This window comes from Engraulis encrasicolus, chromosome 10 (genome assembly GCF_034702125.1).
Source record: "Engraulis encrasicolus isolate BLACKSEA-1 chromosome 10, IST_EnEncr_1.0, whole genome shotgun sequence".
Lineage (NCBI taxonomy): Eukaryota > Metazoa > Chordata > Actinopteri > Clupeiformes > Engraulidae > Engraulis > Engraulis encrasicolus.
Genome location: NC_085866.1, coordinates 37,055,443 through 37,122,837, shown reverse-complemented (window position 1 = coordinate 37,122,837; position 67,395 = coordinate 37,055,443). Strand labels below are relative to the sequence as shown.

Sequence of the window (67,395 nt, the reverse complement as noted above, 5' to 3'; positions counted from 1 at the left end):
CTGTGCAAACACTCTCTCATGATCATGTGCAGCTTTCCACCATACAGAGGGGCCAGGGCCGTGTTGCGATCTAATAACCTGGATCAAGGCCTGCGGATAGTAATTTAGAAGAGATCAAACTTAACAACGTGATCGGAATGGGAAAAAACACGTCCATAAATGTGCACATTGAACTGAGTCATCGGATGGAGCTATCGTCGCCAACTAACTCACTCACGTGTATTGTGTTATTTTTTGGTCATACATGTAACCAAATATCAAGGTCCGTTTGAAGGTCACTTTTCCTGTCAGGGAAATGATCTATTTCCTTGTATCAGATCCATGAGAAACAGGAAGGAGCGGGAGGGAGACCGCAGAGAGTCCACACCTGTATCTCCTGCCAGCCTCCCTCCCTCCGCTGCAGGCCTGTCACAACCAGGCAAGAAAACTAGGCAAATGCCTAGGGACCCCAGCTGAAACAGGGCACCCTGCTAATGACTGGCTATGTACTACAAACTTGTATTGAAATGACAGCAATGTCAAGTTTGTGAGTGCAGCAGAACCTCCATAAATTCAATGTGAGAATGTGCGCAATCATGAGCACGCGTACCATCAAGGGTACAGATTGCATTGGTAATATTTGGCTGGCTAGTAAGGAAAAGGGGTCCCACATCCCTCCTCTTTCCCTAGGGCCCCCAAATACTTTGAAACGACTCTGCTCCGCTGTTTAGTTCCCACCACACATCCATCTATCTATGACAATCATCATCATCCAGCCGCGCTGCATGGGAGGTTATCTTCGCATCCTCACATGGGAATAGCCAATGAAATCCCTCCCCTCCCCGCCTGCTTGACGCTCAACTCATGTTCTTTCCCTTTGGACTCTGCCGTTGTTTTTTCTAAACCTTTCTGTTTTTTGTCTTTACTCCTTTACTGCCTTCAGTCCTCTTTCTCTTTTGCTTTCATGCTTTCTCTCTGTTTCTCTCCCTCTCTTTCGCTTTCATTCCATAGGTCTCTGTTGATGTGCTTCCATCTGTCTCTCATTCTCTTTTTCCATTTAACTGTCCCTATCTCTCTGTCCCATCACATTCTCGCAACCCTTCAATTGCTCTCTCTCTCTCTCTCTCTCTCTCCCCTCTCTCACTGTCTATTGCGTTCTCTCACTCATATTCTCGTGCTCGCATGCTCCCTCTGTCTTTCTTTCTCTCTCTTTCTCTCTCTCTCTCTCTCTCTCTGTCAAGTTCAACATGATACCATGCAAGACTTTACAATGCTGTTTTAGTAGCAACTGAGAAGAAGCCCCTAAAAGGTGTTTACAGTAATTGTCACAATTGTCTTTAAAGAAGGCCAATCAGATGGCTGAGGCAGTGCTGCCCCTATTAGGTTATGTACTCGCGGGTCAGAGCTGTTTTCATAAATGTCTCACACACTGACAGCCTCTCTACGAGCAGACATGTTAAACACATTACTTCATTTTCTCAGATTTGCAAATGTATGTGCAAGTCTCTCTTGCCCCCCCCTCCTTCTCTATCCATGAGCAGACACAGCAAGAGGGAGGAAAGGAGAGGGAGAGCGATAAGGAGAGGGAGAGAAGTAAAAAAGACATTTCGAGCATCAGCCTGCAATTTGAGTGAAATTCCTTTCAAAGAGGAGTCTGAGCAACATGGCAAAAAAGTAATGATAGTGCACCGACTGAGGAGATTGCACGGTCCATTTCTCCTGAGAAATGATAAATCTGTCACTTCTTAATGTCCGCCGAGGAAACGGCGTAAACACAGCAGCTGTGAACGGCTTCACTCCTCCTAAAAGATGCATGTTCTTCCTTTCTCTGCAGGGCCTCCATGCACGAGCACCATATTGTCTGCTTTGGCTCTTGTGGAGATTAGGGAAAAGTCTTCAGTAGCCTATACAAAAACAAGAAACCGCAGCGCTCTGTGATTTCACATTGCAAGTCAGACCTTAATGATGGCAAGCTGTTTTTAGAAATTTCAAACAGGTGGTCACAAAATTATCCCTTTTGACACCCAGAGTTGACAGCCAACATGCTCAACTGATTTCATTGAGAATGATAGTACAGGGACACACATTTTAAAATCTTCCAGCCAGAAAATTCTGTTTATACTGATTTGATTGACTGTGTTTTGATTCCTACTTGAGGATCAATGCTTTATACAATATTTATGAAATGAATTTGACTGTCACACAACACGTTAGCATCTAACACCATTAAAGCAACACTAAGTAGTTTTTCAGCCTTCAAATAACCTTTCCAAAGCATGTGTTTCAACACCATGGTTAGCTGATGACTTTAACCCTCAGAATATCGAGCGGAAATGTTCATTTAATGGGCATTGTGGCTTACACAGCCTCCTACTGTATTCCGTGCCCAATGAATGTCCTATTACTCGCTAAACATTCTTGCCAAAAACCCACATGGGCCATGCCTAAGTGGCATTAACGAAGCTAATGGACATGCGCATGAATTCCAATGAGCATATTCAGCTAAGTGCCAAGCGTGTTGTTTGCTATCAATCACTGTCATTATCTCTCCGACGCTTTTTCGGGAAGGTATTCTCGTGAAAACGTGGCCGCTTGGTATGCCATTCCATGGTGTGTCACCGGCAGACAATCAACAAGACACGTTTGAGCAACAGCCCACATTCCTGTTGAGGTGGTTCTCATTAAAAAAAGAGAGGGGGGGGGGGGGGGGTGTATTTTGGGCCATCGGCTTGGGGATCTTTTTTTTCCCTTCTTTTTCTCTCCTCCTCTTAAACCAAATCGCTTGGCCTCTCCAGGGCTCATTTGAATGATGGGGCCGAGGAGAGACGAGGGGGTGGCGGGGGTATTAAGGGGGAGGAGACAGGGGTCGGCCAATTCCGCCTTTTCTATACGGCTCATCCATCTCGCCCGCATATTTTTGTCAGATCCTGGGAGATGGGGGCTGGGGGAGGAGGAGAGAGGAGAAGGAGCAGAAGAGGAGGGTTGGAGAGAGGCGGGAGGTGTGTTGCGTGAAGGAGGGCAGGAGGGCTAATTATCCTGCTATCCGTCTTTCTCGCTTTATCCTAATCTCTCTCTCTCTCTCTATACCCTCTAACTCGATCTTCTCGTGGAGTGTGGTTTGTGTATGGCTTTGTGTGTGTGCGGTTGTGTGTGTGTGTTTTTTATGTGTGTGTGTGTGAGAGGTAGTGTGTGTGTGTGTGTGTGTGTGTGTGTATGGCTGTGTGTGTGAGTGCTTGCTTATGCATATGTGTGTGTATGCATATGCATGTATTATCCCCGTGTAGTAAGGTAGTCTGCTGTGTACTCAGGAGTAATGAATGTGTGTTTTCATGCATGGAAGATTGTTTATGGTGAAGGTGCTGGTAGCATGATCCCGGGCTGACCTGGCATGTCTGTGTTAAACCTCAACAAACAGCAACACCATTCCGCCTCATCTCACCCCAGCCCATTGGAAAGCCCTGGACCAGAAGAGCACTCGGGCTCGGCATGTCTGTGCATGTAATGAAAACATCAAACCACAAACATCGCCCATTGTGTGTTTGTGTGCGGCCGAGTGTGCTGAGAGTGTGGCCGGGTGCGTGCGGGTATGTGTGTGTGTTTATGTGTGTGTGTGTGTGTGAGAGAGAGAGAGAGAGAGAGAGAGAGAGAGAGAGAGAGAGAGAGAGAGAGAGAGAGAGAGAGAGAGAGAGAGAGAGTGTGTGTGTATGTGAGTTCATTCATCTGTGTGTGTGTGTGTATATGTAGTATGTATATGTTATGTCTGCTTGTGTGAATAATGGAAGCCTGCAAGTAAGACAAAGCTAATCCTCGATGTGAGACAGACAATGCAATACAACACAACCGAGACGAGTCGGTAGCATGTTACAAGCGTGTTTTAATACATTTATTTTGACATTCAAAAGTGCTCAGTTGCCCTATGCCAGATGGGTCATGCATTTTACACACCTAACACCTTCCTCTCTTACACCCATTAGGCATAACAAGAGGGATGCGGATGGTGTGTGTGTGTGTGTGTGTGTGTGTGTGTGTGTGGGGGGGGGGGTGTACAGGGATGATGGTGGTGGTGGTAGTTTCAGGAGAAAGCCGGTGGGTGCGCTTGCCTTGCCTTTGCATTATCATCAGCCTGTCCGACAGCTATTTCTCTTCAAGTATCCTGACATGAAAGTTGTGGAAAGTCCTGGGCTGTCAGGAGGACGCCTCAACAACTGTCATGCCCCGCGGTGCGAGTTGTCTCCCGGCCTGAAAATGGAATGGAATCGCGCTTCGCTTCCCCCCCCCCCTCTTCTTTCATGTGGCGTGCGTGTGATGGGAGACACACTTTCATAGGAGCCAGAGACGCGGAGCTGACAGCTCCACCCAACCCAACCACCATCACCACCTCCTCCCCCACCTCCCAGCTCCAAAGGCAAGCTGCACCGCGCAACCACACCACAGTGCACCAACCAGTGCCAGCTTCCAAAATCACAGCGGGAAAGGCCAACACACCTCCGACTTCCAATTTTTTGATTCCCTGGTCTGCTTCTTTTTTTTTGAGGTGGGGGAAGGGATTGGAGCAGTGGGGGAAAAGCCGACACACCTCCTCCCATTACAAATCTGATGCATTTCCCATGCTGATTTTTTTGAAGTGGGGATGGGTGGAAAAGTGAGTGGAAAGCGAATTGGGAGTGACATGGAGAGATGTTTGCTGGCTTTTTCCCATTGTCTAAAAGGGGTTAAGGGCAGAGGTAATTGGGGGAGTCGTGAGGCATCAAGGTAGTGTTCACACATGGCTGCCTCTGGCCTATGGGGAGAAAGGGCATATTTTCATGCTGCTTAGGACTCGCTTTTCGTTCTGCCGTTCATTCGTTCTTTAGACTCTTTCTAGAAAGCTGAAGGGGGGTGGGGGATATCAAAGGGGACATGGATTTAAATAACTCACTGGTCATGCCCTTAAGCTGCTTATTCTGAGGGAACAAGAATCTATTCTTTTCATCATTATATCAATAACTAGGCGCAGAGTTGTTTTAAAACAAGGAGATATTATACTAGACTTGTTCCTTATCTTATGACAAAGGGGGAGAATAAAGGTGAGAGAATGTTCTGAGCACAGCACATGTTTGTACCAGAGCTACACCCATGGTAAAGCTACTTCCTGATTTTTGGGAAAAGAGGAAAGAGAAAGGAAAACAAATTAAATAAGTTTTCATTGCTTTTACATACTACGTAAGTGCTTCCCACACGATACAGAAAGTTAAAAACTATATTATTTCAACTACGTTGTTTCCATTACAAAACGGTCTTGAGCCACAAAGACTCATGTCTTCAAGACAAATGAACAGTTACATAAGGCCACACACAGAGAAAACCCCTTCCCATGACCAGGTCATATGGGAATCAAAATGAAAGAGTGGAAGTCACTTTTCTAAGTAATTCTAGTATATGTTTGGACAAATACAGTACGTAGTGCATTCCCTGTTCCAGTAGTTTTCAAAAGCATCCGGTCTACAGATATAAAAGAATTCCTTTAAATTCCTTTACCTTCGCACACACAAGTCTACACACACACACACACACACACACACACACACACACACACACACACACACACACACACACACACACACACGCATACTTGTCCACACACAGCAACACAAACGCACACTTTTCCGCATCTCGTGGCTTTTGTGTTTGTTTAGATGTGTCAGGCAGACACCTGCGATGTAGGATTAACTTCATATCCCCAATAATCCCCTTCAGAACACTGCTCCAATAATGACTCATCTTTTGGCTTCTGTGATGAACAGAACATGAATTAAAAAAAATGTTTCTGTCGGATGGAAAATAGAGAGAGAGGCATGCAGCAGAACAAACAAACAATTGTGTTTTGTACACACAGGACACATGGATTCGCTCTAAACCACTTCTGCAGCGAGTGACTTGACATGCACAACAGCAACACTGCATAGCACAGCAAAAGCACAGCAAGCAAATGAAATGTTTAATTCAAATAACTGAATTATGATCTCAAGCCCTTTAAAAGCTCTCATGTTTTCCAGAAGCACGCATCGACTTGCAGTAATGAGGATCATCTTAGGGGGATAAGTTTGAGGAAAAGGGAAAAAAAAATCAAATCCTCATTAAAGATTTAGTCAGTAGTCTTGCTAAGGAGGAGTGTTATGACGTGTTAGCTGCCTACTTCTCTGTGATGTGTGTGTGTGTGTGTGTGTGTGTGTGTGTGTGAGAGAGCGAGAGAGAGAGAGAGAGAGAGAGAGAGAGAGAGAGAGAGAGAGAGAGAGAGAGAGAGAGAGAGAGAGAGAAAGAACATGAAAGAGAGCGGGTGGGGTGTAAAATTATTCCTCTTTGCCTTTTTGTCTAAGTGGCACGGGTGTGCGTGTATTTATGGACGGGTTCTTATTTCTCGGTGTGATTTATGGTTCTGCTGCCAGTGATGTGGAATCATAATTCTGGAGTGTCACTTTAACTCGGGCCTTATCTCTGCCCAGACCTGTCAAAAATCCTGAGCCTCCAGCTACACGGCTCCCCAAAGCAAAGCAGAGCTGAGCAGAACAGAGCAGAGCTGAGGAGGGAGAGCAGGGAGCGGAGCGGAGCGGGAGCGAACACATCTATCTGGGCAGCAGGCAGCTAGGGAGTGTCAGAATGGAAATAAGAAACGCTCGTTTCTTCCACTTTTTTCTCCTTCTTTCCCTTTTTTTTGGAGGTGGGGGTTGGGGGGGTTAATGGATATCTGGGTTTAGTCAAAGACATCCTCACATCACATGAGAATTTCTCTCTCTCTCTCTCTCTCTCTCTCTCTCATCCCCTCCACCCCACATCCCCATTGCCTCCTAAAGGCTTCTGCAGATACACGTTACATGGCACGGCTGCTGCTGTGTGAGAGATTCTAATCAGCCCTGAATGAATGAGAGGCCTTAACCAATGCGAGATCTTACATCAAATTACTTTCCTGATGAGAAACATACTCTCCCGCCGGCCTGAGCCCCGACTCGACAAAAAGTGTATCACATAATGCGTGTTATACGCGCTCTTGGCTGGCAGGTCAGGGCTGTCCCTCCTAATTCCCCCCATTTGTCATCTGCTGCGCTTATCAAGGTCAACACAGGGTAATGGGGTTCAAAATATCACTTAGCATACATTACTGATCCGAGGGCAAAAAATTCTACAATATTGTGGATGTAATCCTGCGCAAATGAAGATTTTGTTAGAGGTTGGGTGCCAGGGCTGAGGCCGCTAAAGCTTGTGTAATAAGTCAGAAACAGAGGCGGCTTTGATAAGGACGTGTGGTCAAGAAGACTTCAAAGTATGAATAATAAAATGGGTATGTACAAAAGAAACAGGGTGTTCATTATTTATAATATTGTGGTCCTAAATCCTTCAAATTTTGAGTTTACATGCAACACCACTCTGCACCCTGCAAGAGCAGCATCTGAAAAGAGACATCATTCTCATCTATTTCTGAATTAGCAATTTTCTTACAGAATATCAATGTTTAAACCTATTTGGAAGCATGGTTGGGCAGTGTATATTCAAATATCATGTACAGCATAGTATCCAGTATCCAGTCTGTGTAATGAAGTCTCACCTCATATGTAGTCATGGCATGACTTCCCAAGGTCATTGGTTGTAGATAAATACAATAGATAAATGCCAGTATAGACTATGATTACGGTATGTTTTTAATGTTTTACAGTATATAGTAAGAAACCCTTAGCACATTGGCCCTGATGACTATTAGGACTGACACTATAATAACCATAATAACACACTACCATCTGCCTCTGCTTTCTGACAGGTATGCTCAGCAGGGGTGGGTCTAGTTGGGGGGGAGGGGGGGTGTAGTATTGTACTCATGGTTGTGATGGGGGCAGGGGCGCTGACAGCTTTGGATGGGCCTGGGAGATAGTTATCTGAAAGGGTCCCAAACCCAATACATAGGCCTACAATGTGATGAGGGTCCAATTCTCTCTCCATGGGCCCGGGACAAGAGACCCCTTTGTCTCCCCTTGTCAGCTTCCCTGGATAGGTGCCCAATTATGACCATGGCAAGCCGTACCGCAGGCCCTATCAGTGTTTTGCCCTGGGAACCAGTGTGCAATTGTTCCGTCACTGATGCTCAGGAAGGTCTGCAAATGTGCTCTCAGAGGCAGGCTCCACGAGGCAGGGTTGACCATCTGCGTCACTACCAGCCCTTGAACCCGTACACTGCACGCCATCACTGGGTCTAATAATAATGGTGGTGACAGGATGAATCAGAGCAAATGTGACAAAGATCACAGACCTGCCTAGGTGGAGGAACCCTATCTGGAAAAAAGTCACCACACACTACACAAGTTTCAGTTAGCCAGTATTTTTGTATTTATGTCACTTATTAAGTGAGTGTCTTCATTGTAAAAGTGAAAGTCCAACTGGGAAACTCCAACTCCCATTGTAATTGTGACACGGCCCTCCACAGCACATAAGTACACAGTGCACAAAATGAAATTGCATTTATGCCTCAACCGTGCAAAGGGGGCAGCCCCCAATGGCACCCGAAAGGCAGCAGTGCGGTGGGAGGGTACCATCCTCAGTTCCTCAGTCATCGAGGAGGATGGGGGAGAGCACTGGTTAATTACTCCCCACACCAACCTGGCAGGTTAGAAGTCGAACCAGCAACCTTTGGGCTACAAGTCTGACGCCCTAACCGCTTACCCATGACTGCCCAGCGATCACAGCTCAATGGCAATTCAAAAATGTAGACTATGATACTGTATTCAGTCAGCGTAATGAATTTCCAAAATAATTGATACACCCCACTTCCCTGTTAGTGGTGACCTGAATAACCACACAATGTTTCAACATGTTTTACAATGTTAAGTATTTTAAGCCTGTAGCGCATAGAAGTTGAAAAAAAGAATAGCGACTACATCATAGCCCAACATTACCACAACCACCACCACCACCATAACCAGCCCTCGAACCTGTGTACACCATCGCAGCTGTGTCCAATAATTCTGGCATGAATCAGAACAAATGAGACAAAGATTACAGACCAGCGGAGGTGGAACACTATCTAAATGGAAAAAAGGAGTCTCGGAGGTGATGCTCATTTTCTTCGCTGACAAACCTGTTTTTAAGTATACAGATGATGAGGGCCGTCAGGGCTGTGATTACGACTGTCGACTGTCCTCACTTCACACAGAAGAAAGAAAGACCCTCCATTAACCACCGGGCATCCTTTCCCTGCCAGTCACGGAGAAAGACCGGGAGAGAGAGAGAGAGAGAGAGAGAGAGAGAGAGAGAAAGAGAGAGAAATGGGAGGATAGGAGTAAGAGAAAGCAATAGACAGACAGGGAGAGAGAAAGAGATTGACAGAGAGAGAGAGAGAGAGAGAGAGAGAGAGAGAGAGAGAAAGAAAGACAGAGATAGAGAAAGCCCCTGAGGCAATACCTCTGACCAATTTCCCCCCTCCTCCTCCCCCGGTCTCTCCCTCCTCCTCCTCCCCTATATTTCCACCCCGCGTGGCAGTAATGAAAAACAGTAGGCCTGTAAAACGCAGCAGTGGAGGAGACACCTGTTTGGGGGGCTGCAGGCAGCGGGGCAGGAAGAGAGCGTAATAAGCACCTGCCAATGTGAGGCGCAGGCCTAGGGGATTTTTGTTTTGTATCAGCGCCGTAGGGGTGTAGGTGTGCTAGGTTGGAGGGTGGGGTGGTTAATGTCATATATTCATACTGTACATGGCTGGTGTCTGGGTGAACGATGGTTGTTTTGAATCAGAGTGCTTGGTGTTAGTGTGCAGTGATGGAGTGGTTGGTGATGGGTGGAGTAGTTGGTGATGGGTGGAGAGTGATGGAACTTTGGTATGGGGTGGAGCGAGGATGGTGGAGGAGTTGAGTGGTTGGTGTGGGCTGATGAATGGGGGGACGGAGGTGTGTGTGTGTGTAATGGGGGATGAACTTGAGTGGTTGGTGCAGGCTGGTGGATAGAGGATGAAGGATGGTGTAGGCTGGTAAGGGGAGGATGGAGTGGTTGCTGTAATTGTGTTCTATCAAGGTGGTGTGTGGAGGACAGGTGTGTGGCTGATGTGGTGGGTGGGGTTTGTTTTGTGAGGGGTGGTGTTTTGTGACAGGGTCGTGTGGCATTCAGGACAGTGTGCGGCTAGTGCCGAGGGTGTTTCTTGAGGGGTGGTGTTTTGTATCGGAGTCTTGTGGCGAAGCAGGTGGAGAATGAAGGTAGTTACTGGTGTGCTATGGGGTGTTTGCTTTGGTATGGTGGGTGGAGCGGGGAGTCTAGTGTGGGGTGCTGGTATATAGTGGAGTGGATGGAGGGGCGGGTGCAGCTGGAGAAGACAGGAGTGCATAGGAGGTTTGCAAGGCAGGGATTCTAAGGATTAGCCACTCCCCCGACAAGTCAAGGCAAGGTAATTATTTGGGGCAGATAACAAATCATATCCTTTATCTGACGTAAATGTAGTGTCATTTTCCGCGCTGATAATATATTTTTTAAATAACTGATGTGACTAGGGTATTACATTGAGGGAGCATTTAGAGGGCACGATGCCATACATCATTCTATGGGTGACAATTTACTGAGGTTCTCTTTTGACACCTGTGTTTTGCTACCAGGAATAAATGGGTTGAAACAAGTATCTCTTCCTGATGTTGCTTTGCAGAACAGAAAATGACATTCAAAACGTAAGATTGTAGAGATACTTAACTGGTCCAAAAGAAACATGAAAGGATTCATGTGATCCTAATAATTTACTTAATAAATAAATGAAGGATATGATTTGGTCAGGAGTTTTGAGATAATCAAATCAAATTTTATTTTTATTGGAAGCACCAGTTCAAGACAGAAGCATGAACAAGATAATAAATATTCAATGGGAGAGGGGAGCTTTTTGAAGACAAGGAAACCTTTCAGAAAGAGAGAGAGAGAGAGAGAGAGAGAGAGAGAGAGAGAGAGAGAGAGAGAGAGAGAGAGAGAGAGAGAGAGAGAGAGAGAGAACGAATGAGGCAAAGACAGAGAGAAAGAGTGCAGCATTTCTATGTGCACCATATCATGTTGCCTGACCTAGCGACTCAAAACACACCATATGAGAAGTGGGTATCAGGTTGCACGGTTCGGTTTGTGACAAAAGAACCATGTTTACTCTTACATAATTTAAAAGATGTGCTAAACTGTTAATCACAGTTTAATCATTTGCGGTTCCCGTGTGTCCAAAGCTCTACATTACATTGTGAACGCTGCAATAGTAATGTGAAAGGGCCTATATTTCATTGATTGTTTATTAAACTGTGGGTGATTTAGTGGCCGTATGGGAACTTAAAACCCGCCTAATAGATATTTGCCATATTATTTATCCAACAGCATCCATCCCATACCGATCATAGTTTCAATAATATCAATATTATTATAGTGTCAATGTCATTTTTAATAAATAAGGGCAATAAAAGGTTTACATTCGTACTCATAAAATTCCTGTCTATTGTTTCAACTAAAGTAATCCCAACCACACCCATGAATGCCAGGCTATCCTGTGCTCTGTGGCCCTCTGCTGGTCAAACAGTAAAATGACAACCAATAGAATAAAAACCATTACGCAAAAACACCTACAATTCAGTTTTAGAAATTGAAAACAAAAATCTATCGGCCCAGTCATTGTAGCCTAGAGACTGTAAATTTATTTCAGAAATAAAGCCATAATAGCATCAAAACATACATCTTCCATTTTCCTTTTGTGAAATCACTTGACTCACACCAATAAATAAAGAAAGAGGAGAGGGGACTTTTATGAAATTCTAATTTATTTCACATTTTATGTTGCAATTAAAATAAACAAACAAACAAAAGCAAAAAAAAAATATCTACACAGTAAGTACGCTTAGAGGAAAAGGCACAGTTTGAGCATCTGAAATTGAAGGGGTAGACATTTTCATTTTTGTGATGATGGGGTCATGTACTCCATTGCTCAGGTAATCACTGCCATCATCAGGGTCAGTCGTCCTGTACCTCGCGCTTATAGCCTCTGCTTAGTAAGAACTGCCATTAGTACAGCTGCCATACCATGCTGCACTGCACTGAACTGCGTGAATGAGCGTCTGGCATTGAGGGAAGACTAATAGGGTGTCAGCCATCTCACCATGTAGTCCCTGCAACAAAAAAATCCACATTCATCTCCATTACTTCAAACACCTCTCCCCTTTTGCTGTGACCAGATTCATTTATATACGTCCAGAGAGAGAGAGAGAGAGAGAGAGAGAGAGAGAGAGAGAGAGAGAGAGAGAGAGAGAGAGAGAGAGAGAGAGAGAGAGACATACAAACCCCAACTCCGATGAAGTTGGGACGTTTGGTAAACAGTGAATAAAATCAAAATGCTATCATTTTCAAAACATTCAATCTATTCATTAGATGGAGAATAGTGAAAAGACAACATATTAAGTGTTAAAACCGAGAAAAAATATTGTTTTGGGGGACATATGTACTCATTTCTAATTTGATAAATCCAACACGTCTCAAAAGAGTTGGGACGGGGACAATAAATGGCAACAAATGTCGAGGAAGACTAAAAACAAAACAAAAGACAACACTTAACAGTTAAATACATTAACCGATGAGATGATTTTATATAAAAAACAGTGTTAATTCCTATCTTGGACATGATTTCACCAGCTTAAATGGTGGGTGTATTCCTTGTCATGTTTTGCAATGTTTTCCTTTCTGTAGTGCTTACAGTGTGACAGGTCTTGACCAAAAACCCACCATTTTATCACCTGCTGGTCCTTATGATGGAGCCATACTGTTAAAACATAGTAGAGAATGCAATTTGACCTTACTATGTGGCAGTAATCGAAGATCTCCCTTCAAAATATAATGCATGAGTGGCTTTTCATGCTGTTTAAAACCCATTTATACCATTCAGCACTGTATTTAACTCTACAGATGAGTGAGAACATCTTAACCAATGCACTACTGCACCCGCATGCCATCATGGAGGCTGACTTTTGAAGCTAGCACTAACACAAGTTGGATGGTCCATTTTTACTGTAGCACAGGATGTGCAATGCTCTATTATTGTCAAAAAGAATGGACTTCTACAGCTTCTGCTGACTTCTGTAAGCAAAGGACAGTTTCCCATGTCTTCTGGGTCTATTTCAAGTGAGCTCAGGTGCTTAGGAGAATGTTACACCCCTGTATCATTTTCATGCATTAAGCATTCTTAATATGGTCAATTTTCAATAGCTCTAATTCCTGGAGTGCTAGAGTGAGACTACAGCCAATATATATTTCATGATGTCATGAACCTATACAATGACTTTATTAACAAAAATATGTCTTATATACACTCAATCGTGGTAAATCAAAGGGAATTCAAAAATGTATGTAATAACTATGGTAATTATTCCCTTTGCATCTTTAATTCTGAGTGACTCAGCCTATCTGTGATGATCTTATACCTGGACACCTATATTGTCCGTCAGTACAATTCATTTTGAAACGTTCTTCTTTGTTGTTTTATCTTATTTGGATGTTTACTAAATTTCACTGATCCCCGTCCCAACTCTTTTGAGACGTGTTGGATTTATCAAATTAGAAATGAGTACATATGTCCCCCAAAACAATATTTTTTCTCGGTTTTAACACTTAATATGTTGTCTTTTCACTATTCTCCATCTAATGAATAGATTGAATGTTTTGAAAATGATAGCATTTTGATTTTATTCACTGTTTACCAAACGTCCCAACTTCATCGGAGTTGGGGTTTGTACATACAGAGAGATACAGATAGACATACATACAGAGAGATACAGATAGACAGAGACAGAGATGAAGAGATGAAGAGAGAGAGAGAGAGAGAGAGAGAGAGAGAGAGAGAGAGAGAGAGAGAGAGAGAGAGGGGACACAATCTGACAAGCATGAACTTTGCCCTTGGCAAGATCATAACTCACTGGCAGAATTTCTGCTTCTTCCTCTTCTGAAACTCGGTCTCATCCACGGTCCACACCGCTCCCTTCCCCCCTTCCACTCGCACAAAACACTTGTGCAGGCTCAGGTTGTGGCGCACTGCATTCTGTACACCAGGGCCAGTGGGGCAGGAGAGGTAAGGTTAGGAAAGACGTGTACAGGGCATTCGGCATAGCGCAGATACCACTACAAAGGATTTTGTAAATTGCATTTTCACGCATTGACCGTTGTAATAGTTTCACATTCGTTTGCGTGGTGTTTAGGTTGTGAAACATTTTAGAACTCCAACGAGTGGAGCGGAGTGGCGCACATAGTCAGTGACTCACGTGAGTCACATTCCGAGGAGTTTCAATTGTGTGTTTAGTCAGCGGATGCAATGAATACCTTCCAGGCCGAGTTGTTGTGTCGGAAGTAGCAGAACATCTGCATGAACCAGTTATAGATTTCATTAAGAGTCCTCTGCCTTTCGGGAGCCTCAACGATGGACTGAAACGAACACATGAAACACAATCGATAAATCACACCAGCACTTTCAGGATTGAAAGGTTTCAAAAGTGTGTGTGTGTGTGTGTGTGTGTGTGTGTGTGTGTGTGTGTGTGTGTGTGTGTGTGTGTGTGTGTGTGTGTGTGTGCGTGTGTGTGCATTATATGAACACACTGTATGTACATACAGTATAAATGTAATGTTATGTATGTATGTATGTATGTATGTATGTATGTATGTATGTATGTATGTATGTATGTATGTATGTATGTATGTATGTATGTATGTATGTGTGTATGCATGCATGTATGCATGTATGCATGTATGTATGTATGTATGTATGTATGTATGTATGTATGTATGTATGTATGTATGTATGTATGTATGTATGTATGTATGTATGTATGTATGTATGTATGTATGTATGTATGTATGTATGTATGTATGTATGTATGTATAATGATTACACCCCTTCTGAAAAGTAACATTTTGATCAATATTTCAATAATCACATATAATACACTATTTCTAAAAGGTGCATACAGTAGACTAAGTTAAATACAACATCTGTTTAGCTTAGGAAAGGAAAGTAAGTACCATACTGATGCACAGTTTTTCTCCTCAAAACTCGACATTCTTGTTTGAATGAGTTCAGATCAAGTGTCTACTTAACCACTGAATCACTCTCACCTCTTCAGGAAATCAGCAGTGGGCATGGGTGTGTGTTTGAGGTCATTGTCATGTTGGAAAAGAACACAATGATTCACAATGAAGGGCACTGAAGTGACATCTTTGCTATTCGTAGAACAATACATCTATGCATTCATTGCATTCATGATTCGATCCATGAAAACAGCTCTCAAACACCAGCAGCACTCATGCAACCCCACATAAGAGCTACAGTATATCTCTTGTAAAAACAAAGGAGATACGCACTCCACGCTTCTAAATTGACAATCCGGTGCAACCAGAGCAGGACTAAATCATAAGTGCAAAGGGAAAAGAATCTGGTGCCACACGGATGTCTATTTTCTGTTATTTATTTTTTCAGTGCAGTGAGACTAACGTTTCGACATGCGTCTTCATCAGAGTCCTCGCTGTATATCTCTACCTTGTTTCACTGTAGGCACCATGCATTTTTCTTTGTGTTGTTCATCTCCAACACCATAGTTTTGATTCCATCAGTTCTAAAGAGATTGATCTATGGCTCCTGACTCCAGAGTATCCAGGCCCAGTGGCCTTTTTTTTCGTCACAAACAGGCCTGGCAATCACTTGGCAGGCTTTTTATGTGACTGGGCTGTAGGAGAGCGTTCTTTGGTGAACAATACCCACACACGCCATTCTTTGCTATGGTCAGTGTATTGTGTCATGGGAACCAGTCACCCTAGTTCAGATTTCTACTTCCTTAGATAACTGCAGAGAATTTGCATACCAACGTACTTCAACCATTCTCATCCAAAAATGTTCTTGCAGAGGAGTTGACGTCTGTGACATCTCTGTGAGACAGTTGCATATCTAGTATTTGTCCTAAATTTGTTCTGTAATAGCATCTACCTTTCTGGTGTAAAAACGTATTTTTTCTTTCTCAGATCTTTCGTCCTTTCTCTTCCATGTGGTGGTATTGCTTACAGCAGGAACTCGGTTTTACAGTCAATTGTCTGATAAAGAACCATGATGAGTCCTTAAACTAACCTTAGACTAGCCTAGCGCAGCCAGACCCGTACAGCAAAAAGCAAATTCAATTTGCGGTCGCTAGGGGCGTCTAGATTTCTAGGCTAACCTTAGACTGATTTAACTCTTGTTCATTAACTCAAATGTAGCTTTGAGACTTTCATTGGGGCGTACTCACTTTTGCACGACCATTATTTCACATAGATGGAAAAAATATGTAATTTAAGGCCTAAGCTATATTCCTTATCTAACTATTCAGTTGTAAGCTCAACAGATTTTGTATTTAAGTCACTTTTTGCACATTTTGGAAATAACTTGTGCAATTATCAAAATCTTGTTCAAAATATTACTTTTCAAAAGGGGTGTATTCATTATTGCCATACACTGTATGTGCACCATGTATGTACATATGTGAGTGACATGTACCATGTACAACACTGGTTCTTAACCTTTTTTTCTTCACGCACCCCCATACCTGTGACCAAGACAAGCCGTCCACCCCCAACCCAAACTTCTACACTTCTATATGCCCTAAAAAATGATTTAAGTGATTTGTTACAATTATTCTTGCTTAAGACATTAATCAATACCTTAATGACTTGACATGGGGACCAAAACCGGTTTAAATTGTTTTTTTTGCCTAATTATAATGTCTGCTAACAGAATTTTGGTCACAACCTCAACTCAAACACAATTCCCTGCACCCCCTGAAATCTCTGGTGCACCCCCAGGGGGTGCCCGCACCCCAGGTTAAGAACCACTGATGTACAATATACAGTATGTAAAGTATGTGTGTATTCAGCAATGTGACAATCTGTGTTAACAAGATCTTGTGGCCATGGTAAGAGGAATACTGACCCATCGTATAAGGCAAGCATATGTGTACGGAGGTCTAATGTTGGTGTATTTATAGACATCGAAGCTGTGAATCATATCTGCAACACATGCACAGTGGTCAGTCCATTAACAAACGAAGCATGCATGACTTTTCTCCAAGCCAGAGAATGAAAAAGCCAATCACATATTCAGAATTATCAGGGTCGTAATGAAGACCCCAGGTGGACAAGAGACGAGATCTGTCCCCACGCCTGGTCATTTATCCGGGCAGGGTTGGTGGTCGAGATGGGGGTGGGGTGGGTGGTAGTGGGTATAGCGTACCTGGCAGCAGGTGCTGTGGGAGGGGTGCGTGCCATAATTTTGGAAGCCCCCGCTCCACTGGTTCCTCGCTGGCACTGGCATGCGCTCCATATGCCCCCTCTGATCGGCCCACTCCCTCTGCCAGGCTGGCACGCGAGAGCAGGACAGAGCTGGCAGAGCTGGCAGAGCTCTGCCCAGGCTTTCATGGAAACGAGTTATTCAGTCATTCATGAGATGCAAATAACAGGACAACAAGGGGGCTTTAGAAACGGCTTCATGTTCAGTGGCGAAGGTTACCGATCAAGAGGCTTACGTGACTGAAATTCATCACCATATTACTTTATGTGTGAGCGTGTTCTTTTTGAAAGAGACTGCAACATTTTTAAAGGCGCAATTCTGGTGTCAATATAATGAATGCATAAATGCATATGACAAATACCAAATACACCAAAGCTCATTTGTATTCGTTCGCACAACAACATGAGCAGAGAACTACAGAGCGAGACATGGCTTCATGAAAGTCAGCCTATTGTTGCAGTGATGTACATTAAAGAAGCATTTTCAGATACTCACTGATATCTCTGATTTCTGGTCAGGTGTATTGAGGTGGCATGCCATTTCATGGAGCTTCTGTTTTTCCAACATTAACTGAAAACAGAGGTGACCCACAAACGAAACGGAAAAAAGAACATCACATCACCTTTGACGCTCGTACTTCTAGTTTATGACGGCACAAGCGAGCTGCAAGCAGGCACCGTACACACGGGTATACTTATAACTGTTATGTTTATTTCGAAAACCGAGATGACCCACTAAAAAGCCAAGAGAACATTACGAAACCCGCAACACTCACAGTACTATATGACTGCAGAAACAAGCCACAGCGACCGCACACATGCGTGTGTACCCGCAAATGTACACATGTACGTATGTACGTCAACCTTATTTCAGATAACCGTAACCTTGAAGGTGTTGATATGTGACCTCTGGATGTGGGGGTCGGGAGGGAGGCACATTGTGAAACCTAACCTGGTTCTCCATGCGCTGCACCAGATCTCGCTGGAGGTTCCACTGCACAGTGCCTTCAGCATCGAAAGTATGCTCACTGTCAAGGTGCCTGGTAAATTTAAGCGAGATTTTTGTTTTTGCACAGCTCTCTGTTGGTGGAAACTTGCATTTACATAGTACTTTCACCCTTGTTAGTATTCAGCGTGACCTATCGTAAAAAGGGCTTGCCCCGCTGAAGTGGCACACAGTATGTTTATTACCCATGTAGAACAATCCACGTGACTTACCGTAAGAAATCTGTGTACTCTTGACACCTCTCTTCACATCCTGGCCATCGACAATGTCCGTTCGCATAAAGGAGGCTGTAGGGCTCTGGAGACTGACAATGCCTGTAGAATAAAAAACGGTTGTCCTCGGTGTATAGGTTACCCAGACCGTGGGAAAACGTGTTTGTGTTGTAGCATCAACCAGCAGCTATGACTGTGGGTTCAATTAATCTCTCAAATAATTGGCCAGGCCTTTTACCCATTAGATCAGGGGTCCCCAAACTAAGGCCCGGGGGCCGGATGCGGCCCGCCACGCCCCTTTGGCCGGCCCTCCACCTCTCTGCACCTCACCATTTGAACTGGCCCAAAGAAGCAATCCTTACAGAAAAAAATAATGATAAAATATATTTTTGAAATATTTTATTTTGTTTATCAACAGGCCTTCCTACAGTTTAATTTTCACTAATCTAGTGTGAATAACCAGAAGTGTCTTGTCTTGATAGTTTCTCATCTCACTGTAATATAAACAGGCCTACCATTTCTACTGTATCACTCATAAACTGTCAATCACCATATTTTTCTAACTTTTCCTTGCTATTTTTACATGGTTATTAGAAATTAAAAGGAATACCTGTGGTATTTCAAATTGAAAAACATGTGAAGTACTCACTTTGTGCTAGAAAGTATGGCTATAACAGGCAGTGGCCTAGTAAAGCCCACATGATTGATCTCGGCCCCTGATCACAGTCAGGAACGACAATGTGGCCCCCAGAGAAAAAAGTTTGAGGACCCCTGCATTAGATGGAGGTGTTCACTTAGGGTCACTGTTTCCCAGACGTTGCAGAGTTTGACAGCACGTACCACATTTAATGTTATGAATTCTGAGTGGGGGGGTATTCCAAGAAGGATATTCAGAAGCAAACCAGATGAAGTTTACCTGAAGGTAGTCATAAATCATCTAACGAAAGAGACTGGAGTACACATGCAGGTCATCTATTAGCAGGTTTATGGTGAATTAACTTCACTAGGTTTATCTCTTAACCATGTCCTCTGAATAGGCCCCCACCCTGAAGAATAATCAACCTACTCGTGATGTGTGCGGCTCCTGGATTTCCTGTGCTGGCTCGGTGTGCAGGACTGGTCTGTTTGACTGGTGGACTGAGATGACTGTCCCATTAATGCCATGAGGTACTGTCTGCCAGGGTGAGAGGTCTCCTCGGAATAAGGGTCTGACCGCCATCTTGGCTGATCTGAAAACATGTGAGAAAAATATGTGATTGAAAGATGTGATCGAAATCTGTGTGACTCATAATGCATTGGAGTGAGCAAAGACGTTTATATAATATAGGTGTTTGTATGGGCATCAAGTATTACAAATTAAATGGATGGTACATAATTATGAAATAACTTTGAGAACAGAGGTGTATAAAGTAGGAGCAAATTCATGAAAGTCATGGTTTATAAGTAGGCTACAGCATGATATAACATATTTATTATATCCAAGTTATTCCATGGTATCTAGATTGTCCCTAATAAAGGTTTTGTTTTTAACTCTTTTTTTTTTTTTTTTACTTTTATACACCTCTGTTTGGAAACCGATATCTGTTCATGGCATGGAAAACATGACTGGGTTATAAAACTTGTGGAAAAGCGTGTCAATCTACAAAAGAAGTGAAAAACAGACATAGGGGCATAGCAGGGACTAAGAGAATGATTAAAATCTGGGGGGATTGTCCAAATCAAGAGGATGCTTTATGACGTAAATTAATCACCTTCTATGTTTCTAGAAATTACTAACATGCAGTAACATTAGTTAACAAAGTTATTAGTTCATTTGCTTGTCCACACCTTGTTGCGGATGGAGAGGATGAGGAGGCTGTCTGAGGACTGAGGGTCTGCTCTGAGTGACTGCAGGTGCCACTGATGTCAGCTGCATCAGCTGTTTGCCCATCTCTTCACTGGAGAACTATCAATAACAGTTGCAACAAAAGCATAATTAAAATATCATAACATATTCTCATTTTCCTTTTGTGCTTGTCTGACTAATGGATGAATGGATGAATGAATGAATGAATGAATGAATGAATGAATGAATGAATGAATGAATGAATGAATGAATGAATGAATGAATGAATGAATGAATGAATGAATTAATTAATTAATTAATTTAAATTTTAAATGAATAAATGAATATTTCATCCAGCATTCCTGTGATTTCTTCACAGCCCAAAATTACCAATCCTGTCTGAAATACTGTAAAGGTCCTTTGCTGGACATTCTCTTCTTTCAAAATAAATGTCTTTTTTTAGATCTCATCAATATGAAACTGTGAATGACATCTCAACATCAAGGCATCTACGCCTAATGACTCCCATGAGCATGGTTATTAGATGTCAAATGAGTTCATGACTACGTAAGTCTGTAGGAGTGTGATGGGAGAGGAATGACTAATGGCATACTATGTTTCAGATTTCAAAATGTGTAGTTGGTCTCACACCTGATTAGGAGATAATATTGTGTCAAAGGCCAAGCTCATGGTGTGAATAAGTCTTGTGACTCTTAATTTCCATTGAATCTGTCGGATACATGACGTCAAACCTCCTACAGTACCCTATCAATGGAGGTCTTTTACATAACCTTAGCAGCAATGTCAGTAAACAAGGCGGCGCAAGCATTGATGTAAAAAGAGTAAGTAAGTAAGAGCAGCTTTCAACCAGCTGAAGAACATCTGGTAGTCTAGGCTCATTGCCATCAACACCAATGTGAAGTCAGTCTTACTGTATGGAGCTGAAACTTGGAAGAACCACCGTGACACAAATCAACAAGAAAACCCTGGCATTCATTAGCATTTATCGGAAATTAATTCTATGCATCCAGTGGCCTGAAGCCATCAGAAATGGAAATTTCTGGTGGCACACTGGACAACAACTAGTGGACGAAAAATACTCCAGAGCCGTTGGAGATGGATTGGCCAGATTTTGCTGAAGCTAATCTACAATACCACCAGGCAAGCCCTCATGTGGAACCACCAAGGAGCTAGCCCGCCTATCAAGAACGATATTGTCTTTCGAGAATTTGGTCTGGCTTATGCCAGGCATACACTGTGCGATTTTTGGCCCAATTTGCCACGATTTCTCTGCCGCACGACTTCTTGGGACGATTTCTTGCTCAATCGGAGGTCAATTGTGAGTCTTGCATTGTGTAATGTATATGCTGTAACGACAAGCGATTTAACCTCACAACAAGCTTGCAATCTGCAATCGCATGGTCGCAAGAAAATCAAAACTATTTGATCGCCTCTTGTGAGTATATTGCACAGTTGAAGCAGTGCTACGACCTGATTTGACACTACACATGCACAAACTGCCAAGGCAGCGCGATTCGCTCTTGAGCGCATCCTCAGGTGAACCAAATCCTGATTTTTAATGTTCTGACAAATACAGAATCCACTGCTTAAAATTTGGACAAAACTGAAACGGAATACGGAATCCTACTCTGATCACCGAAACCGAACCCCGTCAACAAGGGAGAATCTGTCTGAATCGGAAACCGACCTTGGATTTGGTACATCCCTAGTCAACATACAAGCGGAATGCAAAAAGGCTACATCTGGGAACAACTGGAGAGACTTGCACAGGACAGAGATACATGAAGGCCCCTGATAGTGGTAAGAAATTAAATCTAAAGGAAGGGTCCACACATAAGAGCTCAATTGAAGTTCTTCTTCAATTGTCACATCATCGTGTCAGATGTGCAAGTTGAAAAGTCAGTGTCTGCTTGCTTTTAACAAATTTCATATGCTTTTGTCCATCCATGCAAATGATTGTATACAATTCTCGGGTTTTCCGTACGGTATCAGTTGCTTTTGTCATGTTTCTCAAAAAGCTTTGTCACTGAATACATGAAACTGTCTCACCCCCCCTCCCCCCAAGCATTTTGGCCCTAGGTCATTGTATAAGTCTTGCCATGCAAAATGGTTTACCAAGCTGTCATAATGTGTGAAGCACTGTCTAAATTCCATTAGATTTTTGTGTATACGTACATATGATCTGAATTGGTAAATTGCTCCCAGGTAAATATTGACTCTCTTTAATCTAAGGCAGTAAAAGGAAACAATATTTCAAAGAGAAAGTAGGCCTGCAATATAAAAATAGGCACTGTAGTGCATTACATAACTCTATGCCTTGAGTGCCCTGCATAATTAAGCTCCACGCATATTTCACTAGAATTTTACAAGCGAGTTGGTACACTTTATACAATATCAGTGTATTGTTTCAAATTAATAGTTCTATAGTTTTACCACATGGGCCTGCAAGACAAGTAAAAATGGTTGGTAGGGGGCGCATTTTGACACCTCAACCAGAGTTGGCTATTTTTTCTATTTTCAATGTAACCATGGCTCTAAATTAACACCAGCCCACCGGCCAACCGGCTGGTGAAAATTCAGTTTGGCTTGTAGAAAAGAGAACATACCAGCCAGTTTGACTGATAGTAAGTGTACTGTATGTTCGGCTTCATAGATTTCACATCTATTAGCCAAATTGGCTAGTGATGAAAAAAGTTATTTTATAGCCCTGAATGTAACATAAAGTCAAATTTACACCATTTATCATCAAATCTAAACATTTGGCATCAGAAAAGACCCACAGAAGTGTACTACTTATTTGTCAACATGACAAATCAATTTGACTATCCTGCCCGTACACTATGACACAATGACTAACCATTTTGATGGCACTGACAGGTTCATTGACACTAAAACTTGATTTTGAGAGACTAAGAGCAAGAGACTTGGTTTTGCAGGTCATCCACAGTGTTTTGCCATTTGTTAAATCTGTTTTGAGAATGTCCATAATATTTTCCAAATTGCGAGAGATTTGAGTAATGCACCAAAGCAGTTGAGAAAAAAACTGTAACATACTAGCTTTTAGCTAGCTCAGCATCTCAATTGATTAGGTGTATTTCTCGAATCTCTTTCGCAATTTGCAAAATATAATGTTCTCAAAACAGTTTTAACAAATGGCAAAACACCGTGGATGACCTGCAAAACCAAGTCTCTTGTTCATAATCCTTAGTAAATCCAATAGCACGTTTTTGTATCAATGAACGTGTCAGTGCCATCAGAATGGTGGGTCATTGTGTCAAAGTGTATGAACAAGCTAGTCAAATTGATTTGTCATGTTGTCAATTGACTGGTACACTTCTGAGCTAAATGTTGTATAGATTGAATGAAAAATGTTTTAAATTCGACTTTATGTAACACAGATAAGACTGGACTAGATATAAATTTTGAGTATGACCTATGAATTTGACAGGCATTCTCTTTGCAAAACACTCTGGTTGAGGTGTCAAAATGTGCCCTGTAAATCAAAATATATGTGAAACAATACACTGATATCGTATAAAGTGCACTTACTCTCTTGTGAAATTCTAGGGAAATATTATTGTCATTTTTCTTGGAGCATATTTATACTGGGCACATTAGGCATAGAGTAATGTAATGCAGTACAGTGCCTATTGTTATATTGCATGCCTGTTTTCTCTTTGAAATATTATTCCCTTTTACTGCCATTGATTAGAGAGTCTCAATATTTACCTGGGAGCAATTTAACAATTCAGATCATATTTATAGACAAAAATGCAATGAGAATTATAAAGTGCTAAACAGGTTCTTAACTGTGAGGTAATTTCATGTATTCAGTGACAAAGCTTTTTGAGTGATATGACAAAAGCAATTGATAACGTACGAAAAAACTGAGAATTATACACAACCATTTGCATGGTGGACGAAAGTATTGGCTATAAGCTGAAAACAATGAGAAACTGATTTTATCATTTGCACAGGTATCGAATCTCACGCACATACAGAGACTAGTTTCGGGTGCAGGTTCAAAACAGTTAATCCATAGGCAGTGAAGAAAGCCAAACGTCACAAAATAAAATGGCTTAAATGGGAGCTCATCGTTGTGCGGTTTTCTTCACTGCCTATATAGGCCTATCATTTGCACAGGTAACACCAGGAAGTGACAATTGCAAAAAGAATTTTGAGAATTATTATTCTGTGGTGAGAAATGTAGATGATAAAATTAATTCTGTTGATAAAATGCTAACTGATTTCTGAATTCCATAAACATAGGTGAGTAGGCTTTTTTGTTATGTACTGATTTTACACCTTACTGTTTCATTTAAAAATGTTCATTTAATTTCATTCTCAAAATCATTTTTTGTGAACATAATTTTATCGATCACTCACATGCCTTGTGAAAATCTACGAAGAAGTCATTAGCCTTGTGTTAACCTCTCTCTCTCTCTCTCTCTCTCTCTTTCTCTCTCTCTCTCTCTCTCTCTCTCTCTCTCTCTCTCTCTCACACACACACACACACACACACACACACACACACACACACACACACACACACACACACACACAGCACAATATGTATGCCAACTAAGGAGATGATGGAGTAATGTTTACCTGTTGTAACAGCAGAGACGTCTGAGGTGACCTGATCAAAGGGTTCGACAGTCTTAACATGAGTGGCGAAGGGATCTGTGGAATGATAAATGAATAGGGATGCAAATGATTAATCGACTTTAGATTAGTTGTCGAGCAAGAGGTTGCTCGATTAAAATGTATTAATCGCGATTAACCGCTAGAGGGCGCTAGAGACTGTTGAGTGGTTCTCGTTCTAGTCCTACTCAAATCCATGGTGCGCAGATTTTATCTATTAAATCGTCATTGCAACTTCTAGAGTTCTTGTGGGTCTTTTGGAGATGTGTACTTGAATCTGTGATTATGCCAAGTCCAATGGTGTAAGTTGTTACTGCTTGAATTATGAGAAAAACGATCTTTCAAGACAGGCACATGTCACTGCAAGCAGCATTTTACTGTAGGGTTAAGCTGGCTAGGTTAGCTTAGCGTGCTAGCGAAATCACAAACGTAGTCATTTCAAATTGTGAGCTGTAATTTTAATCACTACACCCTGTCAGATATCAAGACTATTATTGGCTGAACTGGGCATGAATATATATGACCATGCATGAAGAGGAGCACCATCTGTTCAATTTCAGGTGAATCCATGTTAGCTGTAAGTGTTGTTGTCATAGCTCCATTCATTCTCAATGGAGCCTGTTAGCTTATTAGCTCTCCTTACAGACACAGGAAATAACTTTTCTTTGAACTTTGTTGACATTACGAACTTTGTTGACATTACTATTCATTAAGGACAACAACACACTACCCAACATATGGCATTTCTTTATTTTGAAGCGTATTAAGTTAAAATGCTTGTGGTTGGCCGCTGATTATGCAGACAAGTCCTGAGTCTGATCACGTTTCACTCAACGTTGTCTGTCATATAGGCAAGGCGACAGAGGGGGGCGTGGGGCTACTAGTCACTCCTGGGTGAAAGCAATGCCTCCCCAAAGGTGGTTTGGAGATGCCATAGAAAACAGCTTTCTTTTCCTAATGCATAATTATAATTATATTACAATAATATAATAACATACAATAAAATACAATATGGGCTTAATGATCATAATATAATTCTCATAATATAATTTAATATAACAATATACTTTTTGAACTCAGTGTTTTAACTATTTAGCTGATATTTTAAAAGGCCCTATGAAATTCAGGTGAAAAAACGCCGCTTATCAATTAATCGAAAGTCGATCGATAACACTATCAACTAATGATTAATGAATTAATCGATAATTTGCATCCCTATAAATGAAAAATAAAAACAAAATAATTTTCACTATTGATCTCCATCTGATGTGCCTCATATCCTGCTTCTCGAATAACAGTTCATTGTCCTCAAAGGAACCCCTCCTCAATGCTTAACCCTTATGGAACAGTCCAGCATTTTGGAAACATGATCATTTCATTCCTGCAATCAAAATTACCAATTGAATTTTACCTTTACAGTCATTTTTTGATTCTGGTGATATTGCTTCTTCCATGTATCACTGAACCAAGTGGTAACAGTAGGTACAGTACCATTCAGTTTTTGGTACCATCCGGATCAATGATACAATGCTAAGACGTAATATCACCAGACTCAGTGAACGGCAGGAAGAACAGGAGATATGATCTAAATCGAGGGGATGTATAAAATGAGCATATTTCTAAAAATGGTGGACTGTTAAAATTGAAACTTAACTGATTTTATTTTCAATTTAATTGAAAATTGAAAACTTCAAAAATTGCTCTCACCCTCTAAGATAGCACCCGGTTTTGGTTGCATACCCTTGAAGTAACATTTCAATTATAATACAGATAATTATCCATCTCTTATGCTGCTCAACTCTGCAAAGTTTAAAAGTCACATGAAAGCACACCAACATGAAGCAGTTCAGTGTCTGCATGCACACACGTACGTAGCACATCCTTAGTATGGTAATAGCCTTAGTAATATTCATTAGGCAATGAGCATCCTGTGACTGTGGTGGTACATACCTGTTCTGATGTGGTGAGGCCTGGCGTCTGCTCTGACGCTCTCTGCCCGAGCTCCGGAGAGGAGCATGGGCGGTCCTCGTGCTCGTCCTTACACTCCACGGCCTGGTCCTCAGAGTTCACACTCCCACATCCAGACCTCATGCTCTCACTTTTCTCCGTTTCCTTTTTGTCTTTCGCGGCAACTTTACTCACAATTCACACACACTAACACATACAGTACATATACAGAAACACACACACACACACACACACACACACACACACACACACACACACACACACACACACACACACACACACACACACACACACGTGAAGGCACGCAAGCAGGCATGCACACACACACACGTGTGCATGCACACACACACACACGAGCGCATGCACACGCACACGCACACACACACACACACACACACACACACACACACACACACACACACACACACACACACACACACACACACACACACAAGATTCCTGAGTGATACTGCAAACACCACAGTGTTGTGGAAGATATGAGTAAACAGGTTCAAACGCTAGTGTCAGGAAATATCTGCCTACAACAACTCACATTTTCGTAGTTTCACATCATTCATCAATATATTGGTGCAAATATGTGGGTATCGAAAAATTAATGGTTGGCTGATTCACCAGACGCCTCTTTCAAATATATGAGGGAACAAGTTTTTGAAAAAAAAAAGTGAAATCCTATGTCTTTTCTTTTTTGCTCCATGATTGTGACAGCAACTACATGCTAGAAAGTTGCAGCAAAGGTTTCTCTCTCTCTCTTTCTCGCTCTCTCTCTCTCCCCTCACACTCTCTCTCTCTCTCTCTCTCTCTCTCTCTCTCTCTCTCTCTCTCTCTCTCCTCACACACACTCTCTCTCACACACACACACACATACAGAGAGAGAGAGAGAGAGAGAGAGAGAGAGAGAGAGAGAGAGAGAGAGAGAGAGAGAGAGAGAGAGAGAGAGAGAGAGAGAGAGAGAGAGAGAGAGAGTGAGAGATTGCAGGTGGTGTGGTTGCGGGGGCTGTGTTCAGTGTGCTGTGCTACAGACAATGTGTCTGTAAAACCACCACCAGCTCCAAAGTTTTTTTGTTGCAACCTCCTCCCTCTTAGTACATTTCCACAAGTGCATGATTTGTAAGACTACTGTAACTTAAAAAAAAGAGGGGCCGACACATCAGGTCCCAAATTATCACCACGAGAGATTAAACAGCTGGTATGACGGTCTACAACTAAAGCCACCTGGCATGAGACTTTTCATTAGTAAACAGATCAATGCCAGCCAAAGACAACAGTAACAGAGAAAAACGAAGAGAAAAAAAATGTAGTCAGAAGAGAAAGTCTGCGAGGAATTTCTGTGGTTGAGCCCTTTTTCACTCACAGATGAGAGATATACGATTCTCATCGGGTTCTAGTTCTCACAGGAACTTACATTTAGTAACTAAACCAAAACAATGCTGCGCTATTCCATTACTGCTGAGAAGTAGGCCTACATTTTCCATATGCACACTCTACATGCATGGAATACCATGCACACTGTACTAATATTTCAGCAATAATGCAATTAAGTACGACATAATATAGGACAGTAAAATAATAAAAACGTATCCTTTACAACTCGAAAGACCAATGCAGTACACCAAACATGATCAAACAGTAATTGTTTAAATAATATGCCTTTGATTATTTTCCCTTCAGTCAGCTATCCACTATGGTATACATGTGTTTTTGAATTTGATTATAATTGATGCTTTACTATTTTGGACATATTTAGATACAGTATGTGAAACAAAAATAATAATGGATAAACTGAACTGCATGTCCTTTAAATGTTGCTTTCAGTTCGGTTTCAGTGGAAATTTTGTGCAAAACATCCGTTTGTATTTCCTTTGATACAAGTGAGCAGGGGTATCGAGTTTGGTCGAGCTGCCGCAAATCGTCTTTCGAGTTCCGTGAGCTTTTTTGAATTATTGATATGGCCTTATTGTCTATACTTTGTCTTTCTGTCAATTGCAGATAAGGTATATGACGTAAACTAAGTACACATACGTAAAAAGGGTGAAAGAAAATGTACCTACATTGCATACTGAAATACACATCTGTAGATGAATGTGAATAAATATACAGTGATTTCAGTTCCATCTCAATTTGTTATGCTCTCTGCTGTTTATATATAAAGCTATTTCTCTCTAAAATACAGACTGTCGGATTAATATAAAGAAAAAGAAAAGTCTTTAACATCAGACGATATTTGAAACTTCTTGAATACAAATGAAAAAGAAAACAGATAAAAGAAATGAAATCAATGTCAATTTTTTGTTCAAATGTTTTGGGGGACAATAAATGCATGACATAAGACAACTAACAGCTTAAGACATAAAGGAAAAACACCGATTGACATTATCAAGAGCAGGCGATATAGCGACCACAAGCTGTTTCATTCAATTTTTAACAACTAACCATGCTATTGCACAGTTACATTCTTTTGAGGTAACTTTGCAAATAATCCTTTCTCTTTAGGGTTGCATCAACCTTGCGATTCGCAAAAAAGAAAGCAGGCTGTAAAAACAGACCCCACTCCATTTTTTTCAGCAGCATTTAGAGCAACATTGAGAAGCCTATGGTACACCTACCTTGATAGCACCTCTCCTGTTCTCCTCTACCCACTCAGCCTCTGGAGTAAACCCGTGTCACCGTCAGAAGGAAGTGTAAGGTACTCTTCACTTGCGCTGTACAAAAAGTAGGTTTTGAAAAAGAAAAAAAATGCAAAATGTATTCGGAGAATCCTGAACAAGCACAGATGAAAAGAAAGCAGTGGGAGACCTATGTGTATGTGTGTATGTTGAGGGAGTGGGAGTTTTAAGGTCATAGACTAGATTCACACGCCATGTACATGTATGTTAAAGGAAGTGGCTGCCATGGAAGGGGTTCAGATTGCTTGGAAGTGAGAGTTTGAAGAGCCCCCACAATAACACCTCACTTTGGCAGGCACAGGCCTTGTCTGTATAAAGCTACAATACTGTAGGATAGAGTACTTCTTCAACAGGCCCATCTTATGTGCTGACATGAAAGTCAACGACAAGTCTATTTCGTATTAATTCATAATTATAGACTTATGCAAGCCATGGTGTATATTATTAATTTCTTTTTAGAACTTTATTTCCATGTAATTTCTTATTTAAATTCAGCACAAGATTTTTGTGTGGCACGCAAGTGGACTGCATGACACGTGGCAAACCATTATGAGTTCAACGCGTAAACTCGTTATACTGCATTCTGGATGTAGCTGTATCCATTTTAAAATACACATGTTTTGTAATATGGTTAGACAGTTATTAAGTTAACAATAAATTGTAAATGATTATATGGAAACATATTGTATATCGTTCAATGGCTGCAGCCATTGTATAATCAAGACTCACCCCAGGTGTCGTCCTCTGGCTTGATGGTGTACCGGTTATCTGAGAGGACATAGACACATAGGCAAGGCGTATTTATACTGACAGGACAGGAAAAAAACGATTCTTTTTTCTATCAGCGAGAAATGTTCTTGTGACCGCAAACATTCAGTACATCACAAAAACATGTTCACACGATTTTAGATTCATTTTGTAAAGTCACACAGATGGCCTTTCCTACATTTTATATAATTAACAAACTGTTTTAACTTTTTCTGAGACACATGCATTAATACATACAAATTGTGAACTGGAGTTAAAATACCCAGATAGAATATGGCTCATATTCAGGTCCACTGACTGTAGAATAACTATAAACATTTAATCTACTGAATTGGCTATAACTTCCACACGGTACAAGGTGTAAGAGGCAGCAATGGCCTAATGATAAGGGATTTTTTATTGAGATCAGAGTACTGAAGGATTGAATTCCTGTCTAACTATTAGGAAGAATGTGTATGGTGTCTCTGCACTTCTGTCCATGACTGAGGTGCACTTGAGCAAGGCATTTGACCCCAGATTTTTGTGGGATCGTATAGACCAGAGAGGAGAACCTTTGTTGCTGCCCTACTTGCCAAGAGGCAAAATGAGCAGTAAGTAAGCTGTGGGATCGTAACCAATATCATGTACCTTTAATAACTGCAAGTTGCTTTATATAAAAGCATCAACTAAAGGCAATGCAACGTCACATAAATACCATGTGAAATAGTCGACTGAGAAAATTTCGACTTAGTGGCTAAATCAAGGCTCTGACTCAAACTTTCTTGAAATGTTTCACCCTCTTCAGGAAAACTCTGACTAAGCCCAACTAGCCAAAGCAGCTGACATGATCTTTCACTCCTGGAGTCACAATGAAAATAAAACTGGCTGAGGCTAAGCAACTAATGCCTCCTCCAGCTTGGCTGCGATTCACAGCCGTAAACCACATCACTGCCAGGGAGAACAATTGAGATACTACTGTACTATTACATACTAGTTGTGGCATACACTCAAACACACGCAAGGAAATGAATTGCCTTTACCAGTGTTTCCCTAAAAAAAAACCAAAGTGAACTGAGAATATGCAGGTTGCCATATTATGTCAAATATTTTAAAAAAAGATTTATATGAAACACATTAATTTGTTTGCTGTTAGTCAGTTGAAATATTTTGGTGTCATGAATACTCTGTTTCAATTCACCATTTCATCTCGGCTTCTAATATAGATCTTTTTCCTATTCCTCTCTCTGCATAGAGGAAGCCCTACGAAATGTGTACAGCTGTACAATTTTGGGAAACATCATCATCAGTACCAGGTTGAGCAGCACTTCTCATCAAGCCTAGTTGTCAGACCTCGGTCTCACCTCGGAGGCACATCTGCCCAAAGTTTGTACACAGTAGTGTGCCAGATAGCACAGTGCCATATGGCATATTTGATCTACGGTATGCTAAAGACTAACACCAGCAGACACAAAATCCCAACATTTTACGCTGATTTGATTCTAAAAATTATTGTTGCAGGTACATTTGCTATTGTATTGTGATCTAAAGTTATTTTACAAGATGCTGTGCATTTTTCCCAATAGGCAATAATAAAGAATGTCATGAAAAGAAAACTGAAAATATATATACATAACGTCGGCATTGGCTTGCAGTGGTGGTAGTAGCTTTATCTTTTTCCTTTGCATTGTTCTTCATAACTGAACTTTATCTTACAGTTAATGTCAAATGGGGCCATCCAGAGATTTATGGTGTGTACTGTACGTCCTTTGAATTGTTCCAAACATCACCTCACAGGTGCCTGTACCCCAGCTTGACAAACACGGATGCATATAGCGCAGACACAAATGTCACTGAAGGCCACCTGAGCGGATGTGTTAGCAGGAAGAACGTTAATAAAGAAACCAGTGGGCTGATGATTTTTTTTTTTTAGAACTTTTGCCATTTGTCAATATTTGTTTCACCTAAAAAGGGCTACGTGGGGAAATTTTATGTACAGTACATACAAAATAAATAATGAAAAGACTTGCCACAGACATGCCACAGAAATATGGTTTACTCTTTGTTATGGTCACTGAAAAAAGTACAGGGTAACATGTTTGTGACCAGTTCTCATCCAACAAGAGGCCTCTGAACATTAAGTACCTGAAACCTCTTTTGTTTTTCACAATTGACTATAAGCCGTGTGTTTAGAAATACAGGCCTACTTTCGTTTGCAATCTTGTGAAGGATGTTGGTGTGGTAGCAACGGCCTTCATACATACAGTATACCATACCAGAATTCGGTAGGCTATATTGTCATTAATAAAATAATGAGTTGATCCAAATTTGTTTTATATAGTTCCTGTTAGTTTTCTGATATTAACATGTTGTTCTGAAACACCATCAGTTACATATTTTTATCTGCCTACGCAACAGAATTCTCTTTTCTGATTGGCTGATGGGGTTGCAATCATTCCCCTGTAAACGGTCAGGCGTCAATCATGCGACTAAGTTGGGCGAAATGCCATTACTAATTCTAAACTGCAGGTTGTTATGGCCAAGACACCGTCGTTAATTCTATCGCATTTGGTTATCAAGTCAAGACCCCATTATAAGTTCTATCGCATTTGGTTGTCAAGTCAGTCACCCCAAAAGTTCTTAAAAGTTTTTAAAATGTATTTCCCGCAGCCTTCCCTTAGTTATTGATCCGAAAACATCCCCTTTTTAATTAGGCTACTCTCCTCTTGTGGGGAAGGAACACATGTGAAAGGGGAAAGGGGTTATTAAAAATGTCTTTTATTAGTGGAATTATTTAGGGGAATCTCTCTCTCTCTTTTACGCACAAAGTTGACAGGTAGACACTCAGCTGGGATGCTGGAGAGAATGTGGAGAAAACATGGTGGATCATGCTCATATATTTTGGTTGTGCCCCTACATTCAGACTTACTGGATGGAGGTGACAGAAGTTATTGAAATGGTGTTGGGATATACTGTGGATATGACATTTCTTTTTCTGTATTTAGGTCATCTTCCTGAGGAATTCAACAAAGATGATGAGTATCTCTTAAAAATTATGATGGCAGCAGGGAAAAAGGCAATTACCAAATACTGGCTTCAGAAAGATACACCTACGGTGGGCACATTTGTTGGCATTGTAAAACATTTACATCTAATTGAGCAGATGACCTATTTCCTAAGGCTGCAAAAAGAAATTGGAGAAAGAAAGTGGATAAAATGGTCCGTTTACATAAACGACAGAACCAACAACACAGGTTAATTGGACTATTGTACTTTATTGATAGTATTTCATTGTATTGATAATTGTGATGTGCACTTACTCTCTTGACCTCCACCTTATTTTCCTTTTTTTGTTCTTGTATCTGTCTTGCCTTACTCTACAAAAAATACCATAAATAAAAAGTATCAAAAAAAGTTGTCAGGTAGCCTGTGATGATCAGCAGGGGGAAATAGACGTGTTTCAAGTTTGATTAGGCTTACATAGCCTATGATTTGGACCAGATAATTGCTTTTTTATGATTATCCATGGCTGTTTCCAGACTTGTGATGCGAAATGCGTCAATTCAGCGCGTAGAAATGGTACGCAAGTTTTTTTTTCTAAACTTGAAACATTCCATCCCGCCTAAAGCCGGGCATACACTGTGCGATATTTTCACTCGTGGGTCTTAAGCTTCTGCTCACACTGCACGATGGAATTTCACTGTTTAAAAGTTCACAACTCACGACTCACGTCCTCACACTACACGAGCCGACAGTCGGATGCGAGCGAAATGCTTCAACCATACGATGCGACAGCAGGGGCGTATCCAGGACATTTTTACTAGGGTGGCCAAGATGACACACAAATATAGTCTGAGGTGGCCATGGAATCATGGAATTATATACACATACGGGGGTCCTCCCACACAGAAAATGTTGCATTTATTCTATGCTATTTCCTGCATTTTAAAGAAAAGCACCACTTCAAATACAATATTTTGTAGTAGTATAATATATATATATATAGTATTGAAATGTTCTATGTTTAGGTCTTTGTTTTCTATGTACGTATTCACAGAAATTAAAGATAAATGCACACACATATCCTCATTAAGTTATTTTAATGTGCCAGGCTTTTAATTGAAAGTGCAGTGTAATCTGGTTAAATGCTATGCATCCATATAAATATGCATAATTGGCCATTTTTAAATAACTGAAGTATGAGAGAGTAGACACCAACTTCATGAATGACATCTGAACCTGACATACCATGCTCAGTAGGTGGAGATCCAGACAACACAGATTCACAGTCCGTCTCCTCCTCCTCCAAATATGGCTGGTCAACTGTGGTAATACAAGGATAGTTTAAAATGACAGACAGACAGACAGACAGACAGACAGACAGACAGACAGGTCCATGCACATATACATATAATACAAATCTTTAGTTCATCATCTTCTGTCTCAACATTTGTCAGCTGTTAAACCCTTTAATGCATGGCGTTATACCTTTGTCGTTACCAGAGTTACCATAGTGTATTACTAAAGACCCTGTGTTATGTAGTGTGGCACTATGACAGAACCTTTTTGATGACAATAACAGTGTTCCACTGGTTGAACGGTGTGCATGAAAGGGCTACATGTAACTAATTCAAACTTTCCATGCACAACCTAGGCCTACCATCTTGTATTGGGGTAGTGGACTGCTCATCAACACTATCCCTAGGCTGCTGGCTTGTGTGGGCATCTGCACTGGTGCTGGTACTGGCTGTAGCTGACTCTGACTCTTTTTTTTCTTGATAAAGAAGCTCTCAATATTGTTTCTTCTCTTCATCTTAATGTCACTCACTGGAGGAAATGTAATCAAATCAATGCAACCAATTAATCATTCAATCAACTCACTTCTAAGCATAGTAACTGGCTACAATATCAGAGGGATTATTGTCGAATTGGCAGAGTACACATGTTGTGTCCATGAGTTTTGTGTTCGTGGTTGTGGTTCCCCTTAGAGTAACAACTTTGACTTCATTCAACAATGTCAGAATACAAAAAAACCTATATTATTGATGTTGACAGTGTCAGATCATGTCAAAGCAGTGGCATATGGTTTTAACAAAGAAATTACATGACGTGAATTTCAAGTCTGAGGCGCCGTCGGCCTGCAAGGCAATTACAGCTGTGAGCAGTGGCTGATTCTAAAGCCGTGGCTGCAGGGTTTTAGCAAAGAAATTATGACGTGAATTTCGTTGGTGAACAAACTCACATCTGTACCATGATTTTGTGTGCGTGACGATTTATTTTCGCTACGTTTGAACAAAAGGATTACGATATATTGACACATTTGAGGTCAAATATGTACCGCAAATTTAGCTATTGGGGGGGAGTCATACTCTGAAGTGGACTAGCGCTGTGGGTTTAGGCAACACATCTGTGACTGATGTGAACTTGCTTACTCTAAAGAGGCAGATGTGCTCTTTACTATGACTTACTCCGACTTTATTTAAGTTTGATTTAAACTCCAAGAAAAGTCAAGACAATCGAAGAAGCAAAGGAGAAGCTTCTCACTGAGAGAAGGCATCACAACAACAATCATAGTCCAGCTTAGCATTAGTTCATTTCACATGCTAGGTTTCGAGCTAGGTACTGACGTCTGCCTACCGATCCTGACTGTAGATAACAACCCCGACTACCCTTTCCAATGTGTGGCCAATGGGCCAATGCTATCCATGCCATGTCCCTATCCAAACGGTTTCATATTAACTATCCTGTTATCAACAAAAAAATAAACTGACGTGCACGTTAGGATTGTGCTGTGCTACTAACTTGGTTTGCAGCTGCCACAACACTAACTTGCTCTCATTTAGTCATGTTGTTGTTTCGTGTAGCTATCTCGTATTTTGGCTCTTCCTGGCTGCTAATACTTGCAAAAAGTTTTCAAAATTAGGTTTTCAAACACATTCAGACAACCAACAAATCATTAAATTGCCATACCTTATTGTCCAAATTAGACTGTCCAGGCAGTTAGTGGATGCGGTCTCTCGTGAAGGAACTGCAGGTGACACAGTGCTCCTCAGCATCGCTGGTGCGGGGTTGCCAGATCTTTCACGATAAATAAGCGACTATAGGGGCAGCAGGCGACACGCAGTGGTCATCTCGTGTAAGCCTACTGATCAGAAATCAGCCTTGTGCAGCATCAGTCCAACGACTGTCGTGTTAGTTAAAGTGTAAAACTGACCCTAGATCTGTCAGCCAGCGATCACCATGGATTGACAGTTTTCTCTTGTTTGTTGTTGGGTTGACGAACTTGAATGATTAGCCTACCTGATAATTAGGCCTACCTATTATTGGTCTTATACTGTTGTTATTATTGTATATTTATTTATTTATTTTTAAAAATATATTTTTTTATTAATTACTTGTCGAATCAAGGGTGGCCAGTAGGGTGGACAATAGCGTCCCAGGGGTGGCCCTGGCCACCCCCTGCCCCCCCCTAGAATCGCCAGTGCGCGACAGGCATGTTTCCCCAGTCTGCAGAGGAGGGAACATGCGCACCTGAGGTGGAGATGAGGTCGCCCTCAACAGCGAATCGCACGGCCCTATTAATTTGTGCATGTGAAGTGTCAAATCGGGTCGTATCACTGCTTTAACTGTGCAATTTACGAACGAGCCACGACCAGAATTTCAAACCGTTTTGATTTTCTTGCGACCCTGCGATTGCACGATCGTGAGGCAAAATCGCTTGTCGTTACCCCATGTACACTGCACGATGCGAGACTCACGATTGACCTGCGATTGAGCAAGAAATCGGCCCGACTCTCAAAAAGTCGTGCGAGTGCCAAATCGGGGCAAAAGTCGCACAGTGTAAGCCAAGCTTTAGGAAAATTAAGTAATCACAGCGTCGGCATACCAAACCAAGATTCTAGACGTGTCAAGTTAGACGCTCGCATAGCGACATTATATCTTGCCCACAAGATTCTGGTGCAGTTGACATGGTTCCTACAACTTTATAGACAATATATTTTTAAAACTACCCTACTGTAACAGCAAATAAGTGGGATAACGGCCTTCGAGGTCGACCGGATATACGAGATGAATGGCTTGGCAGAGGCAACTCTGTCTCCGTGCTGCACACGTCGCCAGAGTTTGAAGCGCAGGGGGCACATGGAAGGAACCACTAATCTAATCTGTCTGAGTGGAGACAGAGGTGTAGAGAAGTGCCACAGGTCAGCATGAAGGAGGTTCCAGAGGCCAGTGAGGAGGAGGAAGAGATACAAAGGGGTCTGCATGGAGGAGGAGGCACCACAAACCCGTGTGGAGGAGAACGTGTGCATGGAGAAGGAGGTGCCATAGCCCAGTAGGAAGGAGGTGCAACAAGCCATCGCGGAGGAGGAAGAGCTGCCACTGCCCAGGATAGAGAAGGTATCAGGAACTAGCTCAGAGTACGAGGCCTTAGGTAAAGGAGGTGCCGAAGGATCTAATAGAATTTCATTGAGGTGTGTGTGTGTATGTTTATGTGCATGTGACTACAGCATGAGCAGGGCCTCCGATGTCATACTGCACAAGGCAACCATATAGTATACCCTGGCCAGGTTAAGGTATGTGTGTGTGTGTGTGTGTGTGTGTGTGTGTGTGTGTGTGTGTGTGTGTGTGTGTGTGTGTTTGTGTGTAGGTAGAACTCAAAACCTGCTGAAGTTTCCCATCAATCTGTCCTATTCCCTCCCTCTTCCTCACCTGTGTGTGTGTGTGTGTGTGTGTGTGTGTGTGTGTGTGTGTGTGTGTGTGTGTGTGTGTGTGTGTGTGTGTGTGTGTTTGTGTGTAGGTAGAACTCTGAACCTGCTGAAGTTTCCCATCAATCTGCCCTATTCCCTCCCTCTTCCTCACCTGTGTGTGTGTGTGTGTGTGTGTGTGTGTGTGTGTGTGTGTGTGTGTGTGTGTGTGTGTGTGTGTGTGGGCGCGCGATTCAAATTACATATTAAAATTTCAGAATGGAATTAATGTGGAAGACTTTCTAGTGCATTGTACCAGATAACCAGATAGCAGTCTTGAGTGTCTTCAATGTTGTGGTCTTGAGTGGCAAACATAAAAAAGAAGTGGAGACATTACAAACATTACCACACTACTATTATTGAATTTCATTTCAAGTCTTAAAGTGGGCTACCTTCGAATTGGGAGATGCTAGGAACGTACCATTTTCACTTATGGAAAGCTTTTAAACAAGACATGTAATGCGTCTGTAGGTCTAACACAAAATATTCTGTGGCTGTTCAAAAAATGTACTTTTCAATGGAGTTGAATGGCTCCAATCCCAGGCAGCCCATCAGTAATAGTAGATCAAAGAGATTTCAAGCGTGTGACGTCAAATGAAACCCAAGAATTGACTGCTAATGGAAAGTGTCAGATCTAGTACAATGGTTCCAACCTTTGTTGAACAAGTAACCCCCCTTGCCTCATCATAAGCTTGCAAGGCCCCCACAACCCCACCTACCTGTGTGTGTGTGTGTGTGTGTGTGTGTGTGTGTGTGTGTGTGTGTGTGTGTGTGTGTGTGTGTTGTTTTTGCATTAGTCAAAGGCGTCCTCCTAAATACTATGTAATGTAATGTAATATAACAGTGAAAAAGGGGTACAGTGACTCTATAAGTGTCACAGCCACACCAGCCTCTCCACCAACCACTTCCACTCTCCAATACGCCTGAACGGGTTTTCCATGTGTGTTACGCCTTTTTTGGGGGGGAAATATTGGGGGGAAAGCCAATGCAAGTCAATTGGTGGTTTTGGGAAAGAATAAACGAAAGACAAGGACCTGTATTACCGTTGTTCACGTGCAACATGCCGAAAACGTGTTGTGTTGCCGGCTGTTCAAATAATATAGCCAAACAGCTGTGGCTGAAGCATGGACTGTGTTCATTTAGGGTAGCCGATGTAGTATGTAAGTCAATAAGACATTTAGCTTGCTTTCCCGCACAAAGGGGCGTAATGCACATTCACGAGCAAAGTACTCGGATGCGTATCCCCTGAAAACATAGGTTGCGTTCGGATCGGAAGGCAGTGACTCGATGACTCCCCTCCTACATGAACAGGTCTCTGATCAGACAGGTGAAGTTAGCTGATGAGGCGGCCATTTCGAACGGCACTAACTAGTGCGCTGCCCTGAGCATTTGATCTTACGGTGATTCCAATCATAAAATTGGCTATAAATAGATCTAGCGACGGCATATTTAGATACTACAATGTTGATTTATTGCTTCAATTCTCAACATCTGTGTACATAAGTGTCAGAATAAAGAACATCATAAGGTGGTAGCTTGGGTAGTAGCCATATTTGTTTTTCAGGTTTCCGGTTGAGAGGGAGGTGGCGAACAGCATTTTGGGTACAAAGGCAGCGAAGTCAGCATCTGATGGTGCCCTCAAATATCACTGTTACGCCCACAAATGCAGTCAACTGCCAAGGGAGGAAATAAAGCAATTTTTCGTTTCGATCCACACTTCATGACTCAATGTCCAGTTAGCTCACTGGAAGGACAGCTGCCTTCCCTGTTTCGAACGGACCCATAGCTTCGTGCTTACTCTCCCCTGATTACTTATTGGCCACACCTGTTACACTCGTTGCCCCAATTGCCAAACCTCACACCTGTCTTGTTGTCCTGATTGCCAACCATATGTACTGTAAGCCCCTCTTTGTTCATTCTTTGTCTGGCTTCACGCTGGCTACACGGACCTGTGCCTCCTTGGCTTTGAAGAAGCTGAAGAAGCCTGCAAGTTTAAGTTGTGTTCTTCTCGGTTTGGCATTTTGGACATCTGATCTCTGTTCTATTGTTGGACTCATCTTTGTTTTCCTTTGGACTGAATCTGTTGCTCCTGTTTTGAACCTCTTATTCCATGTGATCTTCTGAGCTTTGAAGTAGAGCCCTGCACTCCCGCGGGAGTCCCGCGGGACTCGTGGGACCCAAAGCAAAGCAGTGCGGCACGGGACAAATATTGAAAGCTCATTGCGGGTGCGGGCGGGAGGGAGAGCGCACAGTGCGGGTGCGGGCGGGAGCGGTGATGAGCGGCAGTCCCGTGAACTAAAAACGTGTTTTAAAATGTAAAATAAAGTCATAAATTATCAGTCTATGTCTATCATTTATATATATCACAATGTGCTGGATATTGTGTTTGGTAGCCTTTCTATTAATAAAAACATTTTGGAATATTTGGCGGACGTGTAATCTCGCATATCCGATTCTGTTCTGCTCTTCCGCGTTCTGGCTCTTCCGCTCTGCTCTCCGATCATGGCAGAAGAGCAGAGCTCCTCTAGTGAAACAACACATAATGCTTCAGAAGTAAGTGCTGGTCTAAAGAGAGGAACATTCACCGTGAAAAAATCGAAAGTTTTGAAATCAGATATTTGGAAGTCATTCTCACTCATGTATGATGCAGAAGGAAATCAGCTGCCCTTTGCCTGTTGTGACAAGTGCCAAAAGGTTCGCAGAAGCTTGTCAGCTATTTTAAACACTCGGGGTTGCAAGTCAAGCTGACAAAGTCTCTCAAACAGTCAGTGGATACGAGATGGAATTCAACTGTGGATATGCTGGATTCTCACAGCAATATGACGAGGTCACAGCAGTTCTACTCGAAAATAACCAATACGACAAAATAAGCTGCATTAATAAACAGACTCTTACATCCCTGGTGGCATTTCTCAAACCATTCAAAGACGCAACGAACGACCTGGAGTCTGACAATATGGCATTAAGTGCTGCGCTTGTTCTGCCATGGTCCGTGAAGTTAAGGGACCACTGTGAAGTGTCCAAGGCTGACCCCCTACTCAGTGCCATCGCATCTGCGTGTGCGCAACGCTTAAGCCGGGCATACACTGTGCGATATTTTCACTCGTGGGTCTTAAGCTTCTGCTCACACTGCACGATGGAATTTCACTGTTTAGAAGTTCAGAACTCACGACTCACGTCCTCACACTACACGAGCCGACAGTCGGATGCGAGCGAAATGCTTCCACCTTACGACCCGACAGGCATGTTTCCCCGGTCTGCAGAGGAGGGAACATGCGCACCTGAGGTGGAGATGAGGTCGCGCTCAGCAGCGAATCGCACGGCCCTATTCATTTGTGCATGTGAAGTGTCAAATCGGGTCGTACCACTGCTTTAACTGTGCGATTTACGCACGAGCCACGACCAGAATTTCAAACCGTTTTGATTTTCTTGCGACCCAGAGATTGCACGATCGTGAGGCGAAATCGCTTGTCGTTACCCCATGTACACTGCACGATGCAAGACTCACGATTGGCCTGCGATTGAGCAGGAAATCGGCCCGACTCTCAAAAAGTCGTGCGAGTGCCAAATCGGGGCAAAAGTCGCACAGTGTAAGCCCAGCTTAAGATGCACTGCTGTCTCCAAGTCACCTTGTCCCAAACGGAATTGACATGCTCTATAAAGTAGCGACTTTCCTTACTCCAAAGCTGCGTCATCTAAAGCCGGGCATACACTGTGCGATATTTTCACTCGTGGGTCTTAAGCTTCTGCTCACACTGCACGATGGAATTTCACTGTTTAAAAGTTCAAAACTCACGACTCACGTCCTCACACTACACGAGCCGACAGTCGGATGCGAGCGAAATGCTTCCACCTTACCAACCGACAGGCATGTTTCCCCGGTCTGCAGAGGAGGGAACATGCGCACCTGAGGTGGAGATGAGGTCGCGCTCAACAGCGAATCGCACGGCCCTATTCATTTGTGCATGTGAAGTGTCAAATCGGGTCGTACCACTGCTTTAACTGTGCGATTTACGCACGAGCCACGACCAGAATTTCAAACCGTTTTGATTTTCTTGCGACCCTGCGATTGCACGATCGTGAGGCGAAATCGCTTGTCGTTACCCCATGTACACTGCACGATACAAGACTCACGATTGGCCTGCGATTGAGCAAGAAATCGGCCCGACTCTCAAAAAGTCGTGCGAGTGCCAAATCGGGCCAAAATCGGGGCAAAAGTCGCACAGTGTAAGCCCAGCTTTAGGATGATCGATGCAAGTGAAAGACAGCAGGTGATGGAAGCTATTTGACATGCAAGCCTGCCCACATTTCAGGCAATGTTCTCTTTTTCTTATTCATACAAAACCGTGCATGCTGGAGACTCACGCCCAACTAGTTTCGAAATATGCAGATGTTTTAAATAATGAAGGCTTTGTAGTCAACTGTTGATTTTTTTTTTTGTTATATGACGAGCATCCGTCAACGCCATTCAGGGACTGTATTTTGTTGTAACATAATGCTGGGTTATAGTCTACTTGCCAGCCCATAGGGCCCTATAGTGAACCCGGAAATGTTTGGTACCCCAAAGTTTTTTGATGGAAATGTATAGTATAGGTCCCCAGTACATAGAAACTGCCGGATGCTACTTTGTAAATGTTGAGCAATTTCTTTTATTAGCACAATTAGCATAAATTAGCATAATCGCCTTTATGGCCTTATTACAGGATCAGTTTGACCAATCTACACAATCTTGGTGTGGTTTTGGGGGTTTTGGAGGATGCTGAAGTCATTTGTGACATTTATAAATGCCTGTCAGATTCACAATTCCTCTTAATGTCAAAGGTAGACACATTTTCTGCCTTGGTGAGCTGATTTTAACAATGTTTTGGGTAATTTACATACCATAAACCTTACCTATTTCAATTATTTCTACCCATGGCCCTACTATATGAAGTAGATGAGCTACATCTATTGCCAAAGACATAGAATTAAGGTAGAGACTTGAGGTGCTGTAGTACAGTGTATGTGGAAAGTGAGTGAGGTTCTTATTTTCAGGAGTTAACTTTATGCAATCATATGTGAAAGACTTGCTAACTTCAGTTAGGTAGTTTAGTTTGAGGATCACACACACACCCACGGGTATAGCTATCATATTGAAAAACAGCATAGAGTCTGGTGACACAGCTCTTCACAAGACCTTGTTGTGTATTACTGCCAAACATGGTGCAGCATCAACCTCTGCAACATGTCACAAATCGCATAGCCTACCTCTACATCTCACAATGTAAAAACACGAAAGTCAGGTCATAGCCAGGTAGGAAAATGAAATGTTCGACCACCAACAGCAGGGTTCCAATATTCAAAACATTGTCTGCTTCGTAGAGAGATGTGAAAGCTGATGCAGCTATTGACCTCCATACTGCGTATTGTCAACCCATACAAGGCCTCTGGCCCGGACAAGGTGGGAGAGTGTTGAATGAATGCTCATTCAGCCAAGTGTTGTTCTCACCAGGCTTTTTCAGCATCTCCTGGACTCTGGCTGTGCCCCTGACCAATGCAGGGAATCCACCATAATCCCCATCCCAAAGAAGTCAACTCCTTAAGATCTCCTGGACTACAGACCAGTGGCATTGACATCTGTGCTGTGGAAGTGTATGGAGAGAGTGATGTGTGGCCTTCTTTCCTGTATGGTGTCAGACCAGTTGGACACACAGTTCGCCTACATGGAATGCCGTGGTGTGGAGAATCCAAGCCTCTCAGTTCTGGACACAGTAGCCATGAACCTGGACTCAATACACCCACACAACACTGTGCATATTGACACACTGCTCCAGCAGCCAAATGCTTTGCAGAAAAACAAATATATATATATTTTTTATATCGGTATTATAAAATTCTAGTTTTCTATTTGACATGCAAGGCTGCCCACGTTTTAGGCAATGTTCTCTTTTTCTTCATACAAAGCCGCGCGCTGGGGACTCAAGCCCAACTAGTTTCGAAATATGTAGACGTTTAAATAGTGATGGCTATGTAGCCAACTGTTGATTTTTTTGAGGACCGTCCGTCAATGCCATTCAGGACCGTGTTTTGTTATAACATAATGCTGGGTTAGCCAAATGTTTTGCTGAAAGCCAGATCAGGCAATGGATCAGCCTACAATCAATCCAAAGACCACTTTCAAGACCTGATGGACGAGTTCGACCAACCACTCACAGTAGCAACAGCTGCTACTCCACTGCTACCTCAGCAGATCCTCCAGCCTCAGCAGATCCAACAGACCCAACAGCCCCATCAGCTCCAACAAGCCCCACAGCCTCAGCACGTCCAGTAGATGCCACAGCCCCAACAGGTCCAGCAGATGACTCCAACAGCTGCGGTGATTACTCACTCGCATGTGGTGAACCCTACACCAGTCCGAGGACCTTGAAGGCTGCAAGGGGTTTTTGCTCCAATGCTCCATGGCAATCGAGACGCACGCTCACCGGTTCCCAAATGACCGCTCACGCATAGCCTACATCATCTCAATCTCAATTTGGGATTCCAGAGAGAGATTCTACCATCCAGACCAAACTCTACAACCTGAAACAAGGTAGAAGCTCAATCACACAATATGCACTGCATTTCCTGACACTAGCTGCATCTAGTGGCTGGAATGAAGCGGTCTTGATAACCACCTACCACCAAGGGCTAGAACCCTTTCTCCGCCTGCACCTGTCTTCCTATGATGACTCCATTGGATTAGAACAATGCATCCAGCTTGCTATCAGAGTCGCCCATCGCAGTGAGGCCTGTATGCAAGATGCCAATGTGCTAGTACCAACCCCCAACCGCACGCCGAAGGGTGATGAATCAGAACCCATGCAGGTGGACACCACAAAGCTCAGTCCCACAGAGCACAGTCATTGGATGACACAAGGGCTCTGTATGTACTGTGGATCAGAAGGACACATCATTGCCAAATGTCCAGTTCGCCCACCACGTCCAATGGTGAGTTCAGTGTATGCTCCTGAAGTGCGTCTTAAGCCTCTCCTTATCCCTGTTTCCCTCACTGTTGCCTCTTCCAAACACTTAGTTTCTGCACTCCCCTCCTCCCTTTGTCATGAACTCCAGCTCCAAAGACCCACAGCTCCACAACCTTCACCGTCCATTCAATAGTGGGGAAACCTCTCGCCGGCAAACAGGTACAATTCCAAACTAATGTTCTAGAGCTAAGTGTAGGAAGCCTTCATGTAGAGCCCATTATTTTCCTAGTGTTAGACAATGTCACAGTCAGCATAATACTAGGCCTTCCCTGGCTAATGAAGCACTCACCTGCCATCTCCTGGACCATGGGTGAAATTCTCCGTTGGTGTGAATCCTGCCATGGGTCATGTTTTCCCCAACACTCAATCCAACGGGCCCACACCGTCCCCCTGTCAGTCCAAGCCACAACCCTTGAGAGTCCTAGCCAGAACCAGCCCATTCATATTCCTCCAGAGTACTCCTCCGCAGATGTCTTTTGTCCCCAACGTGCATCCAGTCTTCCTCCACACCGACCATGGGACTGTGCCATTGATCTCCTGCCAGGACATACAATACCACTTGGAAAGATCTACCCGTTGTCCCTGCCCGAACAACATGCCATGGAAGAATATGTGGCCCGGGCCTTGGAACAGGGCTAAATTCGACCTTCAACATCACCAGCCGCCCATACCTGTCAACTTTGAGCTCCCAAAATCCGGGAAAATTCCCATATTTTAAGCCAAAATCCGGGAAATTTTCTAAAGGCCAAATTTTTACAGTTAACGGGATGACAGAGACAGATCGGACAGTGCTTGATTCACCTTGTGCCCTGATGAAGGCCCTGTAGCAGGCCGAAACATGTTGGCAGTGGCAGTATTTTTAATTATTTAAGTTCAAACATGAACTAGCCTTTATAATAAAGCGGTTTTATCTAAGAAGAGTGCCTTGGCGTCCTGCCTTTTTTTTTTTTTTTTTTAGATCGGACAGTGCGTTCTACTTCTGCTTTTCACAAAAGCGCGTGCAAGGACAGATCCTGTCTAAAATCCCTCAGCACGTTTTACAGCGTGGAGAAACAATGCAATGAAAACAAAACAATGAAATGAGCGCAATGAGTTTCTTCTTGTTGTTTTGTCGCACAAGTTGTCTGTTCGTGCAAAAGTTCGTGCTGGTACAGGTTGTGATTAGGTTAATCGCATGATTCGCTGTTCCGAGGCTGTTTATGCGTTGCATGAACTGACGGTTTCTGAGGAAAAGAGTGGGCGCACAAGCGCTACGGAGCTCGAGGTTGACAGCTCGTATTTTTAAGGAACTTCAATTCTTGGTGGTACTGTATCTGGCATACCGTCTTCTGGCAGGCTTGATAAGCAAGACCCCCTGTCTCTCTCTTCAAGAGGGGGTGTGGCTCGTCGGACAGGGCCGTGGGTAGCCTATAAATAGCCTACTGGACCGACGGTGTTTTTTGATAATGTGAAAAATCCGGGATATTTCCGGGAAAAAAATCAAATCGGGAAGAAATCGGGAAATGAGTCAAAATTAGGGAGTTTCCCGGGAAATTAGGGATGGTTGACAGGTATGCAGCCACCTCTTCATTCTTCTTTGTGTCTAAGAAAGATGGTGGCCTGAGGCCCCGCAATGACTACAGGGCAATGAACAAAATCACCACCAAGTTTCGCTACCCTCTAACGCTTGTTCCTGCAGCTCTTGAACAGCTACCAGGAGCAACTACAGTATCTACTCCAAGCTGGATCTCTGTAGCGCTTACAACTCGGTGCGAATTCGCAAGGGAGACGAATAGAACACCGCATTCATCACACCCACAGGCCACTATGAATATCTGATGATCTTTCTTGCCTCATCTGTCTTCCAAGGCTTCATGAATGAGATATTTCATGAGTACCTCAACAAATTTGTCATAATTTACATTGATGATATTTTGATCTATTCGTGTGACTACCAGACTCATGTGAAGCATGTTACCCAGGTGGGTCATGTCTAAGTTGAGGCAATATAGCTTGTACCTCAAAGCAGAGATTTGTGCATTCCCCCAGACCACAGTCCAGTTCCTGGGATATTACATCAGCCCACAGGGAGTGAGTATGGATGATGGGAAAGTGAAAACAGTGCAGTCCGAGCCTTGTCCACAGACCATCAAAGAACTCCAGTGTTGCCTGGGCTTTGCAAACTTCTATCGACACTTTATTCAAAACTACAGTACGCTGACTTCCCCATGACCTCCCTCCTCCGTAACAAACCCAAATCCCTGGCCTGGAACTCAGAAGCCTTGCAGGCATTCGACCAGCTCAAGAGAGCCTTCACTACAGCACCCACCCACCCAGAGCCTGGTGTGATTGCGGTTCCTCCACTGCCACTCCTCCTGGACGAGGGTCCCGTCTATGCGGTAAAGACCATCCTTGACTCTCAGCCCCGCAGAGGTTGTCTCTGCGGGGCTGAGGTCAACTGGGAAGGTTATGGGCCTGAAGATCAGCCATGGGTTCCCAGAGTTGATGTCTTGGACCCCACCATGTTCGCCGACTTTCATAGAACCCACCCCAGTCGACCAGCCCCCAATGGTAGGGGTCGACCACGTCGCCAAGGCTCCTCGTCGGGGGTTATACATGTCACAACCACACCAGGCTCTCCACCAACCACGCCCACTCTCCAATCCCCTGAAAACACAGCTTCCTGCTCACTCTCCCCTGATTACTAATTGGCCACACCTGTTATCCTCGTTGCCTCAATTGCCAAATTTCACAACTGTCCTTTGTTGTCCTGATTGCCAACCATATGTAAGCCCCTCTCTTTTTTCATTCTTTGTCTGGCTTCACACTGGCTACACGGACCTGTGCCTCCTTACCTTTTGAACCATTTGAAGAAGCTGAAGAAGCCTGCAAGTTCATTTGTGTTATCTGTTCTCTGTTTGTGTGTTGGACATCTGATCTCTATAAAAAAGCACTCCAAATTTTAGATAAAAAACCTCTCTTATACCACCATTGTCACATCTTAGATAAATACAACTTACTCAGTTTTGACAATTTTTGTAAATGTTCCTATAGTTGTCTTTTTTTTATAAAACTTTGCATGGCCTGGCACCACCTTGTTTACAGGAATTCATAAAACATCATCAAACACGAGTAACTCGAGGAATGGTCAATAAAGATGTTGAGATTCCTTTCAGGAAAACCTCTTTTAGCCAAAATGCATTATCTACTAAAGGCAGCGCATTATGGAACTCTATTCCACTGCATATAAGGGAATGTCCCTCTTTAGCCTCCTTTAAGATGGAGATTAAAAATGGCTTCGAGCCCAACAAACATGTTCACACTGATAGTCTGAACCTCTACACAGCATGCGCACACACACACACACACACACACACACACACACACACACACACACACACACACACACACACACACACACACAATACATAGCCCTATCTTGGGACCATTTTCTTTTTTTCTTCTTATTGTTTGGCATTTTAATTTATAATGCTTGTTAACATCTAGCCTGCCTATTTCCAGATGAAAATTAGCCTTTGGACTACAATCTGGCACATTTACATATATGTGCATGTATATATTTGTTTATTAATGTGCAATGTCCTGAAGAAATAAATAAATGAAATGAATGAAATTAAATGAAATTGTTGGACTCATCTTTGTTTTCCTTTGGACTGAATCTGTTGCTCCTGTTTTGAACCTCTTATTCCATGTGATCTTCTGAGCGTTGAAGAGTCCAATTCCTATGTTTGCATTCATGGAAATCTGCAAGTAAAAGCTCAAAACTGACTTCTCTGTGCTTTGAGTCTGTGTTTCGTGACAATAAGCAATTCCTGTGTGTAAATCTCTCTCTCTCTCTCTCACACACACACACACACACACACAGACATATTAGGTACATTGGCTACATAAATGTAATACCATGTCATAAATGCCAACCAAATACAGAGGTAAAGGTGTCAGAAATATTTGTAACCCGTCAAATACCAAACTTCCACTACCACTTGCAGCATTTTTACCAATGTTGTACCATAATGCTGATCTATACCTTTCCTAAAATCACACACACACACACACACACACACACACACACACACACACACACACACACACACACACACACACACACACACACACAGATGAACACATCGTATGTAGCTGTGTATGTTTGCATGTTTGATCTTACCCACAATATGAATGTACATGGTACTACGTTACGGCATTACACTTAGCTGATGCTTTTTATCCAAAGCGACTTTATTTAGGTACAGGGTATTGGTTACAGTCCCTGGAGCAGTCTGGGGTTAGGTGCCTTGCTCAAGGGCACTACAGCCATGGATGGAGGTGCTGGTAAGGGTGGGATTTGAACCGGCAACCCTGATCTAAAGACCAGCAATCTAATCATTGAGCTATGGCTGCCATGGTATTGTGTAAGTCTGGTTTAACACAGAAAACGTAACTGTAGGTTATATATTAATGTATCCTAATGTAGTAGTAGGAGACACTTAGACTAAATGTGAAAACCCCTCTAACATAATGTGACAACTTCCCAGTCATAGTATGACGCCTTCAGAAAGATTGTGAATAAATACTGTACGTACGGTACATCACATGCAAAAGCCAATTCTGTATCTTCCTTAATATGTCATTCTTGATAAAGTAAGGACCCCCGCCCCACATACACACACACCAAACACAAAATGTGACACTAAAAAACAATCTAAGTCTTGACATAGGTCATAATACAAATTGATCATTACACTACTTCTATATCAGTCTTGTCTTGGTCTCCCATTGCTTTGATCATTTTAGCCAATGTGATGATAGATGCATTTGAAATCTCAGAGCAAATTCTGAATCACATATCAATCCCCACATAATAGCAACAAAAAAAGTGCCATAGGTGCGAGGGCTCGACAACGCCGCTTGCGGCTTTAATGTTTTCTCTGCAATTCCAACATGCAGGATGGCTGACATCTAGGCTTACTTAGTGTTGCTTTCAGCGCTTTGAATTCAACTTCATAGTTGTGATACTGTGCTTAAATACATGTTGTATTGTACTGTATCACAAAAGCATGAAGCACTCATCTGGCAAACACAAAGCTCTCATCTAGCTTCTGGCCCCTATACATCAGATGATGAGATGCTGCTCCTTCAGGGCTGTTGTGGAATTGAAAACCAGAGGTTTTGATCAGCTCAGAAACATTGCAGAAACATCTATTCCATAACAGCAAACTTGATCCTCCAATCAATAGAATTCCATTGTTGGCTTTAGGTACCATACAACACTCCAAAATCTTACAACATCATCTACGTACTGTATGCAATATTTGCTCCAGGTAGCGCTACTACTGGTATTGGTCATGTTTTGAACATTTGCTCAATACCACTTGTACACATTTAAGGCTGCAGTTGTACACACTTCACTGATCATCAAAATAATTTTCAACTCAATTGTTAGTCTACCACTCACCATTCTATTCTACCACTACAGCCCTGCTAATATCTCTTTTTTTCTATAAGCACACAGTACCCATTTGCGCCATCAGAGGGCATTCTTTAGTCTTGAGCTCTGGACTTGAGAGGGATAGAGAGAGTTGAGCATCAGTCAGTCATCTTGGCCCAGGCCTGGCTCCATCCATTCCTCAAAAGTTTCATGATTGATGTGATGGCACAGTGATGAAGACACGGTAACATTGATAACGATCAGCTTTCTTTGATTGCGAAATCAAACTGGATCAAGTCCCCTGAGGTGAAATTCTGACCTCACAAAGCAAAGGGAAGGTGATTCCCCTTTCTGTTTTTGGCACGACGTGTGCGTGACAGTGTCCCACTTGTGGACATGCGTCATTAGCGACTTGTTGTTTTGTTTCTGTCGCGTTTGGGTAATGGTGGCGGTTACTGTGCCTGCATAGCGATGCTGACATTTCCTTTTCGTATATCACACTTTGGTCGGCAGGTTGGTTACATGTGGCAAATCATACTCAATAACAACCAGTAGGCTAGTAGTGTCTCAGGCATGTGATTGATGTGTACTTTACATTCAATGGAAACCGCAGCAGAATCATTTGCATATTATGAAGCAGGCTAGGTAAATACGTAAGAGATACTGATAGATAGATAGATAGATAGATAGATAGATAGATAGATAGATAGATAGATAGATAGATAGATAGATAGATAGATAGATAGATAGATAGATAGATAGATAGATAGATAGATAGATAGGCCTAGGTCATGGAAGAAAGAGAAAGGGAGAGAATTTAGGCCTACATTTACATTAGCTGCTACTTTTATCTAAAGCCACTTACACTTAGGCCTATTACATGCTACTGCTTACACTCCCTGGAACAACTGGTGAGATAGTAAAGACATGGACACTGAGAGAGAGAAATACACACACACAGAAAAAGAGAGATAGAGGAAGAGATTAAAGACTTTCAGATGGCAGCACACCAGACCTACAAATATGTCTAACAGTGTAACTTTGTTTGGGATTAAGTATTTGTGACACGTCATTGCCTATCTGCGGTGAAGCTGACAGTGGGGGAACAAAGGGGTCAGTTGTCCCGAGCCCAGGGAGAGGAGGGGCCCAGAATTATGTCCCCATTACACTGTATGTATTGGGGGGGCTTTCGGATGACTTTGTCCCGGACCCGGCCAAAGCTGTCAGGGGCCCTGCCTATCCACGTTGGCTGACTGGCTGGCTACAACCGCTCCCCTCGCTTTGTCAGGTGTGCCCATCTGCTTCCGAGGCTTCCAGCGGTCCGTACAGCTGTTAGCGCAGGCACGGGGGCACACCGCAGAGCAGCCGTGTCACGCAGAGACAAAACACCTTTTCGACATGAAATTTACTGATAGATGCGAGAGTTGAGTGTTCCTGCACCAAGAAGCCTTGCCAGGTGAACTGGCTGGCTGGCGGCTGGTGCTAGAACACAGCTTTTGGCTTGGAATGGGAGAGTGCTAGAGGCCAGAGGTAATCATTTACTGGGGTAGTGAGTGGAGCACGTAGCATGCTGTGGTGCTGTGTTTGCTCTTGCTGAAACAGTTGTGAGGAAGTGTGTGGCTAAGATGTACATGTATTTGTACATGTCTTATTGTTATAATTATGCATTCTGTTCTTATCTTTTTGTCCTCTTCTTTATTAAATGCTTTTTGCTTCCATTTTATGCTGTGGCGGTGGTGTGTGTGGTGCTGCTTAAACAATTGTGAGGGTGTGTTTATAGCCACTGCAAGATGTATTTACGTGTGCATGTTTTTTATGTTATGTTTTCATCTTGTTTATTAAATGCATTTTATTTCCATCTAATGTCATCTCTACACAAAGCACACTGGGATGCAAATGCTTGTCAAGTGAAATATGTTATATAAATAAAGTTGAGTTGAGTAGGCCTTCATGTGGCTTGTATCTAATATGAATAATACTTTTTGTATACAGAAGAAGTGAATTCAATAGAATATAGGTTCTCAGCATGATTATATTACATTACATTGCATTTCGCATGCGCTTTTTTAAACCAAAGCGACTTACAATCGAGGACATAATCATAGCTGACATAGTAGAAACAAAGTGCACGGGAAACATACAAGTGCAGATGCTAAGTAGTTCGTTTTTTAAAAGATACATTAACACAGGGTTAAATAGAGTACACACACACATACACATCAGCTCAAGCATTGGGGTAGTAGATAGTCACGAAAGAGAAGAGTCTTTACTTGCTTCTTGAAGGCTGAGAGAGATGTACATTGTATTGCTGCCTCTGGGAGGCTGTTCCACCATTGAGGAAGAGCAAGAGAGAACAGTACACAACTCACTATCACACAACTCAGGTTTCCTAATAATAATAATTGACCAATAGTATGTATGTTCATCTCTAATTATTATGAATGTTAGTCTGCTTTACTGTATTTTGCTGATTACTAATTTTGTGTTTGTGTGTGTGTGATCCTCTGTGTAATGTCAGTTACATAGGGCCTATGAGTTTGACAACGCTTTAAACAACAGCCCTAGAATGATCCCAACTTAAAATGGTCCAAATCTGACTTGTAAATATAAAGTTTGATAAGAATAAGTTACACATTCTTTAAACTCATGTTAATAGTTGGTTAGTTGTGCACGCTTGTGACTTGTCCTGATCGATCACAAATTCCCTGAAAATGCATGCATTAGGCCTAAGCTACTGTCACCATATGTAAGTATGTAACACATTATGTGCTGTGTAAATTTTTGTGATTTTTTGTTGTTGGCCTATGCAAATCATAGCGCTGTATGTTACAAGTAGCCTAATCAGTTACTGAACACAGGCAAATAATATTGGTGTAGGCTACGCATGTATCCAAAATATTGCTAATAAAGTTAAGAACTTGTGTTTGGTATTAACATTTAAAATGCTACAGGCACGATTGTTTTTCTGTTTTTTTTGTTTGTTTGTTTTTTTTTGGGGGGGGGGGGGGTAACTCACACAAAACATTATATAGGCCATAAACTATTCTATACTATTTTGGAATCGTTCCGTGTCTGATTTTCTCAGCATCTCAGCTGTCAGAAGTGACATGATCAACAGAGTTTACATGACAACGCTCATCATCTCTCTCTATGCTCCAGAGAAAGGCACCACTATAGGCTGTCCTCTGCCGACAGATCCCGAGTCCCTTTCCGAAGATAGACGAAATGACTGAAGCTGAACGCAAAGACGAAAGCCGCTGTGTCCAACTCACCATCGCATAACAGCCATTTCACATTGGTCATTTTTGTTTCCTCTTCTCAAATCCAGCGATGACTTCAAGATGCCGAAGAAACTGAAATACTCCCGTGCAAGGATTCGGGAGCTGTCGTCGTGAGCAGGCCTTTTTACAGCCCTTATATTTTCTTCAACATAGACCGAAGCAGGCGGATGCGTTTAAAATATAGGGCGCCTACATGCACTGTGTACATATCTTCACATAGGATGACTACACTCTGTGATCGGAGAGACTGCTCATACAGGCGGACCTACTGATGGATGGTTCTTCTTTTATCGAAAGGATTACCTTTAACGTTTTGAATGGACAAACTGGATATCAGTATGGTTGAAACAGGCGTCTTAGGTTTTCATCTCGGTCTCAGAACGCAAACGAAGATTCAAAGAAATCGGCTTTCTCTGTCGCTGTAATGTGGTAATCGTAATTTACCAGTAGATGGGAAAATGGACTCAAACATTATGATATAGCATCTAAAACTGTCGTTTTGGCGCGTACTAAGGAAATATTCTGCCTACACTGAAAGGATTTTGAGGCGTCAATTTATTTATTTCATTCTGTCACACTGTGATGGGAATATATTGCTGAGCCTTGGGTGAGCTTTATGGAAAACCTGAAGACATGACATGCACACGAAAAAAGAGGAAACGATCTTTTTTGTTTTTGAAACCTGTGCTCATTTAAGATATATGCAGCTGGCATAATCTTAGAGTGACGTTGCTCTACAGTAGACTGAACATAAACCAGGATTCGGTTGATTTTTTGTATAGACGTGACCATTCCCCATAATAATTAATTTATTTTTTATGTTTTCAGTAATTTGTAAAGGACGTCAAGTCCATCTAGGATTACATTTGGAATTCATGGTCATTTTGCTGGGCCTCTTGGGCCTCATAGAGAAAGCATATTTTTGTCTTTTCCATCTGTGTTATTTGTTTTATGTTGACTGCAACAAGCTCTCACCGCGGCCTGCTACTGAAGCTAGAGCCATTGTCTCGAGGACAAGCGTAAGAAATCCAGGTAAGATGCTCTCACATTTACAAGACATTTTCTTGGTTTAACCCCCTCTTGCGTGAGCTATATCTATATATGTAGCCTATGCTTGTTGTAATGTACACAATATGTTAAATCCATCGATGTTCATCCATATTAGCCCGTGTTGCGGAACGGATGAATCCATGATCCCACATGAACACCACAAACATTACCTACAAATTTGGGCCTGTATTATCCACTTGTTATCATTCACCCCCTCTCTCTTCCTGTGTCTCTCTCTCCCTGTGATGGTGTGTGTGTGCCTATGTGCGTGTGTGTGTTGTCAGAGAGTGGGGAAGAAAGAACGTGTTTTTGCGCATTCGGGCACATTTAACGCAAATTAAGCACGAAGGTTATATTATGTTGACAGCAGTGTATTTGACATATTCATGCCTATATGATTAGGTTTGTGAGGGAAATGTCATCCACGCTCTTCACAGTGTTGATGCAGGTCATCTGCACTTTTGTGTATTGGATGCATAGGTATTGGCTCTCGGAGGCGCGTCATCACCTTTGCCGTAATAAATTATTTTCAACCCCAACAGCCTTTTTCATGTATTCAGGCAGGGTCGATCGGGCGCAGGTTGGGCCGTACGAATAACTAGCAACCCCCCTGCGTGCGGATCACAGCATCAGAATGTCGCATCATTCTATATAGGATGCTTGGAGATCACTCAATAAGTTCCTAACCCAGGCGCGACCTAAAACGCTTAATTTTGTTAACATATTGTCTTTGTTTATAATTTCCTCACATCGCGTTAGGTGTGTTCATCACCAGTCCTTGTGAATCAGGCTCTGTTGGTTGGTGAATTCCGCGTCGCCTCCTCCCACCGAGAGCACGGTAGCGGTAGCCTACTCTCTGCTGTTGCTATCCAGTTCTTCGGTATAGCACAACCCCCTACCTCCAACCAACTCCCATCTTCTCTGGCTCCTCCCTTCATTATCCCCATCTCCTCGATATTAGTATGAGACTAGATGGGTAGAGTTCAAACTTGGAGTGACACACATACATTGGCAACTATTGTCTTGTAAATGTCCATTAAAACCAAATAACTAAAGGTCGTTTTGTGATTTCTACTGTAATATGAATTCAGCAATAATTCATATAGCTTCAATTGATTGGGATGAGAACACATGCCAGTATTGTATAAGGAATAGTTTCCCCCCTTCACCATCGTTTTTTTTTATTCCAATCATTTTAAATACTACATGCAGTTGTCTGCAAGGTACTGGTGGTACCCCCCTCCTAATTTTCCAACTATTGACACCCGCTCTCTAAAACTATCTGCCAGGAGCAGGAAACTGATACCCCAATGTTGCATAAAGGCTCCACAGAGGCTAGAAGTATTGACAAAACGAAAGAATAGAATACATAGTGATTGCTCTCCTGGGGATATCTTTAGGAATTCCAAAACACAACAGAATCCACCTCTGGGAGTATTGAAGACCCATTATTGAATCAACATCAGTCTGTCACAGTTCCAACGTATACAAAGGGAATGATGAAACTGATTTGTAAATATTCCGCTCTACTGTACATCTGAGTAAGCTGCCTTTTGGCTTTGCTGAAAGAATCATCTTCCCTGATAAAAACATCTTGTTCTGTGGTCCTGAAAATCTATCACTGACAACCCTCGATGGTTATGCTCAGTTAGCATTCGTTTTGCTTATGTGATCCTCTTCATCATTTGCGTCTTATTATCTCCTTAAAAGCTCACCCTATCCACCACCTCCACACAAAACATACATTTCAGCACATACACAGTTCAGTTTATTCATACACATACACTCAGCACAAGGCAAGGGTCTTGTAGCTAAGCAACAAGCTGCTGTAATTACTGAGACAGAAATGCATTAGTATGCCTACTCTGAAACAATAGGACTTCATGTCTTCTATCCTTAGTTTTGTATCCTCGGTTGTCACCTATGTCTTGCCTTGGAGAACCAAACATCCAGAAAGATGCCACAGAAAACAGCTCTACTTAAAGTGACTTGGCCATCAGAGTAATATCTACACCCACTGCAGTGTTAGAACGCAGAAGAATTAGCAGGCAGGGTTTATTTTTGTTCCTCTTGGAGGCCCTCTATACCGATGAACGTTCAGACAGTGAATATTTCATGGCAACCACCATGCAGACAAAAACGAGGCTCCAACATCACCTCAGATCACAAGTGATCCATTTTCCCTCCCCCTATTTCCATTTCTCCTCCCTTCTTTCCTTACACTCATACACACCGCACACACATCCCTTGCATACACAGATACCCACTAACCCAATATCCATTCCTCCATCTCTTTCTTTCTGTCTCTTTCTCTCATCCACACACACTCACACGTATGCACGAACGCACACACACACACACACACACACACACACACACACACACACACACACACACACACACACACACACACACACACACACACAGATACCCGTCCACAAATGGATGTTAGGTGTTGTAGCCTAGCAACAAGCGAGGTAATTACCGTGACAGACTAGTTGCTGGCATGCCATGTAGCGTGTGGAGAAAACAGCTGATCAGATGCATGCTGAGGGGGACGGAGAAGATGTTCCACAGCATGCTACAGCAGATGCTAAGGGGAGTCGTGTGTCCTCCATTCAGGAAACGATTGATTGATGCATTTGAAGCCGGCAGATTAAAAGCTGCTGTACACTTTGTTTGTTGTTGTTGTTGCCTTCCTCCACCAGATACGTGACTGTGCACTTTTCATCAAAAAAAGGTGGAATCAATCTGAGGCTCAAAATTGAGCTTGAAACACAGTCGTTCGCAGTGTTCTGTGATGACTTCCCTTTTGAACGATACACAGACACACAGCACACCGATATCTGTGATTGGTGTCAGTGGACTGTTTCACCTGCTCACTGTACAGTTATGGCAGACAGTGCTAGGTTGGGAAACCCAAAATTCTGTATGTGGGGCATGTAGTGGTGCATAATGGCCTTTCATGACAGCTCAGTAATTGTGTACACTTTCCTTAGCATGTGTTACTAACCTGGCATGGGTACACACATAACAATGTGGCGAAGCATGGCCTAGATCCAAGGGCTAGGCATTTTATTGTAACTTGCCCATACATAGATGTTTGTGCTATTGTGTCACCACATCACACTGCTGCACACACGACTGTATGTGAATGTGTGTAAAATCCTGTGAATTTGGTTGTAGGGTGAAATATAATAAATATCTGTTCTGCTTCAACAATATTTGTACATTTTGGTTGAGTAGGTCTACTGTCAGACGTTCATACAGACGGTCATTGGAAATGATTATACCCTTAGTAAGGGCAGCAAGCAAGGCAATATCTACCTCACTTTCCCTCTGCATACATTAAGTCCTAATTATGTCTAATTAATGGACATGGATTCATTCTTCATTAATACGTCCACTTTGACAAAGTCCAATGTATGAATGCAAATATATTTCAGCACAAATAATTCCCATTTATCGATTTTACTTTAAAAAAAAAAACCTAAGTAGATTAGTAGTTACAGTCTTCAGGGTGCTGCCACTTGAAGGCATGTACTGTATTCAAAAATATGTCTAGTTTTGTCTGTAATTTTCAGTAAAAATGACGGAGGGCCATTTTGTGGACCATCAACACTTATTGCCACAATGTCACTGATCATGTGTGTTGTTCTATATCTCAGGTGCCGTGTCTGGGCGGAGAGGAACAAGGTGAGCTTGGTTGGGAAGGTAAAAAGGCCGAAGTGTGTGCGCCAGGCTCTTTGCAAAATGGGGCAATGCAGAATGAAGTTCCCTGCCTGCATGTGAGACTCCAAAGAGAGGCAACCACGAGGACGAACGAAAGGTCAGCCGCTGGAGGAGGAGGAGGAGGAGGAGGAGGAGGAGGAGGCAGTGGGGGAAGAGGAAGAAGCAGAGGGAGAGGAGGAGGGGGAGGAGGACGAAGGGGAGGAGGAGGTGTAGGAAGAGGTCAAGCAGGAAGCAGGAAGAGGAACAACAGGAAGAGAACCACGGATTCCGTTGAAGTAGAGGCCGGCGCCAGGAAGTGGGACGTCATCAGCGTCGACGTCAACGACGACAACCAGCAGCATCAGCAGCATCAGCCTCAGCAGCAGAGATGGCAAATGGCAACGAGAGCAGCGAGGGCCCCGGCAACCCTCTGGCGGCCGTGGTGGCGACCACCGGCGGAATGGTGGGCGGGGGCCCATCCTCCTCTGCCACGGTGTCCACCTACATCAAGCTGGTGCTGCTGGGCCTGATCATCTGCATCAGCCTGGTGGGCAACCTGGTGGTGTCGCTGCTGGTGCTGCGGGACCGCGCGCTGCACAAGGCGCCCTACTATTTCCTGCTGGACCTGTGCCTGGCCGACACCATCCGCTCGGCCGTCTGCTTCCCCTTCGTGCTGGTGTCCATTAAGAACGGCTCGGCGTGGACCTACAGCGTGCTGAGCTGCAAGGTGGTGGCCTTCATGGCCGTGCTCTTCTGCTTCCATGCCGCCTTCATGCTCTTCTGCATCAGCGTGACACGCTACATGGCCATTGCCCACCACCGCTTCTACTCCAAGCGCATGACCTTCTGGACATGTGTGGCCGTGGTGTGCATGGTGTGGACGCTCTCGGTGGCCATGGCTTTTCCTCCCGTTTTCGACGTGGGCACATACAAGTTCATCCGCGAGGAGGACCAGTGCATCTTCGAGCACCGCTACTTCAAGGCCAATGACACGCTGGGCTTCATGCTCATGTTGGCCGTGCTGATCCTTGCCACGCACGTGGTCTACATGAAGCTGCTGCTCTTCGAGTACAAGCACCGCAAGATGAAGCCCGTGCAGATGGTGCCCGCCATCAGCCAGAACTGGACTTTCCACGGGCCCGGCGCCACGGGGCAGGCCGCGGCCAACTGGATAGCGGGGTTCGGACGTGGCCCTATGCCCCCCACCCTGCTGGGCATCCGGCAGAACTTGCACAACCAGAACCGCCGCCTGCTGGGCATGGAGGAGTTCAAGGCCGAGAAGCAGCTCGGCAGGATGTTCTACGTGATCACCCTCTTTTTCCTGGTGCTCTGGTCCCCGTACATAGTGGCCTGCTACTGGCGGGTGTTTGTCAAGGCGTGCACTATACCCCACCGGTACCTGTCCACCACCGTGTGGATGAGCTTCGCCCAGGCCGGAGTGAACCCCATCATCTGCTTTCTCCTCAACAAGGACCTGAAGAAGGGACTGAAGGCTCATCTGCCTCCTTGCTGTAGGACTAAACCTCAACTGCCCCGCGAGCCTTACTGCGTCATGTGAACAGAATGTTTGTTTTTGTTTGTTTGTTTTCTTAATTTGCTTTTTTAAGTTTGTCCTTTTTTAGGTGGTGGGAGGGGGATGGCTGAGACATTTGAGGTTCAGGAGGTGATAGAGGTGACGAGAGGGGCATGAGGAACTATTTGAATTGTTGTGGCCTTTGATTCAGTGCAAGATGTTTTCTATCCTCCATAAACTGCAAAGGAAGGTCTGAATTCACCTCAATGCTATTTTTTTCTATTGTCTGCTCCTTCAGTAAAAAGGGACTGGGTTTTGGAACGATGCTATGTTCAAAATGTAATGTAGACTTAAAAAGAAATTTATCTGAAGCATGAGAGTGGCATTGCTTTTTGAAAGCATTGAGGAAAAAAACATTTAAATGAAGATCCAAAACCTCTTTATTGAATGTATATGATTACACGATAAAGATGATGGTAAGAAAAATGCATAATTGTTACATTTGGCTGTTGAATCCGGAAAAATAATTCTCACAAAACATTTTTACTGAAACATACTCCTCTAAGAGCTTTCTATGACCAAGCTGTGTTCTAGAACATCAAATAGTTCTAGAACACCCAATGGTTTTCTAATTGGGCAACACGCTCTCTGTAAAACATGACTAATATGAACAGCCTCAGTGCATGTATGTAACAATTCCTTTGAAACAGAAAAAGATGAACCTGATTATAACAATAGTACCATTAGTAAGTACCAGTGGACTATTAAAAAGTCAGATGATATATTTTTAAAAGTAGACGATTGATCCGAACTGACTTTGGGGACAAAATGTTTACTCTGAACAAGAAAATGACCCTCATGTTCTCATGCCCAGTGCCAGATGGTCCGCGGAGAATAGAACGAACAAGGAAAGAGAAAAGAAGTGTTCAAATAATTTCTCATCTGCTTGAATCAAAGGCATCAGAAACATGACCTAGTTGAAATGATAAACACACTAAGGACTTCATCATGGACTAACAGCATATATCATTTGCAGTTGAATAATATGAGCAAGAGTTTTGCAGCGGTGTTGCCTCTTTTAGTTGTCATAATAGGCTGTGAATTCTTAAGTTTACCTTTGTCTTATAATGATTTAGTCATTAATGTTACTCTTTAAGGAAAGAAGATATCTTTCGTCACATTGCACAAACCTCTTAAAATATCCTGTCAGGAACAAGTTTGATAAGTTTGATCAATGAACTTGGATGCTGGTGATGTTGTTTAGCATGTCTCTAACTGGATTATGTAGAGGATGCCAAACAAACGCAGATGAGTTGATTAGATGTGTTGTTGGCCCATGCTGGTTGGCCACAATAGACTAAGCATAGTGAAGTTCTGACAGAAAATAAGCCTTTCCTGCCCCAAACACTACAATGCCCCATCAGACACAGCAGGATGGAAGAGAGGTGCTTGAATTACTTGAATCTGTTTTGAGTGCTCAGCTGGCAACGCAAGCATTCAAACCATACGCTACGTGGGCTTACTGTGAAAATACAGCAGTGAGTCATTGTGAAGGAACTATACCTAAACCTATTTGTTGTTACCTGATTTCTGAAACACTAATGTTTACACACTGTGTATGTCATATCTCTCTTGACAAAACTAATCTGAACATCAATTTTACACGGTACCTGCGAAAACAAGGGAGGGTGGGATAGTGTAGCCAGGATATTGCTGCAGGAGACTGAAGATAAGTGACTAAGGCAAGACCAGGCCACGCTGATAAATATATACGTGAGCAAAATTGGGTGCAGTCCATGTTGAGAGGCCTACAGTATACTTGATGCCTTCATCCAGTAGGTGGATGTAGTGTTGCATTCAGATTTGGTCTAATAGAAGAAGCTGGAGTGGTAATATTTTGGAACATTCAGAGTTTCATTCTATTGTTGACACATTTATGAGTACTGTCAAAGAAACAAACAAAAAATCTCATAAGGTTGTTGAGGAATGTTTGGACTGTTCTTGAACGTATTCATTCTTAGTCTTAATTAGAGGAGTTGAAAAGAAGAAATGGGGGGAAAAGAAGACAGGTGATGCCTGATTATGATGTTTTTGCACACAGCCTGAAGAATTGTTGATCAATTTAGTGTTTTACCTGGCATTATATTGACTTGAAAAGGGAATTATTATTCTGTTAAATGTGTGGGACTGGGACAATGAGATTGTAATTTTTATGTGAATGTTACAGACAGCTTATAGGGATGGAAAAATTATCATTTGTTAACTAGCCAGGCCAGTCTGGATTCGGAAAGGTGTTAGTCCATTCTTTTTTTTACACCCATGCACCCCATTGTTGCAAAAGAACAATAACCATGATGACAAATGCAAAAATGATAAACAAACATGCAACAGGAGAAGTAGATGATTTTTTATTTCAGTATTATATACGTTAAAGGCCTTACTCCATCATGAAAAAAACAAGAGAGATCTGTCAGCTTTATGCCCAAGTTTGATGTAGTTTACATCCAAGATGGCATGACATAAAACTGGGGAAACAACGCAACACTGTGTATTTGTTGCCTAATGAAGGACACACTATTATCCCCCCACAAACTGGAGGTACCGGGAAAAGGATCAAGAGTCAAAAGGATCAGAGAAACTTTACAAAAAGAAAGGAAATAACAAATGTTGCCAAATTGACAGAGACGTGTGTCCAATGTTGCACAGCAAAAGCTGGAGGACTACTACAAACTGATTTCCCACGGAATGAAAAAGTCGACTTCCTGGATTCTTGTGGATTATTTTGAGACTATTTTTTTGTTTTATTTAGGTTTTTCTCTCTCGTATCATTGGGTGGGTTTGAGGGATGACTGCTGGGTATCATTCGTGTCCATGGAAACCTGGACTGACAAAAGAAGCAAACTTTGGGGTTGGTGTGGGGGAAGGTGATTTTGGGTAAAGGATGGATGGGCGGACTTGGTGATGGGTTATGGGGTGGGTGGGGTGGGTAGGGCAGGAAGTGATTTTGTAATAAGCAAAAATGCCTGTTAGAACTTTTTTTAGTTGCTTCAGGCATCCTATCTTTTGTAAATTAACTGTGACCTCTGTATTATTTAATGTGTATTATATGGACAATGGACTTACTTCAAAAAACAGTTGGGGGTGGGGGTTCCTCTTGGTCGTCATATTTTTACCAAGCATGTGTGTGTGTGGTGACATTAGTATGAATGTGTGTGTAAGTGAAGGGTAGGGTGTGGGACCTGACGAAGCCACAGAAAGTGCTGTGGATGACTCAAGGCCACAAAACGGCAAACTGCGGAATTTGAAAAATGTCACTCCTGTCATGAAACTGTTGAATCCTTTCCCTGATCAGCATTTACATCTGTTTTGCATATGTCTTTCTGGAAATGTTGAAAAAACATCCACTAAGGTCATCCAATTTTGACAGATTACTGTCAGAGATAAAGCTGAGATGTTTTAAAATGATAAGTTAAACAGAAACTGAATAGAGAGAAGCAAATCTTGGGTAAACTACTGGTAGGACTGGAAGACAATTGATTTTAATTGGACTTTCTTTAGCACATCTCTCTAACTCTGTCCCAGCCATACCACAGTTATACTGTGTAGTCAGATACCCAGCAGAATAATTGGAATGGGAATGAATTGCATAATATGAATGTTGATGCTTAACTCAGTTGTCCAGCCAGACAGCTGAAATATAGCAAAGACAAAAGTGCTGTTGACAGTTTGATGTCGCAAAGATTGTTTCTGTCGAAAAGTAACTTTTTTCTTCCACAAAATTTCACACTTTCCCATTGGTGGTGCATATTAAAAATGTTTTAACGAACAGAAGACAGATTGCGCCCATACTTCTCTCAGAAACAAAAAAATACATGTCTTGCTCAAGCATACCTCATCATGATCTAATGTATGAAATTGTGCTTTTAGAATCTTTCAAATCCAAACCCCTCAAAGCTCATTCTCAGATGTTAGCGGAGAATATCCAAATCCAGTGAGTATAAAAGTATAAAAATGCTTTAATTTATTCATTAATTTATTTATTTTCAATTTTATTCTTTTGCTGAAAACAGTGTTGTACTCCAGTATGTACAAGTCCCTATATGAAGCTGTAGCTCTAAAATATGAATCTGCATTGCAGACATCCTCTGTCCAGACCACAGCTGTTTCTTTTAAGTATTTCTGGCTCATAGCTGATCCAGGATCTACTGCTGTCTGAGTATTTCCTATTTATTCCCTCAGTGTTGACAATGACATTAAAAGTTAAAGCCAAAATCAGATTTTTTTAAATGAAAGGAAAAAGCCAAACCCTTCACCATAGTCTACGTATGTCTGAGGCTAATCATAATGACAGGCGGCCATGTTTTCTCTTTTGGGCAGTCTGCCTGCTAGCAAACGATTCATGACTTCACCCACATTTTGTAAGTGTTGGTGAAGAGGTGGAGGACATGTGATTCATGGGGACTGTGTGACTCACTACGCCTTGAAGTGGGTTTGTAACATGAATTTCAACCTCATATCTTATTACTCATGAATCTCAACATCGTTTTACTCTCTCTTGTTTATCTTGCAGAAGAAACCTCATGGCTTTAACCTCATGGTTGGCCCTGAGAGAACTAACAATAAAACAACACTCTTGACTTGACAAGTCTCCCCTATAACAAAAAAACAACAACCACCATGTTCTAAGATGCTGCCATGTTGTGAAGCAAAGTGCCTGTTTACTGTTCAATTACAACGATGCAAGACACATGACATCAGTCACAGGCACACCTTTTCCTCACGACTCCACTTTGGTAACAAGTTTAGATAGTTAAAAAACATACAGTCAACGATGACAAATTTAGTGTCAATAGAATGTACTTGTGCTCAGTGAACATCAAATGGAAAAAACTACATCACAGCCTTTCAGGATAACGAGCAATACACAAGACAGTCAAGAAAATGAAATGTCATGGTTGATCAGTTTTGGTGTCCATCAGGAGTCACATTTTTCATGATGAGTGCATGATGTACTGTATGGCGACAACGTCAGAAGTCAACAGGAGAAAGGGCCATGAGTTGAAATGAGTTCAAGAACCTGTTCTGTAAATTAAACTGGGGATTTTTTTTCCAAACATGACAATAAAGGTTTACTTTTGTTGCGTTTTTGACTGTTAATGTGGTGTGTATTTTGTTTTACAGCACATTGTTTTTTTGTAGGCCTACACCTATTTCACACAAACTGTATTAATTGTATATATCATTATTTTATATACTGTAAAATATCAAACAGGTGAACATTCAGAGAATATAGAATAGAGAAACATGTCACTGGTGCCATAGTTAATTGAGGCAATTTCGCCAGTTAACAACCTAAAAATGTCATTACATTAAGCTTATTCGCATCCTTCTCAAAGAAACCAGTCATCCTTAAGACCCTTAAAAGATGCTGCATTAGCCGGATCGCATCTACTGTATCCAGTCAGCTGCCACGGCAGAAGGGCCTGAGAAATGGAGCAAAGGTTCAGCCACAGTTAAATCTGAGCCAGCGGCTCCCGTCTTCACAGGAGCCCACTGTACTAGTATATGTACATCCATTCAAAGCCTGTGATGTCAGGGATTTTCTTTCTTGCAGCCCCCCCATCCCCCACCCCCCTTTGCTATCCCACATCCCATACCAACCCCTCCCTGACTCAATCCAACCCACCTCACTGCCACCCACACACCACTCTGCCCAACGCTTATTGTTGACTGCCATGTGGCCAGAGAGACGCAGGCAGGGTTCACAGGGGTGGGTTGTGGATTAAGGTGCCCTTCGACCTTAATCTGCCTTAGATGGCTAATCAGCGGCAAATGGCAAATGGCGCTCGCTCTGCAATCCGCAGGAATGGCCCACAGCACCAGATGCCGACCCTGTACCCCCCTCGCCCAATTGCTCGCTGGTTAAAAACACTGCCCTCCCTTCGTGCAGGCAGGGTCATTGACATGGATGAGTAAAAATGGAAATAGAGTTACCAGGGCTACAAATGGTATGGGGTGGCTTGCTCGCAGAGGACATTGGAATTTTCGTTTTATTTGGCGTGCACATGTGACGAGCTTAGGTATACTATAATGCCCAGCATTTGGTGCTACATGACCACTACACTGGAACCTCCTGAAATTGGTCAAAATGGTGCACTGACTAACTCTCACGATTTCCGTTGGCTGTCTGCTACTGCACGTCCCCAATTAGGAGTCAAGACTTCAATGTGCAGTCAGTGGGTGGGCTGTGGTCCTTCTGATTTCTCCTGATTTCAGAATACATGAAAAAAATACACAAGGTTTTAAAAAAAATGTAAGAAAAGGTAAACAAAAAAGCACCAAAAAGACATGACTGGAATGAGTAGGCAGGAAGGGCACAGTACTGTACACCCAGCCAGGGTAAGTAACGAACAACTGACTCCATACAGTTACGCCTCGCCATCATCCAGGCTGTGCTGTAATAAGTGCTAGGCAGGCTGGAGGGTTGAAATATTGCTCGTTTTAATAAACCCTTGCAGGTTGTTCTTTCAGTGTGCCGACATCTACTATTTACTATAATTTTATGCCATTTTGTCCTGCGCCTGACCTACGGTACATGCATCTACTTTGGAATTTAGAGCTGCACCACTATTGCTATTGGTCAAAACGGCGCACTGACTGACTGGTTAACTGATTAACTCACAAAATTTCACAGTTATAGTCTAAAATAGAGGCTGTCTGCTACAGCACGTCCCCAATTAGGAATAAAGATTTCAGAGTGCAGTCAGTGGGTGGGCTGTGGTCCTTCTGCTTTCTCCTGATTTCGGAATACATTAAAAAATACACGAGTTTAAAAAAAAATGTTAAAAAAAGAAAAAAGAGAGTGTCAGAGAGCCACGACTGGAATGAGCAGGCAGGCAGGCAGGCAGGCAAGCAGTGTAATGTACAGTACACCCTTAACACCTTCCTCCAACAACCCAATGAAGCGTTCAGTAACAACCAACTGGCTCCATACAATTCCACCTCGCCATCATCCAGGCTGTACTGTAAGTGGTAGGCAGGCTAAAGCCTGTGCTGAATGGTGAAGCGCAAGGCAGGCCATCTGTGAGGGGTTGTGTGCACCCTGTGCTTCCTGGGCCCGTTTCCCTGTGCTCTCTCTCTCTCTCTCTCTCTCGCTCTCTCTCTCTCCCCCCATCCCATTCCGTAGCTGCACTTAGGAGGGTCTGATCCACTATAAATCCAGTCCAATCCAATAAGGCCAGCCTTTCCACACGCATGCATCCCACAGGCAGCAGAGAGA

The 67,395-nt window shown here is 42.7% G+C and overlaps 2 protein-coding genes across 5 annotated transcripts; one reads left to right on the top strand and one right to left on the bottom strand.

Annotated features, from left to right (window-relative positions):
• Nucleotides 1–11,782: 11,782 nt before the first annotated feature.
• On the bottom strand, nucleotides 11,783–48,051 carry foxp3b (forkhead box P3b). 4 transcript variants are annotated; one of them, XM_063207616.1, is made up of 15 exons: nucleotides 47,971–48,051; nucleotides 30,376–30,414; nucleotides 29,587–29,682; nucleotides 26,945–27,148; nucleotides 24,959–25,033; nucleotides 20,332–20,449; nucleotides 19,571–19,733; nucleotides 18,505–18,606; nucleotides 18,239–18,326; nucleotides 17,783–17,857; nucleotides 17,231–17,408; nucleotides 16,931–17,007; nucleotides 14,302–14,403; nucleotides 13,902–14,023; nucleotides 11,783–12,104 (listed from the first exon to the last, which is right to left on the bottom strand). In XM_063207616.1, exons 4-15 carry the CDS (start codon nucleotides 27,083–27,085, stop codon nucleotides 12,071–12,073), a joined length of 1,275 nt encoding a protein of 424 aa, XP_063063686.1. In that variant the 5' UTR covers nucleotides 27,086–27,148; nucleotides 29,587–29,682; nucleotides 30,376–30,414; nucleotides 47,971–48,051; the 3' UTR covers nucleotides 11,783–12,070. The 4 variants fall into 4 exon arrangements, with proteins under 4 accessions (XP_063063686.1, XP_063063685.1, XP_063063687.1 ...); XM_063207615.1 differs by lacking the exon at nucleotides 47,971–48,051 and having other exon boundaries at nucleotides 30,376–30,433; XM_063207617.1 differs by lacking the exon at nucleotides 47,971–48,051 and having other exon boundaries at nucleotides 26,945–27,126; nucleotides 30,376–30,433.
• A 10,763-nt stretch (nucleotides 48,052–58,814) lies between these two features.
• Nucleotides 58,815–60,524, top strand: gpr173 (G protein-coupled receptor 173). Its single transcript, XM_063207614.1, has one exon. It carries the CDS (start codon nucleotides 58,992–58,994, stop codon nucleotides 60,159–60,161), a length of 1,170 nt encoding a protein of 389 aa, XP_063063684.1. The 5' UTR covers nucleotides 58,815–58,991; the 3' UTR covers nucleotides 60,162–60,524.
• The last annotated feature ends 6,871 nt before the right edge of the window (nucleotides 60,525–67,395 follow it).

Excerpts from the sequence above, each read along its gene's own strand:
- foxp3b (XM_063207616.1), bottom strand. The coding sequence starts at position 27,085 with ATGAGGTCTGGATGTGGGAGTGTGAACTCTGAGGACCAGGCCGTGGAG. Across the intron at positions 17,008-17,230 it reads CCCACAGCACCTGCTGCCAG|ATATGATTCACAGCTTCGAT; the intron begins GTACGCTATACC and ends CATGTGTTGCAG. Across the intron at positions 14,404-16,930 it reads ATGCTTGCCTTATACGATGG|TCCATCGTTGAGGCTCCCGA; the intron begins GTCAGTATTCCT and ends TGTTCGTTTCAG.
- gpr173 (XM_063207614.1), top strand. The coding sequence starts at position 58,992 with ATGGCAAATGGCAACGAGAGCAGCGAGGGCCCCGGCAACCCTCTGGCG.